Here is a 72,089-nt window from a genome sequence, read left to right on the forward strand (position 1 = left end):
TTGTACACAAGCAAATTTCGGTTCCAATCGGAAAAATAAAATGAAATGCTTCCCTGACCGGGAATCGAACCGGGGCCGCGGCGGTGAGAGCGCCGAATCCTGTCCACTAGAAAGCAATAATCCTCACATATAAAAAAAAAGGCCCAAAAGAGAATTGAACCGTCATTGAAATGCATGCAGAGAATCCGAGTGGCCAATAAGACTGAGTAAGTATCGTTGCTTCTCATCAGCAACAACAACAACGGCAAAATTACATTTATAGAGCGCCTTTCACGTCGGGAGGACGTCGCAAACCTCATTTTCTCATAAGAAAATGAGAATCTTTGGGGAACATTGAAACTGTTTTTTTTAATTCGTTTATAGGGACGAGAGAAGAAGAGAACTATGAAATTATTAAGAGTAGGAAATGCAGTTCTTGGAGAGAGAAACATTGATAAGCACTGGCACATTAGGCATCCATCGTAACTCAGGGTTCATCTTCCAGTTGTTCAACCTTTAATTGATAGAGGTTACTTCTTGGCGAGAGATATTCAGGGATAAAGGGATAGGGCGGGTAATTCGAATTAGACAAAGAGATCAGCCATATTCTTAATAAATGGCGGTGCAGGCTAAGAGACCGACAGGATTAGTACTGCTCCTGCGTCCTATGGTCTTATAACAAGATAAACCGAGGATCTGCGTCTGTTCAAGTCGACTGCAAAGACCTCATGGCACGGTTTGTAAAGATAAAATGGGTTTCCTTGTCAGCTGGCCAAGATCCTCCAAACAAAGTCAATCAATCACTTCATGGATGTTGGAGCCGATTGGTATCTACGTTTTATCAAGAATTACTTCATTAGTACACTTTACAATGACGACAAAAAATAAGCTTTGCATTGAATACAGCCACTCATTGCGTTTCCGAGACGTCTCGCAGAATATAGCGGAGTGTTCCTCATCATTATTTAGTTCAGATTTGTAATAAATTGTTATGTCGATTACATGTTATCGGCAAAACACGGAAGCCAACTCCGCACAATTGTTTCCTACACGGATTATTACTTTGATTTGGAATACATTTTTTTTGCTGGAAAAGTGATCCACCAACGGATAAATAAACAATCAAGTTCCCACTTACGTAAACAGGTGTGTCGAGAAGGAAACTTATCCAACGTTTCGTCCTGCTGGGTATCGGATCCAGTTCTCTCGTTAGCGAGGCGAGTTCTCTAAGCTACAGAACTCCACGGTAACGACAACAGCAACAACATTAGTATAGCGTCTTCCGCGTCAGGAGGACAGTCAGGGGTCCGTACTAAGCTGGCAGCTGGGTTTACAGTAAATCACTTGAAAGATTTTGCAAAGCACATATGGAGTGTGGGGGGTGAGGCAGTTTGTGGGGAGTTGTGGAGTGCGGTGAGAGAGAGGGAGAGAGCGAAAATGACAACACACAGTGCATTGGATGCTTTGCAGCTGCAATAACTGTACACAAACCCGTGGTCAGGATGTGCGAGGCAGATTTTCTAACTCACATTCACTGTCTTCAAGTTCAATTTTCTTTCTGCAGAACACAAAAAGAAGGACAACGAAAAAAAAGCGGAGCAAAGTTTATCAAAACTGAACACAATCGATAACTTCCTGAAAATGCACACACCGCCCCCAAATAACAATTAAATATAACATAAAAGCTTTAGAAATTAAAACTTGTTCCAATTTTATGGCAATAAAAATAACAAAAGCAACGATGACATCAATCTGATAAAACAATAATTATAATAATAAGAAAAGTATCAAGATAGTAATATAATCATAATATAATAACGTTAAAAGCAGCAATAAGCTCTTAGGAATGTTAACAGTAATAATAACGATCCCCTTATCTTCGCTGCTCACGCCTCGCCATGATTGATTAGTGCCGCTGCCCCGCCCATTCCTCGCGCATGCGACCTTTTCCCCGTTTAACCATCTCTCGGGAGCCCGCGCGCATTAACACCTCGGAGGTCCCATTGGTACTGGCTGCACGTGCACATGCGTAGCTCTTTCCCGTCAATAGCGTCAAGAGGACCACGACCTGTAGCTCCTCGACCCCATCATTCCCTGCCCATAACTGTTAACTTGCTGTGATCTGGGCTATTCTAAACAATGTCCAAAATTATACATTATCATGTTATTAATCATTATTAAATCATATTCCCCCGGCCTAACCACCCCCCACCAACCCACAACGCCTTTCTCCCCCACCCCGCTCTCCCTCTCTCTCTCTCTCTATGTATATATATATATATCATCGTCACTCTCGCTTGCCCCATTACTCCCTCTCATTCTTCCTCCATCGCTCCCCCAAACCCTGTTTCCTCAATACCTCAAGGCTGAGACTGATAGATTTTAAAAAAAACAGAGGCATTAGGGGATATGGGGATAGCGTAGGTAATTAGACAAAGGTCACAAGAACAGCCATGATCTTATCGAATGACGGGGAAGGCTCGAGGGGTCGAATAGCCTACTCCTGCGTGTGTGTGTGTGTGAGAGAGAGTGAGAGAGCACCTACACAGTGAAATCTACACAGTGAAACCGCAGGAATAGTTTGTTCTAATGGAATGCAGATTGTGCATGTTCCTGCTAATCCTACTTCCAGAATTATTTCTCATGATTTAGAAATGTTAGCAAAATTGGCAAAGGAAACTGCACATCAGTCAGTTTGAGAACGCGTCTGTATAAATTATAGAGTTTCTGATTCAAAAAAAATCACGCAGCATCTGGACATTAATAAATTATAAAAGTTAGCCAATATGGGATTATGAAAGGGATATCTGCCGAAACAATTTACGGGTTTGTTTTTCTGTGTGACAAACCTACATAATAAGAAAAGGCAATGGATGTTGTAAATACGGATTTCAGTAAAGCCTTTTCTTACAGATTCTCATGAAAGGCTGTTACTTAAAATTAACAAAGCGGGAATCAGAGAACGTTTCTTGCCAGGGGTATGTAATTGGATGACCGATAGAACCCAGAAGATGGTGCTACAGGGAGTGTCATCACGCTGGGCGCATGTTATCAATGGAGATCCTGAAGGATCTGTTGGGACCTCTTTAATTTAACTTGTTCATAAATGATTTCGTCCTGTGAGTCACAAGCACAATTGTTAAATTTGCAGAGGATACACTGATAATGAACGTGGTAGACTTCATGGATGAACGAGGTAGGTAATAGGAGGATTTAAACATACTTCGGATTTGGACAGGTAGTTGGCAGATGAAATCTATTGCAGAAAAAGGCAAAGTGTTCATATGGGGACAAAAGTTCAAGGAAGGGAGGACTATTTCTATAGTAACAAAATAATCTGTACGTAAAATGAAACGGACTTGTGAATCCTGGTGAAAATAAATTGAAGCTATTCAAGCAATGTTCAGTAGCAGTGACTGAGGCAAACCAGATGCTGGGCTCCACTAAAAGGGCAATATTGCGGCGCAATAGTTGAGTAATAATTCCACTTTAATAATTACAGATGCGTCTGCAGCAGGAAGTTTGATAATTACGGAAACCTTTGACCACGATCAAGATTATACAAACAAAGCAGAGATATCTGTGCAAACCACCTACATATGGAAAACCCAGAGAGAGATTGTACAACATTGTGTGCACACTCTTTTCCTTTACGGACGTATCCTGCTTCCCTAATTATGGATAATATTTTGTAAACGTTGGCAAGAGCAAATGCTTTTGGACCCCAGAGTCTGCTTTGCGGTACCGCTGGATTCCAAACAACTAATATCGCATAGCTTGCCATTCATATAGCTATCCGGCAAGCTTTCCCGCAGCCTGTTCAACTGGGACCACCCGTCCTGTTAGGGCATTAACTTGCAAGTTTAACAGGTGCTAAATGAATTGTTTCCCCGCCACCAATGACAGGTCTTGTCGGTGAGCCAGGCTGATTACGTTGTCCTCGGCGTGCCCTGTGGTTCTGTGGACCAACATGGCTCAGGAACTCGACTAGACACCATCACAGACGGCTGGCACCCGCCCCCCACCAAGAACGAGAGTTACGTAAGGATGACGCATCTTTCCAGGGATGCAAGCCACATTGAAATACAGGAATTCCCATGTGAAGGTGGCATGCTTGTAACAGTTTAGCATAACGTACCTCTGGAAACCGGGCAATGCAACAGATTTTTTAGGGATGGAATTAATTTCTAAAATATTTTGAAAATTTGAGGTTTTCAAAATATTTTCTTATTGCTTCCTTAGCAGGATCTCAGAATATTATCATTCCAGCAGACAGAAGGACAAATGAGGCCGTTAACATAAACTAACCTTTTCTCGAGGGAGATCATTACCAATGCCGGATTACCCTTTATTTTGCGAATTGGAAAATACAATGCAATTGAACACCGTTTCAGTTATTAACTTTGGTCATTAAATGTTCATCTAGAATTAACACATCATCCATGTAAAACATAATATTCATCAATTTCCATGAAGTAGTCTATTCCACATATAACTAAATATAAATGTAACTATATATTGCTATTGACGAACTGCAACCTGTTGTTCTTGTTTAAGTTATGTATAACGGTTTCACCCAAAGCAGACTTATTTTTCGACGTGTCTGTGTCGATTCTTCCTCCCACAACAGCACCAAGTGTATTTCAAAAGCAAATTTAAGAAATAAAATAAGGAAACCATAGTGGGCCCATGCTATTGTTCCTTTTAGAAGTTCATCATAACTCAACATTATTTCATTCCCATTATTTATATAGGTTCTACAGATAAACTGTTATCAATAAGTATGGTTCAGACTTTATTTGGAGGTTAGCAATGCAAGTAGTTTACAATTCGTAACATATTTTTGATGGAAATGCTCATGAAAACGAAATCAACCCTTCCTTCACTATGTCTAGGGATGTTCATGTTTAAAGTTTCTAAGAGGCAGCAGCATAAATTTTGGAGATATTTACCATAGTTGGGAGGAAACAGTAAATAAAATCTGCTTGTAATGTTGGTAGGTTTCCTTGTTAGTGTAGATAATCATCAATATTGCTGAAGTTCAAAAGCGTGTGGTGCCAAGTCCCTTCTTACCTTGTGTTTATGACATTTTGTCATTAATTTAGCAATAATATGAAATAAATAAGCTAACAATTTCTTAAACTCTTTTCTGAACTTATTTTGAGTCAACGCATAAATACATGTGTTGGTACAGCAACTCAACCTTTGAAACATGATTCCGGTTTCTTGCACGAAAAACCGCATGCTATTGACAAATGTTTCGCTGTAGTTATAATTGGAAAGTTGCCATTTCAAAGAAAATGTAATACTAGTTATCCATAGTAGTAAAAAACTTCCCGAAATGGCAAAGAGTAAAATGATGCATTTTGTGCGGTTTTCCATCTCCGGATCAATTGTTTTCTCAGAAATTCCCTGACCTCGAAGTCTCCTTCGGAGATTACTGGCCATAATAATGTGTCTAATAATCAGAGCATTGAACAGACAAATCAAAGCAAATGCAAACATCGGAGCAATAACCCGGTGAAGCCTTTCAAACGTTTTCCACGTTGCCAATGAATAATAGCTTGGTTTGAAGACGCAGTACCATGGAGTACCGTCAATTATAACGTAAGGATCAGCTGTAAAGTACCAGGGAATGCTCAGCGAGCAGCCGAAAACCGATAGAATTACAATAACCACTGTGGCTGTTCTCTCTGTGCAATATATTGGTTTCAACTTTAGGCAGCAAATGGCTACAAATCGATCGAAAGTAAAAGCAACAGTGAACCATACAGAATTGTGGATAGTTGCAGTTAGCAAAACACCTTTAATACGACACACTGGAGTATAGAATAAAAAACTGAATGGGAAATACATATTATTAATTTTGTTCAACAACACATCAACACAAACGACCAGGAGATCCGCCGCTGACATGGCTACCAAGTAGCGAGTGATGCATTTGGAGAGACCGCACTTTCCTCTTGTCAGGATCACAATCGCCAAAAAATTAACTGTGAGAAGCAATGGCAATAGAAAAGATAATTTATGTGAATAAACATTGTTTGGTTGAAAGTGTAAAACTGTGTCATATCTAATTGCGTTTTCTTCAAATTGTTCCCCAAAAAATATCGGCACACAAAGAACAGTTAGTGCATTGGTTACGAAATCCTATCAGTGCTAAGGGACATGTTCAAAGGATGTAAGGAAGCTCTGACGGAAGGTCATTGAACTGAAACATTAATTGATATTCCTCTCTCCATATGTGCTGCATGTTGTACTGTGTTCTTCCAGCAACCTGTTTTTATTTAAAATTATCAGCATGTGAAGTATTTGGCCTTTTCCACATGAAATTAGCAGTAGTTATTGAACAGAGACATTATTCATTGCCATACATAGCTTGATCATACATATAAAGCTGTGTTGTGTTCGGCAGCGTTTTCTTTTATTTGTTTCAATTACTTTAAAAATCAGATAATATTCCAGAATTCTTCCGGTCACATTCACTTATGCCAAATATCCTTTAGTAATCCAGCAACCGATATCAAAACGCCAAACCATTTGGGGACAATAAATTGGGGCGTACATTTCTTTACATCTCCTGATTAGTTGGCCTCAAAAAGAATGCAAAATCCAGTTATTTTCTGAAATATGTCATCTTGTCTTGTTTACCAGGATCTCTCTACAAAAACATCAGCAATAGCACAATGTTCCTGAGAAACGATGAGTGTAATATTCAAAGTGAAACATGTTTTAGTTGATTATCTTAGACCGCGTTTTAAAAGAAATACAAATATATTACATATAAACCAAGAAAAGTGAATAACAATTTCGTAAATTCGATTAATTATTTGTTGTCCATTATAAGCACGGTGCATCACTGAAATATGTAACTAAACCTTCGGTATGTTAAACAGTATTGCCCATTATTGCTAAGGTTGGTTCTTTACATCTCCTGATTAGTTGGCCTCAAAAAGAATGCAGAATCCAGTTATTTTCTGAAATATGTCATCTTGTCTTATTTACCAGGATCTCTCTACAAAACATCAGCAATAGCACAATTTTCTTGAGAAAAGATGAGTGTAATATTCAAAATGTAAAATGTTTTAGTTGATTATCTTAGACCGCGTTTTTTAAAAAATACAAAGATATTACATGTAAACCAAGAAAGGGGAATAACAATTCGTAAATTTGATTAATTATTTGTTATCCATTGTAAGCACGGTGCATCACTGAAATATGTAACTAAACCTTCGGTATATTAAGTAGTATTGCCCATTATTACTAATGTTGGTTGCAAATCACGGTCCTCTTCTCCGTACACAATAGGGATGTAGAAGACCAGAAAACACCAATATCAGGAAAAATACTTTAAAAATACAAGTCACAACAAATTATTTGAAGTACGAAGTTGTTATTGCAGAGCTTCCAAAATAAGACTCAACGTGGTATTTCACAATCAATCTGCTCATCTCCAAATAGCCAAACTGTTTGAAAATTTTGTGGTCTATTCAAATTTGTAGAAGGTTGTAATAGAATCAGAGAAATATGCAACACCTTAGAGGCCATTCGGCGCTTAAAGTCTGCACCAACTCTTTGATGAAGGTATGCATTCTGTTTTACTGACGTGTTTAACCTCATAATTTTTAAGGGTCTATTCTTCACATTTGTATCTAGTCTGCTCTTCAGTGGAAAAAGGGCATATGACTCTATCACCATAATCGACAGGGCATTCTTGATTCCAACATTATTATGAGTCAAATGGATCATCAAAGCTCTCTATTTCGCTCTTCTTGTGGTTAACGTATACCAAATGCAGCGAACATCCAATGGTTCCTATAGATTCCAATACCCGCTTGGAGTTCAAAACGAACCCTTCATGTTGGAAGCATCTCAGAATGCTGAAGTAAGCCGCTGCTTGAGGCTAAGTTGGAGAGAAAGCTGCGTAAATGTATGTAGTCACTATCAAAGAGCAACGCATTCAGTTAAGATCTGAAACGAGACAAGCTGCGAACACAGTGGGGGGAATAAGATTGATAATTCTCGAGTTTAAGATGGAAAACGCGTCGCTTATGAAATCGAGCGATACTGGTCATGCATAAGGCATACGATATATAGTTGGGATTCCATTCTGTCGTGCAGTTGTGCTACTTGGAAAGGCTATAATTTGTTTTAGGAAGTCCGTACCTTCGGGACTCAAATACAACGCAGCGACAATGGAATAAAATGTAGGAATGAGAAGGAAATGATTCACACAGCGAGCTGGTGGAAGTTGTTGTCTGAACCTTTATTTTTTTCCCACGCATTGAAGAGCACGACACACCTTTATGTGAAGGAAATGGTAACAGAAGGCAAAGGAGTGAATAAAGATTCGTATAGATTACAAACTCTAGGACTGTCTGCTTGATCAGAGTGGACTATTTACGCTTGGTACAAACTTAGTAAATCTATCTAAATCTTTGATCACAGCCCTTTCCACTTGTTTTGCTACATTCAGGGTTTACCTGCACTTCCCAGTCTGTTTGCTCCTCTGAACCATTTATACTCTCAAACCTCTTTCTTTCTACAAAATATAATAAAGTGATATGTCACATTATAAAATGTCTTCTGCCACCCAATAGAGTTAACGTTTCAAAATGCTAAATCAATGCAACCGAATAAACTTACGTGGAATTCCAAATGCTACAAGAATGGGGTAGTAAATCGCGATGATTGCATGCAGCGTTGGAAGTGCCATGCTGTTTTTTACACTACAACAATAGTTTCGCTGAAGGCAGAGGCTTCAATTGACACACTGATTTCCAATGAAAGCAATGTGTACTTATATCGAGCACGTATATGCAGCTTGCATCATGGATTAACTCCAATTAGTCCAATTAGTTCCAGACATTTGAACAAACAAGATAATGCGTTTACGTGAGTACTACACATTTAAAATTTTAATAACATTGGTTATTGTGAAATGGAAAATAAGTATTTAAAAATACCTGCATCTACATACAGCCACATGCAGATACCGTTCATGCAGAGAAGTGCAAAGGAGTATTTAAAGTTTAAATATATATTATATTCCCACACTTGATCATAGAAAATTGAAGACCGACATGGGGTGGTTGTCAAAAGGCGGGGAAGGTATGATAAACAAGAGTGTGGTCATGTGGTCAATGAAGAGTATCTTGAAACTGACCCCGGAAAAGATATGTGAGCGAGTGAGTGCTGGATTTGGAAGCAATAACAACAATTTGCATTAGTAAAACTTACGATCGATAGAGGCTTCAGTTTACAGTATCCACTGCAATGACACGAGCTTCGCCTTAAGCTCAGACACTGTTACCAACGAGCCATTTGTGCTCCGAATAACTGAAATTTCCAAAAGAGAACTTAGCAATACAAAGTTTAATGGAACTTTATTGATTTGCTGAACATTTAACAAAAATCATCGTGATCTTCAAACCGAATCGTCAACAAAAATGATCAAACAGTCCTCGTTAATTGCTTATTCAATGTGCCAGCGAGGCCACGGTTAATCAACTCATACCACGTATCAACATTTTCTTTGCACCATGACAAAGAGACGGTTCGTTTTCTAGCGGGTATTATGGGCAATGAACCATAAGACTGTCAGTGCAGCTCACTCGAAGGAACTCTCATGTTGCCTGAGATTCGATATCCTCCGGCCTTAACATGCAATATCTCTGTTGCAGGATTTTTTCACTTGAAACCAAAGTTGATCCAACATTTATCTTATATTTATTTCGAATTCTTACTGAGCGGCTTCTCGGAGCGTTTATTGAGGTTTGGTAAAGCACCGAACTGACAGAGGGTGAATCACAACAAAAAAAACGTTACTCCGTGACCTCCCCTGTTATCCACCCATGCAACTGACTTGACTAAACCAATGAAAAATGCTGCTCTAGGTGAGATTCGAACTCACAACCTCGGCATTTCTCGAGGAAGTACTGTCATATAAGTACCGCGCTCTAACCTATTGCGCCACTAGAGCTGCTTTAGTATATACTTTAGTTGATCATTTCACTTTGGATTTCAAAAATAACAACAATAATTACCAGTTTAGGTTAATTATAGGGAAGTGCGAGTTTCAATTTCTTAAACTCGATTTTTGCTCATTTTGAATAAATGTAACGCGGCTCAGCCCCCATCTTCCAACCTCCCCAATACCGATCCCCAGCTCAGGTCCGAAACACATAAGGTCCAGTTACGTGGGACGTCGCCTCAACGTTAAAAGGCGCTACATATATTTAATTTTGTTCTTGTTATGGTTGGGTTTGGTGGGCACTATAAATCATCAACAGAAGCATTGCTACCATTTTCATTTTCTGGAACGAAAATTAACTCCACATCCAGTGACCTGGAGTTCGACATCTCTTGTGTGCAACAAAACAATAAAATTTGCATTGATATAGCGCCCCTCACGTCGGACAACGTCCCTGAAGACAAATCAAAGTTATTACAATGGTGTCCTTTCGAGTACAGTGACTAAAGTTGTTTAAAATTATAAAGTTCTTGGAGTTATAATGTTTCAGTCTTGCAGAACAATTAATTTCTCTGTGAGATAATGCAAGTGTGACGAAATACCGAAATGACATTGACAACAGACTCTGTGCTTTTAATCTAATCAAGTTATTTTTTCCCCTCACCTGCCAAAGAACTTTGATGGCAGTGGAATTTGAGCTGAATCCTGATCATAAAACCAACAGGGATCAAGGCAAGATGGTCAATCGATTACCGTATTGCAATTGCTTCTATTTGTATTATAGGTTCCTTTGTTTGTATCTTCAGTGACTGATCATATTCACTTTCACTGAACAAATATTGCAGGCCACCAGCAAAGCAACCAATTAATTGAAAATCACAGACTACTGTGACTCTGTATTTCTGTGTATCCATTGAAAGGCTCCGATATGTTATTGCGGGTCGGGATGAGCTCGTCTTTTTTGTGAATTGCAATGTTCCAATTGATATAGCAGTTGAGTACACATTCAAAGAAACATTCTCTCCCAAAATACACTTTCAAATCGCTATAAAGTTAACGCTTGGAATCTTTCTCAGATTTCCAGCTAATGGGGAAATTGGTACTTCTAAAGCAATTGTTATTATTGATAACATTCAGATGACATTTTGATTTCCTGAACAGAAAATTACAGCTCGGTTATCTACGGCACTCTGGCTTATTTGGTGAAAACAGCTGTCTTGTAAACAGGAACTCCTGGATTCAAATCCCAGCGATGCCTCTTCTGCTGTGTTTTTGAAAGCAGTATCTCCATATTTTGGAAAAGAGACTTCGGCAATTTCTTAATCTTCAAATGGTTTTGCTGTTGTAATTGTTGACATGGGGATGCACCTTGCAGTCTACTGCAATGCTACAGGTTTTCTGAATTGGCTGAGTTAACAAAGAGAACATAAACTGAGGCTACGGCTGTCTAGTCAGATCGACATTAGTGCTGTTGGTGGAATATTGTTGTGCGAAAATTGTTTGTCCAATTCTCCCACAAAAATATTCCCGGCATATTACAATGTATTTTGTAAAGCTCTCGGACGTGCTCTATGCAATTCAACGATTAATTAGTTGTTTGCGTTGTTAGCACGCTGAACGTTTGCTCCTCTCGGTGAAGATAAATATTTACAATTGACGAAAATTATGTACTTGGCATGAATCACGAAACGGGCAAAAAGCTGCGAAAGCCGGGATTGAATAGGAAACCTTCAGATCTTCAGTCTAACGCTCTCCCCAACTGAGCTATTTCGGCTTTCATGGACTACTCCATTGTAGTATTCACGGTACCTTATGACCAGATCAATATAAACCGAGATAGGAGAAGCGGGAATCAGAGAATTGGCAAAGATGGTCAACCTACTGACATATATTTGTCGACGATCAATCTTGGAATGTGAGCACTTTGTTGTAGAGAAAGCGAATATTTTGCAGGGAAAAACCGTTTGCTGGATGAAGGTTGAGGATTTGGAATGAAGGAAGAACAATACGGAGTTTCTTCCCTCTTGTTGCAAAGCGTGGGCCTTGGTTAGGAAATGGGTGATTAGGCAGTCAGGACGGTAGCTGTTGGACAACCATGAACCTGGCTGAGAATTCACATGCAGGAAGGGAGTGAATTTGGGACGGTCCAGGAGTGAAAGGAGGCGGGGAGGCCGTTGAGGGAGTAGACTTTTTTGCGCATGCGACAGGAATGTTGAATGAGGTAACAACTCGGATAAGGGGATTCAGCCGAGTTGAACAGTGGGGCAGGGTTCAACGAGGGACATGGAGAAGAATCAAGTGGCCAATTCGGGAACAATTTTCCTCAATCCCTCCGCTTTGTCGCTTCCATTTTCAAATGGCGCCGAGAAACCTTCCTTTTTCATCTTATTAAATGTTCACCTCCCCTGCTTCCTCTTCTCTGGTTCGGGGTCAGCGTCCACCACTGTTAAGCACTCTGGGCCGCTGACACCCGCGAAGTGTGCTAAATAAATGCATATTGCTTTTGTAAAAATTAAACTATAGATTCTGGGATAGCTTGGAAAAAATCCACCGCACCAAATGATGAAAAAAAACTTTCCCACATTGTATTTTACTTTGCGACGCTCCTGGCTAAAACGGAAAATGATAATTGGGCACATTATAAGTGTGGCTTGTTTCCCTGTCAAGAAGTCTCTGTCTCTGCACTGGAAGATGCTGGTTGTCGACCTTTCATTGATGATTAATGAAGAGGGCTCATCTCAAATCCCAACAAAGCTTCAATAACTATAAAAAATCAAAGCATGTGTCTGAATATAATCTGATAATTTCAACATTAAAAGTTGAAATACTGTCGGATATCTGTTCGAGTTTTCAATCACAAAGAGAATTGGGAGGGCCTCCGGTCGCGAAGTCACTCTACACACGTACACTCTTCACAAAAATCAAAAGTGGGAATTATGTGGGGATGTAGCTCAGAAGTAGAGCTCATGCTTCGCATGTATGAGGTTCCGGGTTCAATCCCCGGCGCCTTCAAGTTTGGTGTGAGATACTTATGCTGGAATGTCGCTTTTGAATTTTTTTTCAAAGTTTTTGATTTCGTACTAATATTATATTCCTCCAAAGAATTAGTAATTCTCCTCAATCGAAGTTGGACCGTGGCGGTTAAACCGTCGAATCCTCAGCACCATCAAGGAACATTCTTGTAAACGATAATGATTGTATGTAACATAAGATTCGTTGCCGCATTTCGCCCACACAATGTACAGACAAATCGATACAACAGAAAACGAATCATAATCATATTTAAATAGCGCTTCACGTGGATGTCCCAAACAGCAGAACAATCAGGGATTTGGACACCAACTTTGTGATGGGGTCGGGGAGCGAGGAGGGAAGAATGTGTCGCCAAAGGCTCGATAGAAGAAAGGGGTTTTGAGACGGCTCTTGAAGGAGTCAAGAGAGGGGTCGAGGCAAAGGCTATGTGGAGTGGAGTTCCATAAGATGGGGCCTGAGAGGCTGAAGGTACAGCCGTCGATGGTTGAGGAGGGGGGACGAAGAGCAGGTCAGAACCTGCTGAGCAGAGCGAGCTGATAGGTTGATCTGGAGTGATCAGATCGCAGAGGTTGGGAGAGGTCAAGGCCGCGGAGAGTCTTGAAGGCACGGACGAGAAATTTGGCTCTTTCCGCTGAGGGATGGCGAACTATAATTCGCGTTGTGGTATGTTCCGTGAAGCGCTTTGAGACACATTAACTGCGTCACAAGGCGCTGTATCAAATGCAATTATTGTCACTGTTATGATTATTTTATAGAACAACATAGTCAGCTTCCCGAATGTTAAACGAAATGCAAATGGAAGTTGTTGTTAGCAGCAAATATGAGTCCAGGGATAGCTAACTGCATCTCCAATACATACATTTAAATTTACTAATTTTACGATTCCTCTATCATTTATTGTAAGGGTTAGGCTTAAAATAATAAGTTTTGTTCTGCTCCCTTTTCCGTCTCTGCAACCCAGCCTGTTGTGTGATTGAAGCTGTGGACCTCGTGGCGCAACGGTAGCGTGTCTTGCTGCAGATCAGAAGGCTGAGTGTTCAAATCACGTCGAGGTCAATGCTGTTGATTCAGAATCACATCAAAAGCATAGAAGCGGACAGTCTTATCTGCTCATTTTAAAGTTGTCCCTATAATAATAATAATAATAAACCTTGCATTTTATATAGCGCTTTTTCACGTCTTCTCGACTTGTCAAAGCGCTTCACAGGATATACAGTAAACTGAATTGGCTGCACATTTTTGTGGGCGAAACGCGGCAGCCAATTGCGCACAGCAGTGTACCACAACAGTCGTGGATTGAAAATGACTTGTTTTTCTTGTTTTGATTTTGGAGGGATTATCTCAATTAAGAGCAATATTACACCACTGCTGTGTTTTCTGCTGTGTCCTCAGTTTAAAAGCAAAACGCTGAAATTATTTTAAAAACAAGTCCACGTTGAAACTTCTAGCTTGCTGTGAACATTAGAGCTATCAACTGTTGTCAAATGTAATAAATAGCAGCCGTTATATTTACCTACCTGAATACTATGTTTTTGTGTTTTGAGATGGTGATGATTCTTTGGAGAAATTAAGAACACAAAAAGGACAACATTTAAATGATAGGGCGCCTTTTACGTTGGGAGGACATCCCAAAAATTGAACGTCAGGTGTCGGAGCCGGAGCATAGGGGAGGGATGGTGTAGGTTTGAGGGAAGGCGGAGAGATGGGAGTACGACCAAATGCACGATTGAACAAATAATAATAATAATAATAATAATCCTTGCATTTGATATAGCGCTTTTCACGTCGGGTGGACGTCTCAAAGCGCTTCACAGAACACACTGTAAAGTGAATTCACTGTATATTTGTGGGCGAGCGCGGCAGCCAATTGCGCACAGCAGTGTCCCACAAACAGTCATGGATTGATAATGACCAATTTATTATTGTTTTGTTTTGGAGGGATTATTATTGGGCTCTATGTGGAGTAAAGAAACTTGCCCAAGGTTTCGCCCTCTGCCTGGAATTGAACTCAGGTCTCACACACACACACTCACACACTCACACACACACACACACTTACACACTCACACACACCTACACACAGACACACAGACACTCACACACACACTCACACCCACACACACTTACACACTCACAGACTCACGCACAAGCACACAGACACTCACACACACACTCACACCCACACACACTCACACCCACACACAGACACACACACTTACACACTCACAGTCTCACACACACTTACACATAGACACACAGATACTCACTCACACCCACACACAGACACACACACACTTACACACTCACACACACTTACACACTCACACACACTTACACTCACACACTCACACCCACACACACACTCACACACTCACACACACACACTCTCTCACACACACACTTACACACTCACACACACACTCACACACTTGCACCACACACACACACACTCTCACACACTCACAAACACACACACTCACACACTCTCACACACACACACTTACACACTCACACACACTCACTTAAAAAAAGCCCGGCCACCGATCTTAGGGCGGGTCGGGCGGGGGATATGGAGCAGACCGCAGCACGCTTAACGGAGGGAGAGGGCAGGTTGATAGGAAATCAATAGTTCAGAGAGGTAGGAGGGGGCAAGCCATGAATGGCCTTGAAATTAAAATAACTCAGAACACGAATTGTCAGGAAGTTGTGCAAAAAGTTTACCATGATCTTTCTGTGAAGATTTATGATAGTCGAGTGGCTGAGATGTTGAAACTAAAACACAACTGTGTTTATCAATTCAGGAGACAGCTATAATTTGATCAGACGTGGTATAATATTTACACATTCGATTAGAATTGATGATTTGGCGTTGGTTATTTTCGCCCACAATGTGCATTCGGCAAAGAACTTGGAGACGTCTCGAAGATGTGAGAGAGAGCTAAATTACACGCAAAGATTATTATTTTTATTATAATTTGTTTAATGCAAACAGCGGGGTATTTCAATTGCGCATTCATTCTGCACTGAGATAACGTTAATACATTTAAATATGTGTCAAACAGAAAGGCCATGGCGATTGCCGTGACTCGGATTCGAAGCGAAGTTACTGCGGCCACAACGCAAAGAACAAACCACTATACGATCACGGCTGTACATTTGTATCTACATACACCGCGGATGCTCTCAATTACACGAAACAATGTGCAGTGAAGTTTGGAGAAATAACTTGTTGTTCGCTGCTGCTTTGGATGTGTTCACTTTCACTCTTGTACCGCAGAATGCTTTGTGTTATAACGAGGTTTACAGCCGAGAAAAAGTGGCTTTCGTAGCAGGAAATATCAATCCATAATTTGGGATTACCCTTCATCCCATAAATACAATTAAACAACCACGTTTGTGCATTCTGTGCACACACCACTTGTACAGAATATGCCAATGAGTGTCGATCTATGATTTCTGGTTTATTTGATTCTTACCTGAATTTCTAACCGAACTGGTGGGTGAGCTCCAGCCTGTTAGCATCTCGACGGCTGAGTTTGCTGGTAGTTTTAATCGAGGAGGTCCCTAGTGTAACTGATATAACCGATCATATGACTTCAGGAAGGTGCGTAACCATATAACAGCCCTGGAGGAATCTTGAGACACTAATTGGAGTCAAGTAACGTGAAAATGCCGAGGTCAAATTCTTTGTGCCGTGCAAGGAAATCCAAAATATCCTGCGAAGTGTGGTTTGTAAACGAAATTAAAATCTTCCAGCAATATGCAGGTTGAAAAGCACAGAAAATTGTGACTGAAGGAAAACAAAAGCATAAAACAATTAGTAAGTTGTTCATTATGTTATTTCTAGCGCGAGGAATGAATTGAAGAAGAAAATATTTTTCTATAGGATGTCCGTCCCTGGGTGGGCTTGAACCACCAACCTTTCGGTTAACAGCCGAACGCGCTAACCAATTGCGCCACAGAGACTCTTGAATACATCTTTTTCCACGAAAAATACAGATGGTATTCACATAATTGCTGTCACAGACAAGCTCTTGTTTGATATGAAGTCACAACACCTGAAAGTACGTTATTCTCGGTGAAATCTGAAAGCAAATAGAAGAAAATATTAACCACTGTGTAGCACGTAATTGTTTGCTGAACAGGCATCTTGTTCTCCAGCAAAAGGCATTTAAATCATGTACAAATGACTTTAAATCTTGATATGGAACACAGCATCTAATTGAGGAACAACGTTTCTTGTGGAATAATTTGAAACTTCGTTATAGGTATAACAGTTATGTGATCGTAGATAAACATCAGTTATTTTATTCACGTTGAACCGCAAAGCTTTACAAATAAACATTGCGAAATTGAATTTGTTGAACGTTTCTGGTGTATTTTGGAAAATATTCCAAAGTATTCCTGAGTTGGTTCACTACTGAATCGGAATTCGTTTTACTTTTTCTGTTAAATTCAACGACTTTCTATTTGCTTTCTTCCGCATGCATTCGGAAATGAAGGACAAATATTTTGTGAGAGGATATTTACCTCCTGCCGATAAAAGTGAAGTGAAAGAAATGAAAGTTCATTGATACTATCACATTCTCAGGGTATGGCCTCGCGGATAAAAAAACGTTCGATGCTGGTTAAATATTGGAAGATGGAGTCACCTTGGTACCTTCAGCGCACAGACGTTTGTTTTCAGAAAACACAACTGACGCTATCGATGTACACGATGGACACGATCATGAGCATTTGATAGCGGTGGGAATCGAACTCACGTCCCCAAAGAGACTGGAGCTTAACTCCCGCGCCTCAGACCGCTCGGCCACAATATGCCAGGTTCGCCCGTGTCTGTAAAACTTACGGATCATCGCAGTTCACTGCTAATGTTAATCGTTTTTCCTGCCATGGCGTAGGCTCACGTTCAAAATCAGCCAATCTGTTCAACTTTGTGGAGTAAAACAGCACAAACATTAGCAAGCTAATCAATAGTTTCAAGCAGTGTTAAAATGATATTCAAATAAAGCTCTTTGGTGTTTCTTTTACTGACTGCCCTATTGCAACGTTTTTCAAATCAATTATTAGAAATTAAACTTGTTTGTAGGATCAGCTGCCTTCGATTTGAAAATTTTCCGACAAGCCGGTCACTCGCTTCAAAGCTGCAAGAACTTGAGCTCTTCGTGTGTCCTCTTTGTGAGTTTATGAACCACTTTTCCGACGTGTATTCGGAAGATCCAACTTTGATTCAACTGTTACATCACAACCTGAATTTCAGCAGTTTTGTGAAAGATCCGAAAGTCAGGCGAAAAAGTATTTGAGTTTTATTAATTTCTCAACAGTAACGAATTCACAGAATTTTCCGTAGTGTTGCGGTTTATCACGTTCGCCTCACACACCAAAGGTCCCAGGTTCCAGCCTGGAGGGAATATTTATTTAAATTTTATGACAATAAATCTTTCTTGAGTATCAACGAGCACCCAATCTTTCAATACAATTGGTTGGTGTCGGATAACATCCAGACCATATGAAAATAATTGCTATTTTGTGAAGCTGGAAACAGATAAAGATTTCAGGCAACAAGAAAACATAAAGCCTTCTTTCAGCTGATTTACTGAATTCCGTTGCTGCTGCAGTTTTGATGTGATATAAACATGTGAAGAGTTCGTTCCCGTTTGACCTCATCTTCTCGATTCATTGCAGAATCGAATTCATTGAAGTGAAAGATGCAACAAGGCGAAGCTACAATTGTTCTCAACATATTCTCCAATTAGCATGAATATCACTTCATAGTTTGGTAATCACAGTCATATGTGGACAATTTATTTTTATCATTCAACAACAACAACTTGCATGTCACACATGACAATACAGATTGAAATGGTTAAACCTGAAACTCCAAGGATAGGGATATCGGAGGTGACTCTACGAAAAGAGGGCGATTTGGTATTACAGTAGAGATAGGAGACAGATAGAGAGTGATTGAGGTAGAGTAACCGAGGTAGTTTTCCATAGACTGGTGTCTTGTGACCGAAAGTCAACACCGCCAGTGACACTGAAAGGTCTGGTTTCACACAGAAGGTCAGTGTTAGCTCAGTGCAGGAGGGGAGGACAGACACAAAGTGAAGGTCAGTGTTAGCTCAGTGCAGGAGATGGGCAGTGAAACCCAAGGAAGGTAAGTGTTAGCTCAGTGGAGGAAGTGGGCAAAGACATGCATGGACGGTCAGTGTTAGCTCAGTGCTGGAGACGGGCAGAGACGTGGCAATCAGAAAATCAGAAAGATAGGGTGGTGTTGGGTCTTGAAAGCATGTGAAGCTGACGAGCTTGAAACAGACCGTTCAAATAAAGCAGTTAAAATGTGGAGTAAATCTGGATTTTACTCCACGATAGACAATTTTCACTGATGTGTATCTGCATTAAATGATCATGTTTTGATTCTGATAACATTTAGTTGGATGTCGCCATGCTCACATTTATCTTGGAAAGAAGAAAATAAGGAAATTTCCTATAAAAAATGCGATATTTATCTCATATTAAAATGTCGTGTGCTTGATGTAAGGGAACGGGTGAATAAACATTTTTATGTACTCCCTTCAACCCCCGACCAAAATCAAAGAAAAGTAACGCCCGAACAGGGACTTGAACCCTGGACCCTCAGATTGCATTCTAATTGGATATTTTAAAAGTCTGATGCTCTACCGACTGAGCTATCCGGGCTCCATGAATTCCTTATAACAGGACTGGTCACTGTATAACAGACCTGGTCTCTCTATAACAGGCCTAGTCTCTGTATAACAGGACTGGTCTCTGTATAACCGGCTGTAATATTCAAGATTGGTTAAATGTGGGGATAACAAATTAAGAATGTGGATAGTGAATAGCGATAGATGTTTTGGAAAAGGCTAATCTCTCTCTTATTTTCTTCATTCTCTATGAAAACTAATGATTTGTTTGTGACTGGCCACAACTTTTTGATGTTGGTAATCGGTGGCTTCTCCACTTCTGAACTGTTAGCAATGACTGCTTTAAAAAATTCTACGAAATCTTGAGTGCAAATATTAACCTTGAAATAAGCTGATAACGTAAGTACTATACCAGATGTAACGGGTCCGTATTGGCTGGATTATGTTCGTTACATCGACTGGAGCTGAGTGCGTGATCCACTCGGTGGTGGAGTGAGGAAAGATGATTGAAACCTTTGTCAAACAGCCTGACAAACCATTCCCCACGCCTTGTAATGCAATCAATCTCTTAAAGTTTTCACAGTAAACCCTCTCTCAAAAGGATCCTGGAATTTCAGGCAATGACTGGACCTCATTTCAGATCCTCTTGTAAGAGCTTTTTGAGTTACATGAAATTCTTACGTGCATCAGATGCTTTCTTTTAAGGTTCGGACAGATCGCAAGACCACAATCTCGTTTAGTAATACCCTGTAATCTAAATTAATCTGAAATAATCTGTTGAGCACCAGGTTATTTCTCAGAATAATCCATTTCCAGTAACATTTATTTTGGTGCTATGGATGTTGCAGTGATCACAGGAGTTACCATTCTCTCTGGCTGGTGCTTTTCTATGAGGGGATGGCTGTGTGTACCATTGTGGCTTGTTGTTTAGACAGTGATACAGCGCTATACAAATATTGACACTCCAATATCTGCACAACATTGGCAGCCAAAATTCACTGAAATTGATTATTCTCCTCTGGAGTGACATAGAGTTTGTTTAACAATTTTCTCATAACCACAGAAACAGAAAGCAATCATTTCGAGCAGCTTGTGACAAGATGATGGATGTGAACCGTCACATCGTCAGTCTCCAATCGCAGTCCTTCCCGCCACAACACAAAGTGCCACTGACCATCTGAAATCACAGAATATTACAGCACAAATAAGCAGCTCATTCACTCCAATCAAACCACGGTTCACTCTGTCCGTTTAATCTGAGAATAAATCCATCTTGAGCTTTCATTTAACTTGGCTACAGACGCAGCGTTGACACCATGGAAGTCCATCAGTAAGTTTAGGGTGTGAGGGGCTGCCATTCCTTCCTTTGTCTATTTGTAGGAGTTCAGCCACTTTTCCTCTCACTATGATCCTGTTGCACAGTAACAGGTGGCGGTGTCCTACACTCTCGGGCATTTGATGATCAGATCGAAGATGATGTTGGAATCCTCCCTGATGACAGTGACACGGTTTTCCATCCCGGACCAGAATGACTTGACGGATGAGGCGGAATATCCGACGAGCCTTTCCCGCTGCTTCCGGGAAACCTGCCGGTACCAGGCCATGTGGCTGCTGCTGAGATAAAACCCATTGTGTTCACAGGTCAGTCTCAGGGCCTGGCCGGTGTTCCCGCTTAGGGTCGGCGGCTGTGTCAGCACCAAAACGGTCAGAACATCTGTGAACAATAATTGATCAATGAATAACTACTGTGATATATTCTGTCTCTGTGACATTGTAGAGAGTATAAACAGGCACAAAAACAGTCATACTTTCAGAATAATAGCACTCACGGTAGGAGGCGGACAGCAGCAGAGATATTAGGGACCTCATTTATCTGGCAACTTGACAAAACTTATTATCAATAACAATCATGTGATTAGTAACTGGGGCCGGTTAGCTCAGTTAGTTAGAGTTCGGTGCTAATAAGGACAAGGTCGTGGGTTGGATCATCGTATGGCCACAAGCTTTGTTTCAGCAGAATAGTGAACTCCAGTTGCCTTTGTGAATCGAACTTCACTTTCAATATTTCAGAAATGTTGTGAGCTCCACTGATTTAGTTTTATTAATACGTAACAAAATGTAAGGCAATCGTAAAACAACAAGCACATCGAGCCGTTCCTTCTTTGTCATGACATCAACTGAGTAAAGAAACTTTTTTATATAATAGCGACCATGGAAAGATTAATCAACAAATCCAAGCTGACTCCGACTCCCAGTCTCAAACCAGCAGCCAATAAACTGCTCCAACTTGGACCTTGAAGACAGAATGTGAGGATGAGCAGTACTGACAAATATAAAAAAATTGAACATTCACCTGGACTTAAATAAAATAATTGGAAATGAAGCTATGGCGCCGTGGCTTAGATGGCAAAGCGCCTGTCTTGTAAACAGGAGATCCTGGGTTCAAATCCCAGCGGTGCCTTTGATGCCAGTCATCCTGCAACATCACAGATTTTTGGTTCTTGTTGCTTTGCGTTTAAATGTATGTTGAATTGGTACAGAAGCAATCGCCAATTCTGTCGTGAAAACATACACGGGTAGGAAAAACACTGCACTCGGAAGTTTTTTTGGGAAGTCCTACCAAAACTGATGTCCAAGGTTAACTTCAAGTGCAAAGTAACTTGATCTGTTTCTGTTGAACCGATGGGATGGTTGCCGGTTTTGTAATCCAAGCTCTGTGGGCTTTTGGTGGAATGTAGCTTGTTTTAACTGCAATTTTGGCTCTGCGAAGCATATGCGACGAGCTCTGATGTGAAGACATATCACCAATAATTTTTTTTTGGTGTCCTGAATAAGCTTTTGGAAGCAATGTTATTGTTGCTCGACTGATTTGTATTTCAGAATTAATCAGCAGGAGCTTCTGGTGAACGAAGATTTCGATTAATCTGTGTGAGAAAATAAAATACGCAGTTGAAAGAAACAACAAAAAATTTTGTTTGTAAAGCGCCTTTCACATTAGGAGAACGACATAAGGCACTGGACAGTCAAAGATCCGCACCCTAGCTTTTGGTTGGGATCAGAAGGGGTGCAGGGCGGGGAGGGCAGCAGCAAAAGTGTGTCTGAAGGCTTGGTCGAAGAGAAGGATCTTATGACAGGTCTTGAAGGCGGCGCGGGAGGTGCGAGAAGAAGGGACTGTGGGATCGAATTATAGAAGATATGGTCAGAGAAGATGAATGCCGGCCAATGGTGGGGCGTGCAAATCAGTGAACGTGAATTATGTCGCAGCCCGCTGAGCAGAGAGAGAGAGGGCAGGTTGGGTTGAGATAGCAGGTCACAGATATAGGAAGGAGGAAGGCTATGGAGGGCTCTGAAGCTTAGGAAAAGGATCTTGAACTGTATACTCTGACTGATTGGAAGCCAGGTGAGGATAGCGAAGATGGAGGTCATAGGCTGGTGGAACCATTTGTTGGAGAGAATACGGGCGGCAGAGTCGTGGATGATCTGCTCCGTTATCTGTATGAATCAAAACTAGGTGTCAATATTGCTAATAAAATATTCTCTTAATTTTCTTATTATTTTATTTTTCTGTCAGTTAATAATAATCACTGGATTTGATACAGCAACTTTCACATAAATTGCATCCCTAATGAGACAAAAAAAGAAGCTCCAAAGAAACGTGACAAATGTTTCCACATTTATTAAAAAAAACAAGATGGCCTGTAAATGGATGCAAGCTAAGACAGCACTAGTCATATTCTAGTTAACTGAATTACCAGACCTTGAGGTTCCGGCGGCTGCTGATCCCTCCAACGTGGGCGGCTGTCTCTCCGCCTCTGTTCATCTTGAACAACACATGGTGGTCATCGTATCGGTACCTCTCTATGATGGTTTCCTACGTAAACCTTCATACTGCCCATGGGTGGTATGACTGATTCCTCCTCTCCAACTTCATTCTGTTCACAACTGCTTCCAATGGGCTCTTTGCTGCTGCTTTAATACGCGATCTTTTCAGCCATGATTCCACGAGCACCGATTTTAGGCAGTATCCTCTCATTCATGTGGCATTTTGTCAAAGCCCATCTGGAAACATAAGTGCTTTACATCTATAACATTTCACTTGCTTGATTTTGAGCTTCCCAATTAATTCGCTAAGTTTGGTCAGCTTTACATTGGTTTTGAAAATTCATGATGGCTGCTGCCAGGAATATTCTCATTCTCCAGATACAATAATAATATTCAACCGAAGGGCAGGGCAGGGACTGAGGAAAATTGAATCATTCACCAAGAATCAAACATGTCTCTCAACAACAGAAATCTTGTATAATATCTCTGAACCACTGGCGCTGCAACGGATGCTTATTTCCACTATTGAATTACTTACTGCGTTGATTTTCCCAAGATAGTTTGTTTGCATCAAAATACTCTCAGAGTTGGAAACACGGACAACACTCATCTGAAATTTGGGCTCATCCGGGATTTGAAAACGGGACGTCTCGCAAATGTATTCATTTACTAAGCCAAAAGCGAGAAACAAAGCTCTTGACCAACGAGCCACTTTGTGCACCAAATGACCGGAATTTCAACAGAAAGACTTGGCAATATAAAACTCAATGGATCTTTGTTGATTTGCTGCACATTTATCAAAATTCATCACGATCTTCAAGTCATTGGAAATGATGAATTGTGCTTGTGTGGTTGAAACTGAACTCAGTAGAAGCGTCGCAATGTAAGTTCTCCCAAACGGCCAGTCTAAAAAGGATATAATTAGGCTGTGACATCTAGTTTTTGAGTCTAACTGTATCCCAACTGAGATATTTCGGAGGTTGTAAAATTACGTGTATCTGCCCGTTTTAAAAAAATTGCACAAATCTTGTTTTCTAATAAAACTCCTTTTAACTCCTGGTCGCTCATTGGGGGGACTCTGCAGCCAATTTATACTGACAAAAAATAAACTGCTGCGCGCCCCTTTCAGGTTAGGAGAGCTTCTTTTAAGGCATTCATCACAGATCTTGGGGGAGCCCCGAATGTCGTCCTTCAAGCGTGTTTTGAACAATGCTTCGGAATGTCCAAGGTCACAAGGTTAGTTTGGGTTAATATGTCATATTACGATATATTTTAGTAATCCTTGCATTTCATATAGTGCTTCACCACGTCTTTGGGACGTTCGAAAGCGCGTCACAGAATTGACAATATATTTTTGGTCGAAAAGTGGCAGCCGATTGCACTTAGCACTATCTCACCAACAATAGTGCACTCAGTGACCAAATTAAGTGGTTCATATGTTGCTGCATCGTTAAATACTAATCCAAAAACACTAATCTGGTTTTACGTTTTCAACTCCATTGAACATTTGATCCAACCCAACGAAGCCCGCTCCGAGTTGTTGTTTTCTCCCAATACAAACATCCCCAGTTTATCTGATGATTTTTTACCTTTGTTTAATCATTGCTCACCAATAATTCTGGAAACACTGTGAGTCAAACTCCTTCCTCTGCTTTCTGTCATCTTTCGGGCTTGGTAGCCAAATTATGTCCCGGTGTCCAGTACTGTTCGCAGTATTCAAGATAACTTCTGACTAAGACCTCTATAAACCGAAATAAGAGTGGGGTATCACAGAATCTGCGGTGATTGGTCAACCCAATGACATGAGTTTGTCGACGATCTGGTCTCGGAATGTAAGGATTTTGTTGGAGAAGGAGCGGACATTTTACAGCTACAAACAGTTTGTTGGCTGAAGGGGGAGCAGTTTGAGTGTCAGGTAAGCGAAGAGAAGTATCTTCCCAAAGGCTGGAAATCGTGTTTATTGGACTGGGAATGACGGCAAAGGCAGTCAGAAACTTGTCTGCCATACACCAGTCAGTATGTGCCACGGTTAACCAAACGTAGAATTCCCAGTCTGGGACAGAGTGAGCCTGTGGAATGCCCAGGGGTGAAAGGAAGCGGGGAGGCTGCTTGATGATGAGACACTTATGGGAAAAATGCATAACTGGGGACAGGAATATGTGCATTTTGGGTATGAGATAGCAACTCGCAGCAGGGGCTGCAGCAAAACTGCACATAGGGAGTTGAGCAGTGGGACAATGTCAACACAGAGACAGGAAAAGGAATCAGACGCCAAACTTGTGAGCGAAACAAATAAACATTTATCTGGTTGTTCAATGAAAAACACTGACATGTTACATCGGCGCCGTGGATTAGTTGGCAACCCATCTGTCTCGAAAACAGGAGTTTCTGGTTTCAAAGCCCAGCGGTGCCTTGCTGAATACCCGAAAATGAAAATCCTTGGAACTTCTGCTGTGTTTTACAAAAGGCAAAGCTGGTTGTCACTTCATGCCCTTGCCACACCCTACGTATCCAATTTGCTTAACATCAAACTCCACCACTCACTGCATCCGCTCGCCTAGCTCCAGCCTTCTATTCATCCTTCGTACATCCACTCCATCAGATATGGACATGACTTCAGTCACTGTTCTCCAAAATTCTCAGGTTGGGGACATTACAAGTTTGGTCTGTGTCCTTGTCAACAAGTTAGCTCTTTGTACTACAGGGCCGGTTGTTGATTTCGTTCCCAATAGTTACCTACGTTTCTGTGTACTTAGACATGTATTTACATGGTTATGTAGATTAAATTCACAGAGAATCATAAAAAAACTTTGTGTTTTCCAACTATTCTAATTGTTAAATGATTTATTAGACAGAACTCTGCCTGAATCGCTCATAATCTGTTGGGTGAATACAAATCCAGGACATCCTACATGATGCATTCACCTGACCACGGCAGGATAAAACTCTCTCTGCACCATTCGTACAAGCTCCCAGCCCAGTGTTCGAGACACAGTGAGGCCGTATCCACACTGCCGGCCTGTATAACCAGGTCAGGATTAGAAAGACAGTAAAGCTACCTCTTCAGTAAACTCATTTGCTACTTTCTTTGGACTTAGCAGCTTAATAAATGCGCAAGTCTTCCAACGGTTATAGCATCGGACGAACCGTTTTTTTGGGAATGTTTTCTGTGTGACTTGTTACGCCTATATTTTACAATAAATACACTACAATACCAATATCGATGCATTAAATGGCGTGTTCAAATTGGCTAACGAGTAAATGTTACTGTGCTTGGGTCCTGGTATCATGCAAGATCCCCATTCGTTAGAGCCGAGTTGGACGACTGGACAGTGCAGTGTTATTTGTTACACCTGCTCAATGATTTAAGTAAGTTCGCTGCGTTGCCAGACTCTCTGTACGTTTGTTGCAAATCATGCAGAAACGGCAGATCTCTGTTTGACATTTAGACTGGAGATTCTTTGTGAAAATAATAATTGTTTGTGAAATATGCAGATTACTAATACATTGTCCGACTTTTCTGTTTAGCTTGGAGATTAACAATTGAACAAAATGGTAGAGAGTTCTGGATCCCCGTCTCATATTTAAATGGCGTCAGTCAAAATCGACGCAAATACCTCGACTCACATGGCCTGGGCCACCCACTTGCCTTGTTTCATTTGATTTTTTCTTTTCTCCGCTTTATCCAGTCCAACATCAGCGGGCGAGATTTAGACCTTTCTGCAACTTAATTCTACAAATCATCTGATTCCCCTCGTCCACGATCAGTCTCAAGACACCTTTTTGGCCGTGTTGTTGGTAATCGTTTCCTTCCCAAAACGCCTCAATTCCTAACCCCATATCGATGCCCAGTTAGTAATATTATTATTAATAATTACTCTTGCATTCGAAACAGCAACTTATCCCTAATTCGAGTCGTTGCAAAACGCTTCATAGAATACAACGTAAATTCAGTTGCTGTACATTTTGTGGGCGAAATGCTTCAACCAATTGCGTGCTGCAATGAGCCACAAACAGTAGTGGATGGAGCGACCAATTTACTACTACTTCTCTTGTTTGAATGAATATTACAACCGGTAAATTGCTCCACCAAACGACTGACCACCGGGATCCTCCTTACTCCTTTGTAAACAGAGGCGTGAGAAGTAAAGGAACTTTCTAATTATTTTGTCCTGCCGGAAATCGCACCCAGGTTTTCCAGCAGCTGTCATACTCAGCCTCACAATGTCCTCACCAGCTGCTCCGGGGCCATCCTGTTCAACTTACGGTCACGAGCCTCTTCGCCCCAGCCCGAGGTCGAGCTCCACCATTATCAAGCGCTCTTCGGCGCTACCGTGCATGCGGAGCGCTGTGTAAGTACAAGTTTTTAATGTTGTTGAGTTGTTTTTGAAATCATATCTTTTCTTAAAGAAAATAATGCACTACAGTAATTTTAATCGAGCAACGGACTAGCGCGACTTATATCACAGTATTTCATCGAGAATTGTCAAAGTGAGTTTCATCGCTGCCTTTAACTGTGCTCTTTATTTCTCTGTGCCCGCAGTTCTGAGAATTTTATCTACGTGGATATATTTTCTTTTTTTTAACCGTCTCATTAATTTCAGTGCCCAACAAAGCCCATGCACATATTTGATTTCCTTTCCATTCAAGTGAGTAAAAGTAGCAAAGGGACAAAAACTCAGGACCATGACTCAATCCGCGGAAATTGAGGCAACTGTGAGTTTGACTGACCTGATATCAACGACCCCTGTTGACATCCCTTTGCGGCGAGGAAGGATCATCTAATTATGCTTATTCAAAAGTAGCTGTGCGGCATAAATCATGTTTCTGCGTCAATCGGTTATTGTGTTAATGTCGGACAGATACAGGGAAAGCCATTCCGTCATTACAAGTATAGATATATGTCTCGAGAAGTGTGTGATTTCCTCTGTCGCTATGTTCATGCAGACTATCACCCACACGGCATTTTTTGCGGCTTTGTTAAAGTATATTTTAAATATAGCTCATCAACAACAGGAGAATCTCCAATATAAATATGCCGAAGGAAGACGCACATGCAAGTCCTTCCTGATGAACTATCAGTAATGTCTCTACATCAATGGGTTACTGCTTTCTTGACGGACAGGCACACAGACAAGCATTTCGTCTTTAATAGTATAGATAAAACGTCGGAACCCGATATCAGAGGAACTGAAGTCACTGTTATTTTATGATCTATAGCTTGTTTATTTAATATACCGAATAATACATACATTTTCACTATGGTTCAATCAACAGGGTTACAATAGCGGGGTTACAATAGATAATTTTCTCAGGTACTCAATTTTCTCAATTTAAGCATAAATAACTAACTGAACTGTGCCAACTTAAATGCAGCAATAATTAAAACTGCAATTAATTTCTGATCATCGTAAGGAGGACAAACTTGAAGGGATGAAGTACGCGACATATATCAGAAACGTAATATTACATACACATATTTGTATAAATAGCGATTTAAAGGATAAATCCTTTCACAAATACAGTTTTAAATATATGGGTTAACAGTGTGTTTTTCTTGTGTGACGTGAACTCCAGTTTGTCTTCTCGCTTTTCACTATTTAAAACATTTACTAATTAATGCGAAAGGATATTTAACTGCATTCTTCAGCTGCTCTCTGAATTTGTTCTGAGTGACAGCATAGATGGCTGTGTTTGTGCAGGAACTCAGCAGCTGAAGCATAAAACCGGCTTCTTCAAACATTGCCAAAGGGTTATAGAGACCTCTCGACCTGTAAACCTTTTTAACTCTGTACTGTATATAATGTGCAACAGATGTCACCCACAACAATATAAAACTGAGTGATATCGTGAACAGTAAAATGATGGATTTCTTCCTGTTCGCCATTTGCGGATCATTGCGATGATCAGCACTGCTGGTGCAGACCCGCAGTCTGACGCGGACTCGACTCGCCACAAGAATGTGTCTGACAGTCAGAGCATTGAGCAGCAAAATCAACACGAATGGGAGCAAAGGGACCAAAATCTGTTCAAACCAATAAAATATAATCCACGCGGGCTGATAGCGAATCTCTGATTTGACAAGGCAGCCCCAGGGCAAATGATGAATTCTAGCGTAAGGTTTGAATATAAAATACAAGGGAATATTTTCTAAGCAGAGCAGCGCAATTAAAGTTCCTATAACCACGGACGCTGTTCTCTCAGTGCAGTATTTTTGTTTCAGTTTCTGGCAACAAATGGCCACAAAGCGATCAAAGGTGAAAGCCACAGTGAGCCACACAGCAGAGTCCACGGCGGCTGCAGAAATGACATTAGTGAAGCTGCAGACAGGAGTGTAGAACAAAAATGAGGTATGGAAATAAATATCACCGATTTGTTTCAGGATTACTTCAGAGACAATGACTGACAGATCCGCCGCTGCCATGGCCACCAGGTAGCGGGTGATACATTTGGACAGTCCACATTTTCCTCGGGACAGGATCCCAATCGCCAGTAAATTAACTGTAAGACAGACAAAACAGATAATTTTTTNAGAAATTGGCCTGTCAAGTAAAATACTGCCGACTGTGTTAGTAAAAACATCTGCGAAACACGAATAAAGTGAAATTAAACGGTGATTGCGCGTTCTCATGGGTAGGTGTTTATAACAGAATTAAGCCGCTAAAAAGGGTACATTAGGCTTTTTCAGTGACATTGTGAACTTCGTATATTATAGTGCAGAAAAGGAGAGACGTTCAACGAGTGCGATAGGTAAATCAGTGTGAAAGAGCCAATGGCGAGGAGGGGAATTTGAGCAGCATTACATAGATATTTGGGGAGGACACAATTGTTCCTCTATGTGGAGAGCTCGAGAGTGATGAGCAAGTGGAGTAAGGAAACTTGTCGACCGTGTAGCCTTGCTGGGCATCAACAAACATCTGTCGCTTGCGAGGGGAATGCTCTAAACGCAGAGATACAGAATCCACTAGTAAATACCAGAAATAATAAACTGACCAGGAATTCCAACTGCTGCAAGAACCGGATAATAAATGACTTGTATTATCAACTCTTTAGAACTTCGAGGCATTTTTCACAGCAGCGAAACCTTTGCAAAGATAGAGCAGCCCCTTCTGTAACATTGAGGTAATGCTGTCACATATTTGTAGCGTTTGGGAAACTCCATGGAGATTGTGAGATGATGTGATCATCGCATTACTGATAGATGGTGGAACAAATACGTTCAAACACGTCAGCAATATGTTTCAGGTATCATTGTCCTTGATTTATATTATTGCGTAACACAAAATCCACTGTGCAGCAAAACTTATTTAATAATGAGAGTTAGATTCAATCAATTAGATTGACAAATGAGTTTATTTGTGCTCTCCACATTTTATTATTGTTGTGCATGCGACGGATGTTGCACAATATATAAGGGATAGCTGCTCTCCTAGCTGACACATTCGGTCAATTTTTGGAGAGAAGGAAATTGTCAAACGATACAATAAAATTGATTACATTTGTACAGCGCTCAAATTGGAGTGCATCCCAAGCAGCTGGAAGATCCGGGATTTGGACCAGAGCTGGGTTTCGGCATCATAAATGGTGGAGTGCAGGGAACATAAGAGGGTGGCCGAAGCCTCGGTCGAAGAGGAGTGTCTTGAAACGCTTCTTGAAGGAGGTAAGAAGGGAGCACGTCGAAGGGAACGGGGGAGAGAGTTCCATAGGAACGTGGGAGCAGAAAGGCTGAAAGCTCGGCGACCAATGATAAGGCGGGTCGGACGGTGGAATGTGGAACAGGCCAGAGTTTGCTGAGCAGATGGAGCGAACAGATTGTTGTGGGGTAAGGATGTCAGAGATAAGGATAGGTAAGGTCGTGGATTTATGTAAGGCCTATATTCAAATCATTGTCGCTTGTGTTTCCAAGCTCCTGTGTTTAACAGAGATAACAAAATGTTCTCTATTTCGCTCTTCTTGTGACAACCTTACAACCTTGGCCCAAAGTCAGAGAGTATTCAATGATTCATATGGACTCTCATTGTTCATTCTTTCAAAATTCCTCATATACTTTCCTCTATGAGGTCCCTTATCAACCTTCTCTTTTCCAAATACAATAGAGCCAACGTTTTCAATATTTCTTCAACACCAAAGACACTCATCCCCCGTTTATTTTTTGCGCAGCTTCCCCGGAACTCTCGAAAATTTTATCGTGTTTCCTGAAAAGTTGTAGCCAAAACTGAATCCAGAAATCCAGCTGCGCCTGAAGGAATGATCTGTAAATGCCGGAATTGTTCCTTTGATTTCATACATTTTGCTCCTTCATGAATAAGTAAAAACAATAACAATAATAACTTGGAGATAAAAATCACCCTTCATGCTGGGAAAGTCTCAGAATGCTTGACTATATGTTGAGCAGATACTGTGTAAGTGAATGTAGGCGCCATCAAAGTCAATGCAATCTGTTTGGATGGAGTGTGCACCCCACGGAGCCAAGACGGCAATTCATTGTCCTGTTCGACAATCAACATTGCTACATATGGCACATCGGTGCCATGACACTCTCCGCTTTCCGCACCTTTGTAACATTGCCTGGCTGCACTATTATTCTCACCACAGGCCACCGAGAAGCTCATCCACACGTTCATCATATCCAGGCTTCACTTCCAAACTGCATGTTGCTGGACCGCCCCATCGCCTCCCTCCACCAGCTGCAGATCGTCAAGTACTCCACCCCAACAAGAGGCTCCAAGACCCGTCGGCCCCAAAATTCCCCAGAGAGCAGATTTCCCACTCTCACCAAATTCCTTCACCAGTCTCAGGATGTTACAGCTTCACTCTGTTCACAGCTCACTCCATTGGGGTCGCTGCTGGAGATTTTCTATGCGCTTTTCAATCCGTGCTTATCTCCCCCATGATTCCGCGTGCACTGATTTTAGTCATAGAATTCATGGGTAATAGTCAAATGAGTCAATACGTTTCTTGAATAATGCCGCTACACCGCAACAGATGCGTATCTCCCCAATTAATTTAGTTATTTACTACATTCCTATTAACAAGTTAGTTTACTTGTTTCAAAATAAAGACAGTATGAGAAACATAGACAACATTCTACTAAAATTTGGGCTCGTCCGGGATTTGAACCCGGGAACTCTCGCATATTTACTTAATTGCTAACCCCGAAGTGAGAATCATACCCCTCGACCAACGAGCCACATGTGCACCAAATATCTGAAATATCAACAGGTTAACTTGGCATTTCAAAACTGAATGGAACTTTGTTTTTTTGCTGAACATTTAGCAAAAATCATCGTGATCTTCAAATCGAAACGTCAACAAAAATTATCAAGCAATGCTCGTTAATTGCTGATTCAATGTGCCAGCGAGGCCACGGGCTGTAGTTACTCAACTCACATACCATTTATCAACAAATATTTTCTTTGCATACTGTCAATGTGACGGTTCGTTTTCTAGCGAGTTTGATGGTCAAGCAATATTGTACTATCATTGCTGCTCACTTTACAGGCCGGTCAATTTGCCTGAGATTCGACATCCTCCTGCCTTAACGTGCAGTGTCTCTTTTACAGGATTTTTTTTTACTTGAAGCCAAAGTTGATCAAATTCAACACCAAGTGCATCATTTATCTAATATGTGTCTCCATTTCTTACGGTGAGGCTTCTAGAAGCATTTATTGAGTTTTGGTAAAACACCGGCCTGACCGAGGCTGAATCCGAAACAACAACTCATTAGTCCGTGACCGGCCCTGTTGTCCACTGATGCAACTCGTTTGACTAAAGCATTGAAAAGTACTGCTCCAGGTGAGAGTCGAACTCACAACCTCGGCATTTCTCGAGGAAGTACTGTCATATAACTATCACGCGCTGACCTCTTTCGCCACTAGAGCTGCTTTAGTATACTCTTTAGTTGATCATTTCTGTTTTGTTTAAAAAAATGTCAACAATGAATTCCAATTATGTAAAGTGTTTTATTTGAGATAAATACGAGTTTCAATTTCTTGTACACGACAATTCTGTACATTTTGAAGAATGTTACACAGTCAGACCCTACCTTCCACCCTCCCCAATCCCGATCCCCAGCTCAGATCCGAAGCACATGCAGTCCAGTTGTATGTGACGGCGTCTGGAATTTTAGTGTTGTGATTGTGGTTGGTTCCGTGGGCCTAAGAAATCATCAGCAGCAGCTTTGGTACAATTTTTCTTTTCAGTAACGAAAATTAACTCCATATCCAGTGACAAAGATTTCGTTTTTTCTTGTGAGGAAGAAAAGAACAACAATTTGCATTGTCATAGCGTCTCTCACGTAGGACAGCGTCCCTGAAGAGAGATAAAACCGATTACAAAGCAACCCTTTCGAGTACAGTGACTACAGTAGTTCAAAAAGTATGATTTTTTGGAGTTATAATGTTTCCGTATTGATTGAGCAATTCACATCTGTGTGAAACAATACAAATGTGAAAAAAGGCCGAAATGACGTTGGCAGTCGATTCTGTGCTTTTAATAGAATCAAGTTTATTTTTCTCTCACTGACTTCCAAATGAAGTTGGATTGCTTTGGAAGTTGATCCTGGTCCGACTCCTGGTCACCAAAACCATCATGGATTGAGGCAGGACAGTGAATCGATTCCTTTAATGCAATTCCTTCTATCTGCATTTCAGACTCCTCTGTTTGTATCTTCTGTGACTGGTCCCACTCACTTTCACAAAACAAAGGTCAATATTGTAGGCCACCAGCAACGCAAACAATTAATTGACAATCACAAACTTTTGTGGCTCTGAATTTCTCAGTATCCAGTGAAAGGTCCGATATGTTATCGCGGGTCTAGAATAGCCTTTTTGGATTACGATGTTGCAATTGATTTAAGGATTGAATTCCCATTGCAAAAAACATTCACTCTCAAAATACACATTCAAATCACTCTAAAGAAACCATTGGAATATTTTTCAGCCTTCTTGCCGATGGGGAAAATAATACTTCTAAAGCAATTGTTATTATTGCTAACTTTCACATGATATTTTGATTCTCTGAAGAGAAAATGACAGCTCGGTTATCTTCGGCGCTGTGGCTTAGTCGGTGGAGCACCTGTCTTGTAAACAGGAGATCCTGGGTTCAATTCCCAGCGGTGCCTCTTCTGCTGAATTTTTGGATGCAGTACGTCTACAATTCCTAAAAGTGACTTCCTCAATTTCTTAATCTTCAAGGAGTTTTGCTCTTGCAATTGTTGGCGTTGGAAGGCAGCTTTCATTCCACTGCATTGCTGCAGGTTTGCTGGATTGGCTGAGTTAACAACGAGAAGTTAAACCGAGGCCACGGCTGTCTAGTCAGGTCGACATTAGTGCTGTTGGTGGAATACTGTTGTGCGAAGATTGATTGTTCCAGTCTCACACAAAACACATTTACGGCACATTTCCATATATCCTGCAAGGCGCTCGGACGTGCTTCGTGGAGGCTCTGAACAAATTCAGCCGTTAATTGGTTGTGTGAATTGTAAGCTCGCTGAACGTTTACTCATTTCAGTGAGGATGAAGATTTACAATTGATGAAAATTATGTACTAGGCGGGAATGACAAAATGAACAAAAAACTGCCGAAACCCGGGATTGAACCAGGGACCTTTAGATCTTCAGTCTAACGCTCTCCCAACTGAGCTATTTCGGCTGTCAGTTATTACTCTGTTGTAGTGTTCAAGGTATCTTCCGAGCAGATCAACATACACCGGGATAAGAAGGTGGGAATCAGAGAAAGCGGAGAATGTTCATCGCAGTTATTTGTCGATGATCATGTCTTGGAATCGAGAGGGTCTTTATTCGAGAGGGAGCGACATTTTGCTGGGACAAACAGTTTGCTTGATGAATGTGAGAGAGGTGGACTGAAAGATGAACAATGCGACGTTTCTTCCCAGTTGTTGCAACACGTGGGCCTTGGAGTGCAAATGGGTGTCAAGGCAGTCAGGGTGGCAGCGTTAGGGAAACTGATTGCATGTGCTACCATGAACCTGGCGGAGAATTCACATGCTGGGACAGAGTGAGATGTTGGGACGGTCCAGGATTGAATGGAGGCGGGGACGCAGTGAGTGACGAGACCATTATTGACAGGGACAGGAATGGGTGCATTTGGGGTTTGAGGTAACCATGCGGATCAGTGGATTCAACCGAGTTGAGCAGTGGGACAGGGTCAACCAGATACATGGAGAAGAATCCAGTCGCCCATTCTGAAAATTGTTCCTCAAACCCTCTGCTTTGCCGCTTCAATTTTTAAATCACGCCTGAAAATCTTCTGTTTTGATCTTATTGATGGGCACCTCCCCAACTCCCTCTCCACTCTTTGGTGGTCAGACTCCACCACTGCCAAGCACAGTGGAAAGCTAACTCGCGTGAAGTGTGCGAATTAGATGCGGATTGCTTTTGTATATTTCAAGCTACAGATTCTGTGTATCTGAGAAATAATCCAACACTTCAAATCATGAAACAAATCCATCATTTGGTGTTGTGGCTTGCGACGCTCCTGGCAAAAATGTAAACTGATATTGGGGATAATAAAAGTTTTGCCTCTTTCCCTGTAAAGGAGTCTCTGTCTCTGCTACAAGAGACCGATTATCGCTTTCGTTCCCAATGGTTACCCAGGCTACTGTGTGGATTCCAATGGGTTTTAGATCCCCTTTAGCTGTGTGAAACGTTTTGACAAGTCCACGTCAGCTATTTTAAGACACAACTGTTGTTACTGTCGCTTACAATTGGAAAGTCCCCTTTTATTTATGCACAAATGCATAGATTAATGAAGAAGGCATTTCTCTGTATTTAACCCTGAGATGCAACCCACCACCAGTGGGATAAAGATGACAAAAAACTTGTCCCTAACTGATGGAGAATGTCGTCACGCAAAGGAAGAACCTGGTCAACAAAATTTTAGTTATGTCTGTACATTCATTGACAGGAGATTTATGCTGATACTTTAGCATCACTTTGCAGTGTTCAATCTATTGTTGGGAGTTAGTTCCAACAATTTTGCGGGGAATAATTTGCAAAGAAAAGCTTTTCTCAATGTGGTCAAAGATTCAATTGACAAAACTATGACTCGAGAAGCCAATTTCCTACAGGTTCTCAAATGACATAAATAACTGCATCTAATAAACCAGTCCTGCAGCCACAAAGTGGGGCTAAACACCGGCGGTAAAGGTACCAGTGCAACGCACCCAGAATATTTGTGTTATAAGTGACGACCTCTAGATAATTGGTCATTCAGCAAGACATAAGTCAGAGACAACACGAATGACTGATTTACTATGTGCTACCTCCATAAGAACAAATCTCTGCAGACTTGTTGTTCACACAGACGCAAATCACTCAAAACCCGCAACGTTCAGCAGCAGAATCATAAAGCACAGATATTCTGCATTAAGAGCCCGAGTGCCTCAGTGGTTAGAGCTACCAGGCTTTTAATCTCAGCGTCATGACACAATGTTTCGATTAGTTTTATTTTCCAGTTACTCGTTTCATTTAAATTGACTATTCACGGAGAACGTTTGATTCTTTAACAAATTTGAGCAATGCCGTTCATTCTGGAAGACATAGTCACGTTTGTCTCGCACGCGCAAAGTCCCGGATTCAAAGTGTCCACTGAACACAATTACCGACAGTTTTTTCACCACATTGTTGCTGTCGATCTTGCATTGATGATTAATGAAGAGGGCTTATCTTAAATCCCAAAAAGGTTTCAATAAATAAATAAAATCAAAGCATATGTCTGCATACAATGTAATTATTTCAACAATAAAAGCTGAAATTATGTCTGTTAGCTCTTGTGGTTTGCAATCAGAAAGAGACTTGGGAGGATCTCCTGTCGCGAAGTCACTGTACACATGTACGCTCTTTACAAAATTCAAAACTGCGGATTATGTGGGGATGCAGCTCAGAGGTAGAGCGCATGCTTCGCATGTATGAGGTCCCGGGTTCAATCCCCGGCGTCTCCACGTGTGGTGTGAGAAACTTATGCTGGAATGTCGCTTTTGGAAATTTTAGAAACCACTTATAATTTCACACTGATATTGTGTTCCTCCACAGAACAATATGATCCAAAGCACAGTAGAATTTGGATCAAAACAAGTACAATTCCACTACAAATATACTCGGAGGGAAAATGTTATCCTTTGTTGAAGAATGCACTGGATGGCAAAGTTCACGTGTAACGTTAGTCCGGGAAATTTACATTAGTGAAAGTAATAGTTTCGGTGAATCGAACTTGGACCGTTGAGGTTAAAGCATAGAATTCTCAACAGCACAACTTCAATGAACATATCTGTAAAGCGTCTTGCACTTCTTGAGGTAGTCCCAAGGAGGAAGGCGTGGAGGGTAGCCAAAGCCTTGATCAACGAGAAACCTCTTGAGACGGGACTTGATCCACAAGAAAAACAACAACAACAAGACTTAATTTATAGGGGAGGAAAGGGAGGGAGCGAGGAGCGGGTGGAGAGTCGAGAGGGGAGCTGAAGGCATCGTCAAAGAGAAAGGTCTTTAGACCGGCCTTGAAGGAGGAAAGGGAGGAAACGGCGAAGGCACTGGGGGATAGAGTTCCAGAGCCGAGGGGCTGAGAGGCTGAAGGCCCGGCCAACGAAGGTAGGGCGGTTGGGGCTGAGGATGTGGAGCAGACCGGAGCCGGTGAAACGGAGGGTACGGGCAGGTAAGTAGGGGGATAGTAGTTCGGAGAAGTAGGAGGGAGCAAGGCCGTGAATGACCTTGCAGGTGAGGATAAGTATCTTGAATTCGATCCTCTGGGTTTAGTTCGGTGGGACATCGAATACTTCATTGGTGGACATTTGTACAATAACATACCGATGTCTGTCACGTTAATTTTCTGAATTTGATGCAGAAGCGTTTATTCCACCACATACACATATTTTTCAAGATGTCATAAAAGGTTTGCCTTAATTATAAGCGGCAATGTATGGCGACAAAGGCGTGCACTGTTCTTCATTCCTTTTAATAATAGAAGTCGATGCATTTGATCCAGTGCCTTATCACGTGATTGTATATCGACATGTGTACGACTGCAGTTTTGTTTCCGAGCAACATTAAAGAAAGAACGTATTCGAAACTTTACTTTTAAAGTGTGACGCCCAACGTGGGGCTCGAACCCACGACTCTGAGATTTAGAGTCTCATGGTCTACCGACTGAGCTAGCCGGGCCCTTATATTGCCTGTTGTTCAGATTGTGTTGTAGGAAACTCATTCAACAGCCTGGTTTCTCTATTTGCAAGAATTCGTAACCAATTGAGCAGGATAAAAGCTTTCCTTCTTTCCAGGAATATTTCTGTTTTAAACTTGCAAGAATCAAAAAGCGAAACCACACCTCGGCTTTATTCATACGAAGAATTTGTATCCATCAGCAAACAGAATAACTTTATCTGTCTACCAAAACTCTTGATTCCGTGGTAAACAACAATTTTGTTCTTTGTGATTGTCTGTGTAACTATCATGAATGTTTGCTCCACCTTGTGGAGCCTCCTTGCCTTGTTCGACAACCATATATTCTTTAAAGCCCACATATCGGTTCCGACCCGACCAGTATCCCCCACTTCCAAAACACTGATAACTCCACTTCAACCAATCCGCAAAGCTGTACGGGAGTGGTGTTTCCTTTTCTTCGAAATTCTGTCCTCTTTCTACACCCGTTCTTCCAAAATTTGGATTTCAAGAACAAATTACTTCTCAGAGGAGATTTACCTCTTGGCTTTCAACGGAACTGTAAAGCTAATCTAAACGTGGCTTGTAAGTGATCAAACGGTCATTTACAGCACCACATTCTCAGGTTATTGCCTCAAGGAGAGAAAACATTGTCTGCTGGTTATTGATTGGAAAATTGACTCATCTTGTTGCCTTGTGTACACCGATCTTTCTATTCAGAAAACACATCTGACTTGGACATTGTACATTTGATAGCATTGCAATAGATCATGTATATTTGATAGCCGTGTGATTCAAGCCGACGGACCGAAGAGACTGGAACCTAAGTCCTGCGCCTTCGGCAGCTGGGCCACAATGTCCCATATCTGCACGTGTCAAAAAAATAATTTGTACCACCATCTCTCACAACTAAGCTTAAATATTCATCCGGCCATGACGGAGGACCGGGTCGTTTCTCCGCCCATCGTTTGACTTTTGTGAATTAAAAAAGCACCGAATTCAGCAACTTTATCAATAATTTGAAGCATTTTAAGCCGATATTCAAAAAAGCTCACTGTAGAAAGGTTTCTGTTCAATGTCTGCTGCATAGCTTTTCAAATAAATGGTCAGAAATTTAAATTGTTTTGGGGTTCAAGTTTCCTGGGTTTGACAATTTGGCAACGCACCAATATCTTGCTTCATGGCTCCATGGGCCTGATATTTATAATGTTTGGCTCTTCGTATTTCTGCAACTTTCGAACTCATTTCCTTTTATGTGAACTTAGAGGAATACATTACTTCAGCTGCAAAATTCAAATCCAGCATTTTCAGGATTTTTGTAAAACATACGGAAGGTTGATGAAGAACTTTTGATTTCTACTCATTTCTCGACGCTGACCAACTCACTGAAGCTTCTATTAGCGTAGAGGTTATGAAGTTCGCCTCAGAGGTGATAAGTCACATGTTCGAAACATGGCAAAAACATTTATTTAACTTTTATTTCTAAAATTTATTCTAAAATATTGAAGCAGTCACACCACTCTTTCAATTAACGTGGTTTGTACACGTAGAAAATACAGTTACCATGGAACGAAATAATATTTTGTAAGTGCAGCAACCTATAAAGATTTCAGGCAACAAAATAAATATGACATTTTCCTGCTGCTGAAGTGAATAACGGTGTTCCTGCAGCTTTGAAGCAAATAATGCGACACGAACAAGTAAAGAGTTCGATCCCGTTTGATCTGAATTTCTCGAAAAACTGCAGAACAGAGTCCAATAAGCTGAGAGCAGTAATATGATGAAACAATTCATTGAGCTCAACCATTACTATTGATAAAATAAAATCTCAGGTTATAGCGTGCAGTCCTGTAGCTTAGTGGTAGAGCAATCGCTTTGCAAGGGAGAGACCTCAGTTCAATTCCAAGCAGGGCGAAACCTTCCCTCCCATCACCCTGACCATTTCCTCCCTGCTCGGATCCTGACCCAAATGTGCAGCGCCTTGGGACGTCCTCCCGACGTGAAAGGCGCTCAATAAATGGAATCTTGTTGTTGTTGTTGTTGTTGTCTTGAGATCGGCCTTCAAGGAGGAAAGGGAGGAAGCGGCGAAGGCACTGGGGGATGTAGTTCCAGAGCCTAGTGGCTGAGAGGCTGAAGTCCCGTCCACCGATGTTAGGGCGGTTAGCCCGGAGGATGTAGAGCTGACCGGAGCCAAAGGAACGGAGGGTACGGGCAGCTAAGAAGGGGATAGGAGGGAGGAGATGTAGGAGGGATCCAGGCACTGAATGGCCTTGCAGGTGAGGATCAGGATCTTGAATTCGATCATCTGGGGGATGGGGAGCCAGTGGAGGACTGCGAGGGCGAGGGTGGGATTGATGTGGGTGCGAAGCCTGGTGCGGGACAGTACACGAGCTGCAGATTTCTGAATGACCTGCAGCTTGTGGAGGGAGGTGGCGGGAAGGCCGGCGAGGAGAGAGTTCCCATAGTCCAGCTTTGAGGTGAAAAAGGCGTGGACCAGAGTTTCAGCAGCGTGAGGCATGAGGTAGTGCCATAGTCTGGCGATATTCGGGAGGTGATGGAAGGCGGAGCCAGTTGTGTCGCGGATATGTGGAAGAAAGGACAGCTCAGGGTCCAACAGAACTCCGACGTTCCTGACTGACTTTGAGAGGTGGAGAGTGCAGCCTTGGATGCTGTACGCAATTCACTGCCCTGTTTCACACACAATTATAGTTAATTCACTTTACAGTATATGCTGTGATGCGCTTTGAGACACCTACAAAACGTTTAAAGCGCTATGTCAAATTCTAGGTTTATTATTATTTTATTATAGGAGTAATCTGCAAATCCACTAATAAGCTTATTTCTACTTACGGATGGTAAAACGTGTGTGGAGCAAGGAATTGTGCCTAACATTTCGCCCTTCCGGTAATCAAACGCAGGTTACTCGCTTGCCCCACAACCTGCGATTTAGTTTGCAACAGGGCAAATATTCCTGTATCTACATTACCTGCATTATTCCCTCTCTCGCACACACACACACTCGCATACAAACGATCTTTGTCTCACAATCTCTATCAGACTCTCTATCTGTCACAAATTCTCTCACATAGCCTGACACACAATCTCTCTCACACACGCTCTCTCACATATATTCACTCCCACAGCCCTCACACACACACTATCTCTCATACTCAATCTCTCAGGCACTCAACACTCACATAATCCCACACATGCACTCGCTTACACATACTCTGACTCAAACAATGACTCACACGATCTCTCACACGCACTATCTCACAGATACACTGACACACACTCTCTTGCAAACCCTCATGAACATATTCACTCTATCACACAAACACACACACTTTCTCTAACACACTCTCTCTCAAACTCTCCCGGTGAAAAATTCGCATACACTTTATTTCAAATATTCCCTGATACAGTTTGGTGGACACAAACTCTTCTCCTGTAGCTCAGTGATAGAGCATTTGACTCGCAAGCGACAGCAGCTGGGTTTCACTCCCGGCATATCTAAATTTTGAGCAGGTTTCCTTGGACCAAACGCCTCTGAATACCTAGCGGTAATTAGGAACTCAGATGCTCGTCGACTGGCTCAACGCTTTTCCTGAAGTAATGATCCTTTAAATAAAAACAATGATTAGTAAAGTCACTCAATCCAAGTTTATTTGTGGGACTCTGCTGTGTAAAATTCACTGCCGCGTTTCATACACGAAATATAGTCAATTCACCTGATAGTATAGTCTGTGAAGAGCCAGAGCTCTGTGCGTCCCAGTGAGTTTCTGTGGCTATGAATTCCAATGACCTGAGGTACAGAGAGAGAGTGCGCGTGTGATACACAGAGAGAAAAGGCCAAGTGTCTGTGAGAGAAAGTTAGGACCACAGTCTATATCAGTTTGTGTATGTGTGAGAGTGCATGTCCCAATAAGTGTCTGATGATCAGAAACGGTGTGTGTGTGTATCAGTGTGTGTGTGTTTGTGTGAGAGAGAGAGTTAGAGAGACAAAAAGAGAGAGAAACTGTATATTTATGTGTTAGAGTGCGTGCCCAATAAATGTCGGAGGACCAGAGACAGTGTGTCAGAGAGAAAGAGAGAGAAAAATAGTGAGAGAGTGAGACATCCGGAGATTGTGTGTGTGTGAGACAGAAAGAGACTGCGTGTATATGTGTGTGTGTGTGAGAGAGAGAGAGAGAGAGAAAGAGAGACAGAGGCCGCATGCTAATGTGCGAGTGTGTGGGAAGGAGAGATAGATAGAGAGGGAGTGAGACCGTGTGTTTATGCGAGAGTGTCATGGCCCAGTAAGTAGCGGAGGACTAGAGACAGGGTGTGTAAATTAAGAACAGAGAAAATGTGTGAGAGAGTTAGACATACAGAGATTGTGTGTGTCAGAAACAGAGAGAGACTGTATGTGTGTATGAGTGACACGTGGACAGTGTGTATGAGAGAGACAGAGCGAGACTGTGTGTTAGTGAGAGAGAGTGTGTGTTACTGTGTGTGTGAGTTTCCCCTGAATCCATGCTTCTCTAACAGCAGCAAAAACATTGCAGATTAATATCAGAGAGTCAGGACATGGGGCTCTAAGCTGTTTCTCTCTCTCTTTCTCTCTCTCTCTCGCTCTGCTGTCGGCGCCATTGTTTGTTGTCTCTCTCTCTCTCTTTCTCTCCCTCACGTATCCACCTTGCGCACCATCGACCGTTTTAGTACCTCCTCTCGGTTTATTGTTTTCTTATCCAGTTGCTCTACCCTCTCCTCCGAGGGTACTGTGATACAGACACCAGTCCTGTTTACAGAAACCAGTTCAGTTATACAGACGGCATTATTACTCATAGAAGAGTCCTGTTGTACATAAACGAAACCTACTAAATACAGACCAGGCCTGTTATACAGAGAGGAGTGCTGTTATTCACAATCCTTGCCTACTTTATACAGAAAAGGACTGTTTTACAGAGTTGAGCCTGTTATGCAGTGACCAATCCTGCTATATATAGTACAGGCCGGTTACACAGGTTCCAGGTTCTTATACGGAGAGCAGGGCTCCTGTACAGATACCAGGATGTTCATACAGAGACCAAGCTGTGATACAGAAACCAGGCATGTTATATATAGTCGAGGCCTGTTATGCAGAAACCAGGCTGTTATGCACAAGCAGGTCTGCTGTACATAGACAAGGCATGTTTTACAGAGGTGAGGCTGTTATACATACAGCAGGCTGGTTATACAGGTTCCAAGCTGGGATAATGTGACCAATGCTCCTGTACAGTGACAAGGCCTCTAATACAGAGAACAAGCCGTTGATACACAGTCCAGGCATTTATATTTACACGCGTCCTGTTATACCAATACCAGCCTGTTATACAGAGTCCAGGGCTGTTATACAGAGAATAGGCTTTTATACAGCTACCAGATAATTTATACGGTGACAAGGCCATTAGTTATAAAGAGACGGGACCAGCTGTTCACAGACAAAGCCTTTTTTGCAGCGAACATTGATGATGTGCAGAGACCACGCCTGCTAAACAGAGACTTGACAAGCTATACAGAGACTAGGCCTGTTATTCAGAGTCCAGGCCTGTTATACAGATACGAGGTCTCTTATACATAGACAAGGCCATTGTAGCGAGACGTTACCTGTTACACAAAGACCAGGCTTCTTAGACTGAGACCAGGCTGCATTGCAGAAGCCAAGCTTTTAAACAGAAACGAGGTCTGTCATAAATTGACCAGGCAGATATACGGAGACCAGGCCTGATAGACAGGGACCAGAGCTTTCGTACACAGACCAGCCCTGTTACCAAGAGCCCATACCAATTATACAGAGACAAGGCTATTTTACAGTGACTAGGCCTGTTTTACAGAAACCATGCTGTTATACAGGAAGCAGTCCAACTATACATAGTCCAGGCCTGTTTTACAGAGAGTAGGTTGTTGTACAGGAAACTAGCCTGTATACATAAACAAGCCTTGTAAAACAGAGACTGGGCTGCTTTAGAGAGATCAGTGCTATTATACATAGTCTATGCAGTTATACATAGACTAGGCCTGTTTTTCAAAGACCAGGTGATTGCACAGAATCCAAGCTGTTAGAAAGAAACACGGCTTGTTATACACAGACCAGGCCTGTTATACAGAGACGGCGCCTGTTTTACAGAGAGCATTGCTGTTCTTCAGTTTTGCAGAGCCCGAGCACATTTTTCAAATGCCAGGACTGCTATAAATTTACCAGGCCGGTTACATGAGACCAGGCCATGTACACAGAGGCCAATCTAATCCTTTTATACATAGACCATTCCTTTTATACAAAGTCCAGACTGATATACATAGGCCAGCCTGTTACACAGAGACCAGGCCAGTTATCCATAGACATGGCCAATTATAAATAGGTCAGTCCTGTTTGCATAGAGCAGAATGCTATACAGAGACGAGGTTGTTACGCAGAGTCGAATCTGTTTCACAGAGACCAAACCATTACACAGAAGCCAGGCTTGTGGTGCAGTGACCAGGCTTATTATACAAAAAAAGACCTGTTATACACAGACCAGGCCTGTTAGACAGAGCGCACGCTGCTATATAGTGTGCGCGCTGTTACACACAGACCAGACCTGTTAGACAGAGTCCAGGCTGATATACAGATAACAGACTTGCTATGCAAAAACAGGAGCTTTTGTACATAGACCAGACTTGTTATGAAGAGCGCAACTCAGCTTTACAGTGACCAGGCTGTTTTACAGAGAACAGGCCTGTTATATACAGATCAGGCTTTTTAAACAGAGGCTAGGCTGTTATTCAGAAATATAAACAGACGAGGCCTATTGTACACAAAACAAATGGATGCACAGAATTCAAGCTATTATACTGAGAACAGACTTGTTATACAGAGACCAGGATTATTACGTACAGACCAGGCCATTGATACAGAGACCAGACTGCTACACAGATTCCAATCTTTAATACAGTGACCAAAGACACCAGGCCTGTGTGACAGAGACAAGGCTAATTTACAGAGAACAGGCCGGTTACTCCAAGACAAGAGCTTTTATACACAGAACAGACTTGTTTTCAAGAGGCAATGTCAGATTTACAGAGACTAGTCTGTTTTAAAGAGACCAGGCCTGTTATACAGAGACCATGCTGTTATACAGAAAGCATACCTGCATACATATAGTCAAAGGGCCTGCTGTACGGATGCTAGGTTGCTATACATAGATGAGACAGAGTCCAAGCTATTATAAAGAGACCAGAGATTTTGTATAGATATCAGGCCAGTTGTACGGAGAACAGTCCTGTTGTTCAGAACCAGAGCTTTTGCACAGAGACAAGACCCGTTACAAGGAACGCATACGAGTTTCGCAGAAGCCAGACCTGTTTTACAGAGATCACAGCTATTAAATAGAGACCAGTGCTATTATACATGCATTAGGTCAGTTACATAATGAACAGGTTTATTATATGAGACATGGCTGTTGTACTGATACATGGCTTTTATACAAATATCAGGTCATTTTTCCGGAATCCAGACCTATTACATAGAAGCCAAGCTGTTAAGCGGAGACCAGCCATTCATACGGAGAACAGAACTGTTCTACATAGACCAGGACTGTCATACAGATACACGTTCAGTTATACAGAGATCAGGCCTGTTACACAAAGACCAGGCGAGTTATACAGGAACAGACGTGTAATATAGAGACCAGAGCTTTTCTACAGAGCAAAAATTACATGGAAAGCAGCCGATTTATACAGAGACAAGGCTTATTATTCCGTGAAGGTACCTCCACGATCTTGTGCCCGCTACTTATCCGACGTCATAGCCACATATCAGACTGTCTGCTCGCTCCGCTCGGCGGATACAGACCTGCTTTATTTCCACAGCAAATCCCGCCAGACCTTTGTCGGTGGTCGATCATAAAGCATATCGGTCCCGACAATCTGGAAATGTGTCCGCTTTCAATTACTTCAAACCAATTTACCCAGCCATAACCTTCTCTCAAAGAACGCCGACAGCTTGATATCACGCCACCACCCTCTTCCAATATCCGCCTCATAGTGCGAGATTTCAGCCATTCTACCGAACCCAATCCGGAAATGCATCAATCTGATCGATCTTAAATGAATCTACTTGAAAGCTCTGTTGTTCATGCTCCATCCCCCACAGACACCCCTCATTCCTCCACCGCCCCCCATACCACAACCCCCACACACACGACCCCCATAACCAATGCACACAGCACCCAGCACAATGCCTTCCTTGTTCGGATGTCCACAAAGCACAGTTATAATATGCTCAAGACAGTTTATGAAACCGGTAGATTTCATTTAATCACGACTGAGTAAAATGCTGCATATCACCATGGCTTTCAAATAATCTACATGTTTAGCGCTGATGTAATTGTAAACATGGCAGAAACTGGCTGTGCATTTGGCTATGTGATGCCATCCGAACGTGAACTCGTTGACTTGAAACTTACCGAAGAAGACTGCCTTCCATCTGGAGTTTATATTTTGTCTCTGAGGTTATTTATTGAATGTACATTTGTTTTTTGACCATTTCTGAAAATGCTGATATATCTCTCTGGATACTTACACACAGAGTAAGTGTATCTCATTGGTAGATTACAAGGCTGCAGATCTGGAGATGCGTATTGTAATCCAGGTTCCAACAATGACACGTTCTGCCACTTTGCTGGTTTTGAACAACTTGTTGGAATTGGGAAACAATTCTCAATGGGAAATTTAAATAGTGAAGAGCAAAGGCCCTAGGATGAATTTCTGAAGAGCACCGCTTGTGTATGTATGGAAACAGCAGAAGAAACCATTTGAAATGCCTAAAAAGTAATGCAAGAATAGGTAAGAGTGAAACTGGGATAGGACAGAATCTTGTAGGTGGAGAAAAGAGTTGCTACTTTTTTGGTCAACCGAGGTATTCCCGGCTGGAGAATGGCTTCCTTATCTGACTGTTATGCTCTCAAAAGCCGTCAAGGCAGCAGTGCTGAGGAACTCTCAAGTTAAATCTTTACTACTCAAAGAAACACCAATTTCTGGACAGATACAGTACAATATGACGCTTTATTTACCCAAATTTTCAAAAATGTATTTGATGCGTCAATGATTTCAGGATTCAAAATCAATCTGAATAGCTCCATTTGTTACAAATAAAGTCCAAGTTTTCCCCTCGAATACAAATCTACAGAAACAAATGTGCTATCTACATCAGCTTTGGACAGCATTCCTGACTGTTTGTCACAAGAATAATGATGGAAAAGAATAAAGTGTGTGTGTGAATCAAATGGCACACTCTACATTGAATCAGAACATTGTGGGCTAACGCCCAACTGTGGAACTGATTTATGTTGTGGAATCCTTAATTTCCACCTGGACAGCAACCGAGATCTCTGTTGAATATTTCATCCAAAGGACGGCACATCCGACAGAGCAACACAACCCCAGCACTGCATTGGAATGTCATTTAAGTCAACGTAATTCTACATCCCAATACGGGCTTGAACATGAAACCTTTTGGCCCAGTATCGAGACACCTGTGACGGGCCAGCAACCACTATCCACAAGAAATTTCCATTATCCATTGAGATTCACAGGCTTCATTTAACAAAGCCTTTAATCATTGAGTTTTAAATAATAGTAATTTGGTCATGTAGATCACGACTATCTGCGGGACACTGCTGTGTGGAATTGGCAGCTTACTTTGCCCACAAAATATACAGTCACTTAATTTTACAGCGTATACTGTGCAGCGATATGACATGACTCCATGGCGTGATGAGGCGCTATATCAAATGCAAAGATTATTTATTATTGTTATCAATTCATTGCCTGACTTCACAATTAGAGCGGCGATGACGCTTCTTCATGTTGCAATAACTGCTGTGTTTACATCAGATAAGGAAACCAGTCTCAATCCTGCAATACCTGTTCAAACCATTGGAGGAGGAAAGACGCCGTGCAAGCAAGTCAGCCTGTTATAGCATGAGAGGGGCACAACGTGGGTTGCTCTATTGCAGCAAATGAAAATGTTAACTTCTTGTCAGAGCCTATTTATCCACTGTCCAATCCTGATTATCAACCCCCTCATCCTATAAAGTACTCTATCAAAACAATGTAATTTACAATCAACTAGCTACTGAAGAATGTCAAAGTAGGATCTAAGTGACCTCGCGAGAACGAGCTATATGAGTATCTGTAGACAAATAACCTGCTGAGGTTCTGGGAAAGACAGATGAATTAGACTAAACAAGTTTAACTTTCAATGACACTGAGAACGAATGGGCATTTTCTTAGCTTTACACTTCTCAAGCTCGGTGGTGCCTCTTTGGAAGTGAAGAGTTACGTTTGCAAATGATGTCTGATAGCGTCTCAGCTGCAGCTTGTTTCCCGCTTTTAATTATGTGTGTGTGTGTATGTTTGTGTGTGATTGTGGTTTCGAGGGATATCGTGCGACCCACAGGAAAAGCTATAGAGTCAGATCAGACAGACGGATAAAGCTAACCTGAATGTGGAACTTGTGTTGGTGAAACATATACCGGCCTAGTTGCTACATTAGATCATGTTATCAACACATTAGTTCGAGCGCCTAAATCCCCTATTATTTCTACGAAGATTAGGAAGAATGAAGCCAGTACATTTGGCAACAAAGAATACGATAAATGACAGGACGTAGATAATTTCCGAGAAGCACTGATTGATGGGAGATCCAGGCTGAAGTCTTCCCTCCTCTAATAATTCAGAGTAATCTACTGCACACAACTCCTCGGATGCTCATGTTGGCATCAATCCAATAAAGCACAAAACAAAATGCAAGGCTTACATTTATTATTATTAATATTATTATTATTATGATTCACAATATGTGCCCCAACATCTTAAAGTCCCCAGTTTTCCTTCAGTAAATGATTGAGCTGAGTTAAATGAAAGTTGTTAATTTGTTTAAAATGCCAGCTAAGATTTCACAGTACATTTTCTGTACATCCTGTGGCTCACAAGAAACTTATGTCAGCTGCACGGAGGCCATGAAGGGAAACAAACAACACAGTTCAAGTCAGATTCAGCATGGGATTCACAATCAACAAGGGCTAACAGTTTGAAATGGGAATGAAAAGCAATCGAAGATCAGTACTATATAACGTATGAAGACAGATATCAGGGCATGGTTGTAGAATTGTAAAGGGCTATTTCGGGACAGTTCCCCGAGAGTATTCCTTTACGTTGAGTTGCCAGAAAGTGGAGTAGATGACAGGACACTGGGACCATTTAAAAAATCAGCGTCAAGTGATTAGTGGTGGGAGCTGGGTTCGTGTTTGTTTTCTGGAGAGACGGGCCAAACTGATTTCTTCATCCAGAACAATCTCGCGATCATTCATGCCGAATTTACAACAGGCCAGCCTAGATCAGGAACACGGTTTACCGACTACCTCGAGAACACCTATTCCCAGCATTGTTTTGCCTAGTGTGTCTGTCACCATGTCAACACCCAGGAGCATGATAACTCCTCCCCTCTCACCACAAACCCACGGCCACACCCCACACCACAGGGCCTCCACAGGAGGAGAGACATTGAAAATCTGATAAGTGCAGGTTTGTGCCGACACCAGCTGGGTGAAAAGTACCAGGAACTCCATGTCAGCTTCTGGTGGAGCAGCAGAACTCGTTTGCTTTAGTCATAACACTGACGTTAATGGGTTTGCGTATTTTTAACGTGAAATATTGCCACTTGCCATGTTTATATGGGACATACTGCCATTTGAAAAAAGACATGTTTAATGCCAGTCCCTGTGTGTCATGTTCCCAATGATTATGTCTATTATTTAGTTTATTTCGTGAACGTAACACAAAAATGTAGTCAATCTTTCCCTGCAAAAAATAGGCCTATTTAATGTATTTTCTAAGAATATCTGTCGCATTCCGTGTCGTGTTATCAACTTCAATTTCTCCTTCCAAGGTTTTCCATAACTGTATTTGCATCTACATTTTCCTGCAGTTGTTAACGTTGATGTCATCTGTCGCATTGCCTTTCGCTGCACACACACACTCTTGAAAACGGTTATGGCAGGAAAGAAGCATCAGCTCAGATGTTATCTGACAGCAGTTTCAAATGTAACTCTTTAAAATCCAAAGAGGCACCGCAGAGCCTTAGCAATTTATAACTCAAAGAAAGTCATTTATAATTGGTGTGTTTACATGATGGTTAAATTTTTTGACATCAGATAGATCTGTTGGGCAGACCTGTCGTGTATGAGCACAACTGAGATGTCAGCACATTGGCCTCTGAGGATAAAATCCTGCAGTGACGTGTTCCACAGCGTTTGAGAGACCTGTAATTACAGCACAGAGACGATCAGCAATGATCTGTTTGTTTTAACGTATTTCATTATTTTCTGTTACATGTACTGGCGCCATTGTTCACAATTTTAGTGTTAATAATAGTGGATTTACACAGCTTGATCTAACGTGTTAAATTGGCCTTTATTTACTTCAACATCACATCCAGTTCCCGCTGCAAAGCACCAGGAAGTCTGTGGTGCAGCTCGTGTCGACTAAAATAATTTTTATCTCTCTGCATGATCTGCCTCTGCAGATTCCGTTACCAGTCTTTCTCGTCAACACACACCACGCTCTCTCTCACCTCCCACATCTCTTTCTATCACTCCAGCACCCCCCCCCCACCCCCACCCCCCCACACACAGAAATACACTAACACATATCTGCAAACACAGTGGATTTAAAGAAGGAAACAAGACGGTTGCTCAGATGTTATCGGATATCAGTTGCAAATGTAACTCTTTACTCCTCAAGCAGGTATCATAGTGTCTTAGAAATTTACAGCACAGATGACAGACACTTGTTGGACGTGTCTTTGAAAGTAAAACCTGTATAGTCTAATTCACCAGCCTTTCCCTGTACCACTAGAGGTTAGTTCTGATTCACAAAGGAGAGATAAGATTAATGTGAGTTTATTTCAGAGAGGGGGAAATTAAATAATATTTAAAACATTAAACTATATTCATCTTGTATCAGTCAACCGCACAGCAGCACAAAAATGGAGCTCAGAGCCTCAGGAGGCCAAGGGTACCCAGGGCAGGACACAGAATTTGGAGATCAGGGATTGGGTATTTGATGGACAACCATGGCAGACCCTGCAGCCCGAGCCTCTACAGCCCAGAGCCTCTCCATCCCTGACCTTCTCAGTCCTAATCCTCTCCAGCCCTGAGGTTCTCCCTTTCACCGTCTCCAGCCGTGAGCCTATCCAGCCCTAAGCTGTATCTTTTGGTTTCATGTGAAAGCTTCCCATCGATGGAGTTTGCCTGTAGTTGCACGGCTGATGTGCAGAATGTGATTATATTCTGTGCAGCTTCTGTGTTCATGGCCTAGATGGGTTTTACTCTGAGCGCCGTTGTGTGTGTTTGTTTATGACTGTATTTTTATACCTGATGTGTAACTGGCTTTACACAATGCAGCAAATGTTTGTGTAATTGTGTGTGTGTTTGTGCGTGTATGAATATGGGTGTGTGTTTCAGTGTGTGTATGGTTGCATTTGTGTGTGTGTGCGGGAGCTTGGTGTCATTGTACATGGTGTGTTGCTAATTTTAGTTCAGTGTAAATATCCGCTGCAATCTTTCAATCCTCTGTAGGTTTTGCTGTAACCTCGCTGACTGGCAACTCCCGAACTGTGGAGCCTGATGTAATTGATTCGCTCCTATCTCCCGCTTTGGAGCAAGAGTTTCACATTAAATAGGAAATCGATGAATTGTCTCGGAGGTCTTCTGATATACTGGGATGGCTTCAACATACGTTTTACACAGACCGACTTGTCGGCCGCATTTTATATCTGTTCATGTCGTGTAACAGACTGTCAATCAGACAGTAAAATAGTGAGGCAATATTCTGTTGGATCTGATCTCGTGATCTTGACTGGTTTATAACAGAGAAAGGGTGGCAGAGTCGCTGTCTGTGTCAGACATACACACTGCGAATACTTTCAGGATGACTGAAACCTTGACCTGTTCCTTCACTAGGGAGAGGTCTGTGTGAGGGTGCGTTGAAGTTGAGCAGCGCTGGGTCCCACGCTCTCTGCCGCTGGTGATCAGACACAGAGGCTCAGAAGGTTCAACAATAACCTCACAGACTCTCACTGTGTCGCTGCTCAGGCAGCCGCGCCTCCCACCAGGAGATGTTTCTCATTGTCCTTTTTATGTATAATATATGTCATTATATGTTAACTGATGGTCCAAAGCTTTTATTCAAATTAAAAGTCTTACTCATTGTGCTGAAGTTTGAGTTTGTCTCGATGTTTAAATAGGAGCCAGAATCATCCCATTCTCTCCTGCTCTGGTGATGGCCTTCAATATGCTCATTCACAAGGCAGCATTTATCACTCTCCTCTCAATATTCGAAAGAGGAAAGAGATATTATAAATAGTCATTGATCCTTCATTGAAAAATCAACTAGAAAAATCAAACATTATGCTACCATAATTCATTTCATATAAAAATGTATTTCTGATCTTGTCTCACACAAGGCTTTCAGCAAGTTTCTCTAACACCATCAAATACCTGCATTACAATATAGAAACATCAGAATTTCCTCAGCTAAAAAAGACCAAGATCTATCAAGTTCGCCTTCCATCATCCTGACCGACGCTTGAAATGTCTTGTGCCAAACCATGTACTGTATCCCGAGATATAGTTTTTTAGCAGAAAGAGTGTTTTTGGGTCCCTGAACACACGGGCTGCTCATAGACGCACATTCCCCCCCTCACATACCTGTACCTGTAATCCTGCTGGACACACACAATGGAAATGTGTTTGATGGCCAATCTCAACGAAAGAGACTCATTTCCGCCATTTTCTTTCAGGAAGCACCATCAAAGAGAAAAGGCGGGTAATTTTATCCGTATATGGTAATATCGCCGCTCATTGGTGACTCTTATCAGGAGAATGATTTATTTTATACATATCAACAATCTATTTGTTTTGTGGACAGAGACGTTGGTTGGTGGTGAGCTGTTGTCCGGTGCTGGAGGGTCAAAGCTGCAGTGGTTGACAGCACTCGCTTAATGTCCCTCACATCACTATCACACTGTCCAGTTGTGATGCTGCGGTCACTGGTCATGTACTTTCTCCTCCATACGCTGAGATGTAAGTTAATGGTTTCTAATGTATCTTCATCGTAATCATAATGTTTGTTTCATTATTAATAATTAAGCATATTGATTAATATCTGTTAGTCGGGACCTCAGTAAAGACTGATCCTATGATAGAAGCAAATATTTTTACTAAATTAAACTTTCTTACATATTTCGTTTCATGGAATTGGTACTTTTTTTCTTCTTGTGGAAATAAAATAATTAATTATTCGCTATATGATTTATGAATCAGTAACTTCGTGCGTTACCAAGGTAATCGGATTTTTAAACACAAATATATCTTAAATGATCAGGGGAAACGTGGAGAGGCGTCTTTTTGGACAAAGTATGAAAATATTTAAATGATAATTTTCGATTGCTGTGCAAATATTTAAACCATTTGCGAGACTGTGAAAACGTTTTTTTAAATATTGTGTTCAACGCATTGGGAACGTTATTGCCCATGAGACCTGGAGCAATGTGAACAGTTGCTTTGTGTTGTAATTCTAAGCAGAATATGGATCATGTGAATATTATATTATCTTTGATGGTTTTAGATAATATATTAACTAATATTCTGGCTTGGTTGCTGGTGTATTTTACTTTACAGTTAAAATATGAGCAGTTTATTAGCAATAACTAATATGTATTGGGTTGAATTCCCTGCCATTGGTAGAGGCCGCAGTAGCTCCTGCTGTAAAGCTAAATATTTGAAATGATTATAAACCAGTTAGTTTCTATTAATCTTTTTATCATTGAAAGTTCCTTGCATATTACTGTTCTGTGGAGAAATGTTTCAACACAAATACTGCCTATGCACAAACGGTTCTGTTGCTTTTCATCAGAAGGGAAAGAGGCAGAGATTTGGGGGAAAGAGGCAGCGAGTCGGGGGTAGTGGTGAATGGATTCGAGCGCGGAGACTGAATGGCTGAATCTACTCCTCTCTTGAGTTCACTACTTGTTTTCTTTATTGACCCAAAATAAATCGATCGACTTTATCACCTCAAGGCTGGACTATGGGAACTCTCTCCACAAGCTGCAGGACATTCTAAAGTCTGCAGCTCGTGTACTGTCCCGCTCCAGGCTTCGTGATCACATCACTGCCACCCTCGCTCGCCTCCACTGGCTCCCCATCCCACAGAGGATTGAATTCAAGATCCTCATCCTCACCTACAAGGCCATTCACGGCCTCGCTTCATCCTAACTCTCTGATCTATTATCACCCGACTTGCCTGCCCATATTCTCTGTTCCTCTGGCTCCGATCGCCTCCGCATTCCCCGCCCCAACCGCCCTCCAATCGGTGACCGGGCCTTCAACCTCTCAGCCCCTAGGCTCTGGAGCTCTATCCCCCAGTGCCTTCGCCGCTTCCTCCCTTTTCTCCTTCGAGGCCGGTCTCAAGACCTTTCTTTTTGCCCGTGCATTCAGCTCTCCTCTCAAATCTCTAACCCCTCCTCGCTCCCTCCCTACCCCCCCTGACGCTGACCGTTTCCTCCCTCCTCGCTCCCTCACTTCCGTCCCCTCACACTGACAATTCCCCCCCTCCTCGCTCCCTCCCTTCCCCACCCCCTCACCCTGACCGTTTCCCCCCTGCTCGGGTCCTGAACCAACTTTCCAGCGCTTTGGGACTTCCTCTCGCCATGAAAGGCGCTCTATAAATGGAATCTTGTTGTTGTCCAAGAACTACAATTGACAGTGAAGACCTGACACTGAGGGACCAGGTACTGTTATAGTGAAGCTGTTTCTGGGGCAGTTACTCCTGCTCAGCACCAGCGCTGCACTGAGCAATGAAAAGACACTTGTTTATTGAGTCACACAGACTGACAAATGCATGGATTTAACATGTCCTTCAATTTCAAATATTATCAAAGTAATATTGATTTTTAGTAATAAAATGAAAGCTGAAGTTTTTCAACACATCCCGAATATGCGATTTGTAAAATTAAATTGGTTTACATGAAGAAATGAATAACCATTGGATTAAACACATCAGTAAACGTGCCATTCCTAGTGCATGTTATTGAATTGTGTATCTGCTCATTGCGTTTGACAGCGATACGTAAGAAGATTTTTTTCTGCGTTGAATTAGAACCGGAGATAAGAAAACACTGATTGTTTCAAAGATATTTACAAAATCTTAGGCATTTTTCAAAATAATTTATTTTAATTTTACTTCTACTATTTAAGCTAAAGATTGTACAATCTTTCTATGAAAAGGGAACCTAATACACATGGGGTTTATCTTCAGCTCCCAGTCCCCGTGTTGTAAACACCGGATGAAGCTTCCCGTCCTGCGCCGCTGCTATTGACGCTAATCGATCTGGAGGATTGCATCGTCATAGACTGAGAGCATTAACTTAGCGAGAGCCGAGAGCAGGTCCCTGACAAGAACATACATTAATTCTGTAACATAGGGACCATCATCCACAGAATCATAGCCAAAGCCCAGCTGCCCTGTGTGTGTGTCTCTGTGTCTCTGTCCTCTCTGTAACTACAGCTAAAATAAAATACCGCGGGTTTACAGGACAGTGTCGGCAAATAGCTTCACGGCTCTGACTCTCAGCGGCTTTGTACACAAACATGATGAGGAGTAAAAAGATAAATAAATGTACATAATACGTGTCCGCATGCAGGAGAAGCATATTCAATACTGTACCTTCCTTCTTGTTGCAAAATACACTACACAATATTTTTTCCCGTCCAGCATTGGTTATAATGATAACAATAATAACACTGTTGTTTGTCTGGGGAGTTAAATAATAATAGTCCTTCCATTTGATACTGCGGCAGGTCATGTATTCAAGAAAACTCAACCTGCTTCGCATGATGCACTGTCAAGTAAATTGAGTCTAAAGCGAAGTGCCGCAGATTATTGTGCACAGCCGTGTCCGACAAAGTCGTGGATTGAGTGATCACATTATTATTATTACTAGTATTTGTGGCCAATGCCCTGTCAGCCTGAATCCTCAGCTCTTCCCTACACAACCTGCAGCCCAGCCAGATCCTGCAGCTCTTGTCCTCTCCAACACCAGCCATGGCAGCCTGTCAGCACTGCCTCACATGGCTATTTGGAGAGGACAGGACCCACAAGGTTCCGGATGGTCTGTAGTTTGTTTTGGGAAGATCTGTATCGAGCAGACTTCTCCAGTGGAAAATATCTCGAATTGGAGTTGGTGGTGGATTCGGAGCCAAAAGAAGATTGAATCTATTTTCCTTGAATTTAATTCCCTGCGTGGCCTCATTTTACTGAACATCAGCGACAAACTCCACGGCCTGACTGCTCCCTCGGCAGCTCAATTCTCCACCATCTGCTCACGAGGGTTCAGCTGTTCAGGCCCCGCTGTCAGCCATACCCTCCCGCAGCCTTTCACCCTCCACGTTTGCTCGTTTAAAGCCGCCTCAAATATTCCTTTTCGACCTGACTCTGGTCATCTTTCTCTCCTCCTTCCTCAGTTCCCACACCGCAGCTCCCCCTCCCTTCCCGCTGTGTAAGGCTGTTTGAGACGTTATCTCAATGTGAAAGCCGATGTAGCAGTGTCAAATTATTGGTCATTCTGTAGATTAATTAAAATATAGGTCATAACAGACAAACACATGTGATTATAATGGCACTCTATTTAGGTGACCTATTATCTATCCAATATTAGCATTAAATTGATTTGTTGGATGTAAAATGTTATATAATTTAGAAGGCCCTAAACCACCCGACTACAGCTATATAATTTTTTAAAATTCATTTTAATATCTGTGAATGCAGTGCACGAATCAATTTTCCATGTCAATCGAGGGGACATCCCATTAATTTAGAAATGGGCAGTCTTCACAATAACTTTCTTTGTTTGGAAATATTTAGTTTGAATTGAGGTCGTATTCTTATGTTCATAATTTGGTGACTGAAGAAATCTGATGTCGGATGTTAAAAACATACTTTACCATTAAGCTTGTGAGTCAAAGCAACAGAAAATATGAACATCTGCTGTTACATCTCACATTAAGCAGGTGCACGCAAGTTACAATCCTTCAAATCTTTGTCAATGCGACTCTTATTGCACGAAAATGATCAACTATGAAATCGGCAATGACTTCTGAAGGACTTAGATATTCATGAACATTTTATATTTTAAAAGTAGATTTTAAGTAACTGAGATTGTAAGCAGTATTGCTCTCAGTTATAGATTAGGTGCATCAATAATGAAGAATTCAGCACATTGATACTGTTGAAAGTACAAAAATCCCAACGACTGTTATTATGTGTCCGCTTCCTAGCAGGCTCTGCGCTGCTCCACATCCCCCGCCCGGCCTGCACCAACATCGGCTTTCAGCTCATTTGCCCACAATACCTGGAGCTTCCACAGTCTCTTCATCTCGCTCCCTCCTTTGCCTCCTTCAAAACACGTTTCAACTCGCTCCTCTTCAGGCGCGCTTTTGCCCAGGCAGCTCCCTCTCCCCTCCCTGCCCTCCATCATCCTCATCCCAACCTCCAGCTCGGGGCCCAATCCCTGTCGTCCTCCCCATGTGAAAGAAACTTTACGTATGTAACGTTTTTGTTGTTATATAATTAACAGTGTTGCATGCAGTCATGTGTCTGATTATTTCATGTTTAATTTTCAACTTTTAGTGTGTCGCCTTTGGGAAGCTCTAATGCACCTACGCGTTTACAAGAAGCGATTCCACAAATTTATCCATAGCAAGAAAAACAATGATAACAATATGACTAATAAATTAATTAAAATAATCTAAAATGAGTAACACCTTAGTAATTAAAAAATTCTAGCTGCAGATGTCTTATTTTCCGCTATAGGTTGCGTTTCCTGCTGTCTATCGCTTGGTCGCTCTCTCGCCTCCGAGTCAGTAGGTTGTAGATTTGACCCTCACGCCCAACCCTCAAAATGTACCTATTCACACAACCTCACAACCGCACACACGCAAGTCAGAGACTCTGATCTCCCAGTCCTGAGTGATTCACAAGCTCAGCGATGAGGGGACGCGGCAGTGGTTGGGGGTTTCTTGGAAAGGGAATCAGGGGGAATGAGAGATCGCCGCATTAGACACCAAATCATCTTAAAAAATAATAATTTTGTTTGACTGTGGGTTTGACTCCCGAAACGTCCCCCACCAACCCTCAAAAGGCACACACTCACTCAACTGCACAACCACACACACGCACGTCGGAGACTCTGACCTCACCGTCCACGCTAACGCACAAGCTCAGCGATTGGGTTGGGGGGAGGGGGGGGGAGACGGGCGAGGGTTATTTCCGCGAGTAGGAGAGTTGTTGAGAGGGTGTAGCCAAATCTTCTCACAAAAATAAAAATGTGTTCAATTAATCCAAAATTGTTTGTGGGATACTGCTGTGCACAATTGTTGCTGCGTTTCACCCGCAGAAATTCACAGTCATTGCACGTTACATTATATTCTGTAAAGCGGTTTCAGACGTCTCAGTGACGAGATACTTCATGGTGAATGTTAAAAACATCCTTTATCCTTAAGTTTGCAAAGTCAGTTCAACGGGATATAGAAAGATCTGTTTTTTCATCTAACATTAAGCAAGTCCTCGCTAGTTGCAATCTTTCATATCTTTGACAACGCGATTAATAAATTATAAAATTGATTTAAAATTACTAATATATTTACAGCTAATAAGTTTCCAGCTGAAGAATTTTTAATTTTCGTCCTCGGTTGCATTTTCCGGTTGTTGCTCTCTCTCTCTATCTCACTCTCTCTCGCCTCCGAGTCAGGAGGTTGTGGTTTCGACCCCATCCCTCTCCCTAACACATACACCGACACAACCACCCATACAAGCACCTCGAAGACGTCAAATCTCCTTACAAAATAATAATTTGGTCACTTAATTTTTGTCCTGTTGTGGGATACTGCGGTGCACATTTGCTGCAGCGTTTAACCCTCAAATGGCACATTCTCTAAACTGCACAGCATGTTCTGTGAAGCGCTTTGCGGAGTCTCAATGTTGTGATCAGGCGCAATATCTATTGCAAGGATTACTATAGTTGTAGTATAAATACTACTAATATATAAATACGTTGAATATGCATATTATATATATATAATATATTTTATCACCATTTCTCCGAGACGTACTAGACATTGTAATTGTATCACGACTATTTAGTCACACTGTGTATATTGTGTCAGGCTCGGTCAGGAGTGAAGGCTTTGACCTTATTTCGCTAAATATGTATCATCTTAATTGAACGTTCTTTCTGACATGATCGCAACGTTGAGCAGTGGAAATAGAACCGACTGGGCTTTCCGCGTGGCTCACTCTCTCTCTCTGTCAAAAATAATGTTATGGAGAATGAGATTGAATAGATCATAATACTTCATCATGAGAACTAAATTTCAAAAGTATGTAACTGGCAAAAACTTTCTCGTTCCAGGTCCTCGAGTGGATAGTCAAGTTAAGAAACTCGGTGAGTATTTTTTGGATAAGTTATTCGTTCCTCAGCAAAAACTTCATAGAATACAATTAAATCAAATCTTTAACAGCACCACCAAACCGAAGCCCAGAGCCACCTTTCCGGCATTAAAGGTGCCAAAGGGCTGTCCATGCAGCTTGCTAAAGCTTTTATACTTGCAAAGATCCATTGGCTTCCATTAGCAGAACGGACATCTTTAACGATCCCTGATACTCAAGTGTCACACACATGATGCCCTAATAATCATCCTGCATATATCCCACTCCTCGACCAGCCCCATCTGTCCACTGTCTTCGGCCTCAACGACAACAAGATGCATTTACATAGAGTCCCGAAAGCACGGTAGCGCCTGGAATAGTTGGACACCGATCGAGAGAAGCTCTTCCTGTATAAGCTAACGTGGATTCAAGGAGGAGGAATTGAGGAAGAGTGTTGCAATGTTTCTGGACAAGCTCTGCACAATTCATTGTTCAGAGACGCTATTCCGGGAGAAAGGCGCTACATATATACAAGAAGACAGGAAGATATTGTTTTTCTCTGTGACGTGCTATCCCGTAACTTCAATACATCTGACGTTGTGTCTGTCCTGGTCTTTTTTCTCTCCTTACAATACTGAATTCAGAGGAGTAATTCCTTTGATTGTCTGAATTTTAACCTCATATTTCAGGAACGCTCAAGGCGATTCATGTCTTCCATGTCAACATGAAAACTTTAATGTAGAGTAACTGATTCTTTCACTGAGAAAAGTGTATAAATGGAAGCTGAAGGGATCTACTCCGCGATCCCTCTTGCTGCACCTTACGTAAGAACCAATTGAAACAAATCTAAGTAACACAATTTTTATATCCTAGTCCTGTACTTCAAACCGTCTCATAATTTACACGCTTCCCCATACTGCTCTCTCATCCAACCATCCAACCCGCGATTCCATTGCACGTTTAACTTTCGTCTCGTGTCAATTATCCCAACATATTATTATTGTCCCACATTCCGCTAAGCCTATAAATGTCACCTAACATATGAGGACATGTGGAATGTGCACCTCCATTAAATCTATCATGTTCTGAAAACCATCGTTAAAGTCCCATCATTGATTAGATATAATGCCTTGACACAATCTGCACAACTCTTCCAGCGCTTCACAGAATTTACTGTAAGGAGCAATGACTGTGTAGGCAAATGCAAGAGCTACAACAAAAACAACTAGGATTGATATAGCGCCTTCAATGCCGGACGGCGACTCAGAGCGCTTCCGATTAAGTACAAGTTTTATTATTATAATTATGATTATCCTGCGCAAATGGAAATCAAATTCAAAGGCATGTTGTTGGTGATGCTTGTTGCAGATCAGTTGAGGCTGGCGAATGGAGTCAGCCCGTGTGCCGGGAGAGTGGAGATTTACCACGATGGACAATGGGGTACAGTGTATGGCTATGGCTCTGGTGGCCGTGGCTGGGATATGAAGGCGGTGGCTGTGGTGTGTAAGGAGTTGGGCTGTGGAGCCGCGCTGTCAGCTTCAGCAGACGCTCACTTTGGCGAAGGCTCAGGTCCCATTGTCACCTATTATGTCCAGTGCAGAGGGACCGAGTCTACTCTGAGGGCTTGCGAGTCACAGACCTGGGGTCACTATTCTATGTGGTATTCACACTCGTATGACGCCGGCGTCATCTGCTCAGGTAAATGTTTCAATCTCCGATCATATTTTTCAGGCCTCATATTTCAGCAAACCACAGTTTGAGAAATCCTGATAGAGATTGCATTCCACAGATTGTCAGTTTATTATTATTTAATCCCTAGTCTGCGTGTCATGGTGCCACTCACTCCCCACCCCCCAACCCCCAACCCCCCTATCCCCACGCTCCCGCACGCCAGCCAACACCCTACGCCGCCCCTCAAACTGGAACTAATATGTTCAGAAATTAAGTAAACAGGACGTGTCCCTCGAGGGAGAGAATGTGCATTCCATTCCAACAACCTTCATCTGAGATTTCCATATGTGGGTGTGATGTGTGAAAATGTCCGTTTGCTTTGGACTGTCTTTAGCTTGGTGATGGGTTTCTGATTGTGTCAGACAGCAGGCTAACCAAAAATAAATGAGGAAAATATTAAACAAGTTAATGAAAGAATGTTTATGAAAGCCTATGCGGTAAGAGGAGGAAAATGCAACAAAAGTAATTGCTGCACTGTGTTCTGTCGGGTGCTATTGCTTTGTGTGATTCTCGTTTGAAGCAATCTGAAAACTTCAAACACATTTAGTGCCAGACAACTGAATATTTTCTTGATTTAAAACATGTTTCGTTTTAAAATCATGATAAATTAGGTGTTCATCGAATTGCCACTACAGTACGTTTATGGATTTTAAATCTATCAGAGCTACAGATAGGCACTTTGTGTTCAAAACAACTCGCTCTAACTAAATTATTTGGATTAATTTATTCAAGTTGTTGGGATGTAGATTTGTCTACAAGAAAGTTTGTAGACATAACGGCATCATTGTGTGTTTCAACTGGTGCCATATATCTCTAAATTGTTCTGGTTGTTTTTTGTTGTCTCATCTTAAGCCATATGTGGCCGGACGGAGGGGAGGAAAGAATTGCTGAGGTTCAACGCTTACGTATCACTATAGAAATGTATATGAAAGACGAGGCTTAAAACTGGTGTGGGGGCAGGAGTGCCAGACTACGGCACTACCTCAACCCTCAAGCTGCTGAAACTCTGGTCCACGCCTTTAAAACCTCAAGGCTGGACTATGGGAACACTCTCCTCGCCGGCGTTCGCGGGACCTCTCTCCACAAGCTGCAGGTCATTAATAATAATAATAATCCTTGCATTTGATATAGCGCTTTTCACGTCGAGAGGACGTCCCAAAGCGCTTCACAGAACACACTGCAAAGTGAATTGACTGTATATTTGTGGGCGAACGCGGCAGCCAATTGCGCACAGCAATGTCCCACAAACAGTCGTAGATTGAAAATGACCAATTTATTATTGTTTTTTGTTTTTGGAGGGATTATTATTAGGCGTGTGGAGTAAGGAAACTTGCCCAAGGTTTCGCCCTGCCTGGAATTGAACTCAGGTCTCTCACGTGCAAAGCGAGTGCTCTAACCACTGAGCTACAGGACTCCACAAAAGAACTCTGCAGCTCGTTTACTGTTCCGCACCAGGCTTCGTGACCACATCACTCCCACCCTCGCCCTTACCCTCACTCTCGCCCTCACCCTCGCCCTCGCTCGCGTCCACTGGCTTCCCATCCCTCAGAGGATCGAATTCAAGAATCTCATCCTCACCTACAATTGACGACCTTGCTTTCTCCTGACACTCCGGCCTACTATCACCCTACTTACCTGCCCGTACCCTCCGTTCCTCTGGCTCCCGTCTACTCCACCCCCCCCCCCCCCCCCCGCCGCAACCGCCCTATCATTGGTGGCCGGGCCTTCAGCCTCTCAGCCCCGAGGCTCTGGAACTCTATCCCCCAGTGCCTTCGCCTTGCCTCCTCCCTTTCCTCCTTCAAGGCTGGTCTCAAGAACTTTCTCTTTGACCGTGCCTTCAGCTCCCCTCTCGACTTTCTACCCCCTCCTCGCTCCCTCCCTTCCCTTCCCTCACCCTGACGACTTCCCCCATGCTCGGTTCCTGACCCAACCGTACAGCGCCTTGCGACGTCCTCCCGACGTGAAAGGCGCTCTATAAATGGAATCTTGTTGTTGTGGTTCATTAAGCGTGCTTTGGGATGACTAGAAGACGTGAAATGCGTTGTATAATATGCAAGGATTATTAATTTTTCGTTATTATTTATCACCTAAATTTAAGTCCTATCTTTCTATTTGACCAGTAGCGCAACAATGAGTAGTTGAAGGGGCACAGCCTCGGCTTACCCTTTATTTTTCGAAAATACGATTGCGGAAGTTTGAATAGTTCAGAAGACTTGATCATCCGTTCCAATTTTGTAAAATATTTAACTGGCGATATCTTTCGCGTTTCAGGCCAACAAGCAGATATTCAAGCTAAAAAACAATGTGAATATTATATTATTTTGTTTAAATTATTCGCTCCTCAGCGCAACATTCATAAATTATAATTAAATAAAACTTTGCCACCAACTTCAAGCAGCATCTGTCCAGCTAAGGACCATTTTCCCGACATAATAGGAGCTAATTATCCAGTATAAGCAATGTGCTGCCTCTTTTATACTTGGCAGGCACGATTGGCTTCCGTTTACAAAATGGATCACTTTTCACGAACCTGTCACTCACGCACCACTCACATCGCAATCTGGCACTCCCCTATCTATGATGTTTACACCACACTCATGTCTCATCCCCAGCTGTGTACCAGCTCAACCTATCCAACAACAACTTGCATTTATAAAACGCCCCTCGTGCAGGGTTGCGTCCCAGTGCTCTTGTGACAGCAGTGCACCAACTGCGGAAAAGAGGGAGGTCGAACACGTAGGTCATCCGATGTGATCCAAAAGAGGAGACAAGGAGGATGCATTGCGGAAGAGAGTTCGAGAGTTCCAGGGCAACCTCTACCATATTAATTCCTCATAGACTCTACCTGGGTCACAGGCGCTACATAAATTCAAGATGCTGTTGCTGTTGATGTTGACCCAACCCACAAATTCAATTCACCTCATGTTGAGTCTGTCCTCGAGTTATTTTTCTCCCACACAATACTGAACTGCGAGGAATATTTCATCTGCTTGTCTTTAACCCCACATTGGAGGGAACTTGAAGGCGATTCCTGTCCTCCTTCTGAGCATGACAATTTTAAAATATATTCATTGACAGTCTTGTCGAAAAAGAAGTCGCGAATCACCACTACCCCACATTATTTTATCCCACATTAATACAAACCTCAGTAACACGACTTTGGTATGTTCGAATCATCTCATTGTTTTACAACTTTCTCCAACCTGGCTTCCGTTCCGTCAGCCACACCTTAATTCCAGTCCACGTTTACTAATTATGGAAGCCTAGCACCACTGTCCCACACACCGCTAAAGGTACAAATGGTAAATAAACCTAATATTTGCATAAACTTCATACCTATATTTTTCGGAAAAGCATTGCGAAAGTCCCATCATTGATTACCTTTGCATCAGGTATGATATTTTGTCATAGCCTTTACATTTCTTCCAGTGTTTCACAGAAGCTACTGTAAAGAACGGTCATTGTGTATGTTGTAGGCAAATGCGGCAGCTAAGTTCAGTACGATGAATATTATTATAATTATGATCATCCTGCGTGATTGAAACAGATCGTTTGAGGCTGGTAAATGACGACAACCCGTGTGCTGGGAGAGTGGAAGTTTTCTACGATGGACAATGGGGCACAGTTGTTGGCTCCGGTTCTGGTGGCTCTGGTTGGGATATGGCGGACGCGGCTGTGGTGTGCAAGGAGTTGGGCTGTGGAGCGGCACTTTCAGCATCAGGAGTCGCTCACTTTGGGAGGGGCTCAGGTCCCGTTGTGACGTATAATGTTCAGTGCAAAGGGAGTGAGTCTGCCCTGAAGGAATGTCCTTCAGGTTCCTGGGGTCACTATTCCTGGTTGTCACACTCCTATGATACCGGCGTCATCTGCACAGGTAAATAATTCATTCCATGAAGTTTTTTAATATCTCCCCTTATTTTCGGTAAGCCACAGTTTGAGAAACAGTGTTAATGATTGTATTCCGCACTATGTCAGTTCATTATTTTCAAATCCCTTAGCTTTAGGGTGTCACGCTGCCCCCTAATACTCAACCTCCGGCGCAGATCAATGTTCATTTTCTTTATTCTCTCTTTTTCTACTAAGGAGTGGCTTCAATCCTTGAATCAGACTTGTTTTCAGACCGGAACTCAAATATAATGAATTGCGCAGTATGTCCTTAGAGTAACGATTAATATTTCATCTAAGACAATCCCTCAATGGCTCCGCTTTGCAGGCGACACCGACCCTGGAGAAAGAGGCAGTTGACCGTAGGTACTCTCGAATAGTAAGATTTTCCGATGTGACCCAAAAGAGGAATCACGGTTGACCATCAAAACGTAGATTCCAGTTCACGTTTACCTATCTTCTTGTATGAACTATACAATTGGAAGAGCTTTGTCCCTCATCGCGCTGAACCTGTAGGTGCCAGCGGACATATGAGGACATGTGCACATTTCAAAGTATTTTATTCTGTAAAACATTATGAATTCCCATTCATGATTTCCTCTGTATTTGATACAACGCATTGATACAGACTGCAAACCTCTTCATCCGCTTAATCTAAGTAATAGTGATTGTGTAGGCAAACGCGGCAGCCAGGTTAAATTATGAGGAATATTCTTATAATTATGATCATCCTACGTGCTTGGGAAGCAAATACAAACGCTTGTTGCCTGTGATCATTTAGCAGATCTTTTGCGGCTGGTGAATGGAGGGAGCCCGTGTGCCGGGAGAGTGGAGGTTTACCATGGCGGACAATGGGGCACAGTGGATGACTCTGGCTATTATGGTTGGGATATGCTGGACGCGGCTGTGGTGTGTAAGGAGTTGGGTTGTGGAGACGCGTTGTCAGCACCAGGAGGCGCTCACTTTGGGAGGGGTTCGGGTCCCGTTGTGACGTGGGATGTTCGGCGCAGAGGGAGTGAGTCTACTCTGAGGGATTGTGAGTCATGGCCGTGGTATCACTATTCCTGGTCACACTCCTCTGATGTCGGCGTCATCTGCGCAGGTAAATCATTCTCTGATCATTTTTTTCAGTCCTCCTATCTTCGGTAAAACACAACTTGACAAATTCTAATAAAGATTGTATCACATATCCTATGTGAGTGTATTATTATTATTTAATCCATACGTTAGGGATCCCGGTGAAAGGCTTATATTCAAAGGTGCAGTGTGTCCTTATGGTAATGATTAGTATGTCATCCAATAAAATCACTCAATCGCTACGCCTGGCCAGCTCCTTTCTGATTTTGAGTCACTTGGCTAAGGTGTCATTTACTCCCACCCCCCGACTCCGGGTCAGCCACTGTTAACCGATCCTGGATGTGTTACATAATTACAAGTTGTTGTTTTAGTTGAAACACATTTTCCCTTTACCGAGTTATCTGTCTCAGACAATGCACATTCATTAAACTTTACAGTAGATCTTGTGAAGAGCTTTGAGACTCCTACTGTCATAAATGTTGCAATAATAAAAATAAGGATTATTGAAATCTGAAATTAAATTTGTAATTGATCAACAAACTAGTGTTCTAACAGGAGTATCGTCCCCTCGTTATCCCCACACCACTCTTGGTAACATTTCTTGAAGTTTGGGCACAAATGCTATTTTCTCCACCAAGAAAATACAGAAAGATTGAATTCTTCATCGAATCCAGAGAAGACATTTTGGACGTCATCCCGACGAGAAAAGCCATTTATCAGGAATGCTTGAATTTGAAATTTCCATCACTCCAAAACTCTGCTGCCACAACCGACTGCCTAGACAATCAGTATTGATGAGCAATAATTATGTCAAATTAGTGTGACAAAACCGAAGCCATCCTTGTTGGATCCCACGAGCATTTCTTCAGATCTACATATCCAACTATTTAACCACAACATTTGGACTGGAGTCTTCTGTCCCCAAACGTATATTTCGCTTGACTCCTCCAGCTTTTCCCAAGGAAGTCAAAAGCTTACTGCACGTCCTCATACACATGCTTAATGTCTTCAGTTGATTCTAAACAGACTTTTGAAATTGAAAGCTCCGCAAACCACAGATTATTTCCTTTCACAGGGTATGTTTTTCTCCCACCAGATTCCCACAAACAGATGTAGTATGAATTATTTTCATTAGATACATAATCTGATGAGATTATGGGATCTGTGGCCTTTTGGACACCATATCAACGTCTCCAGTATGCATCACTCCATGCATATCTGATGATAAACTGGGAAAGACCAAAGCAACCCGTTCGCAATTATATGGCATTAAAAAGCGATCTGGGACACTACGTTGTCTGCAGGGCGCGAGATTAATACCAGTTCTTGTATTTTATTGCATATAACGTTGAAAGCATCCTTGATGATGATACATTTTCTATAATTGGCAGGAACTGAAAGTCCCAGACTGGTGAATGGAAGCAGCCGCTGTATGGGGAGAGTAGAGCTGTATACCAAGGAGACTTGGGGGTCAGTTTGTGGAGATACCCTGAGCATGGAGTTGGCAAGATATATTTGTAAATATTTGGGATGTGGATCTTCTGTATCAGTATCCGGTGACTCTCGCTTTGGAGAAGGATCAGGGCCTGTTATTGGTCGGCCTGCCTGCGGACACGAGCGAGACGGTGGCATAATCTGTTCAGGTACAGGTTTCACTAAAGTGCCAACATATATGACATCGACCTAGGGACATTATTAAACAGAATATGCTCTACGTGGTTGACATTTAAATTACTTTTTATATTAAACAATGGGGAAAATCGGGATGGGCAACAGGACCAACAATTATCACCATGTGAGAAGTACGACACGTGGTTCAACATAATTGATCATGTTCTACTGTCAGACACTGACAATAATAATCATTTATACAAAGCATTTCACGGGGCACTGAAAAAATTCTCCTGCACTGTCGATCTCTTCAGCCACACGGAAGGAGGGAACGACACCAATGATAACATTCTATACCAAAGATATGTTGCTTCTGCGCATTCTGTGTCAAACTGACAAATTACTGTAAAATAGAGAAAGATTATAAACCTCGCTTATAGACTATGATTTATCTCATAACTTGGCTGCTCATCCTCTCAGATTGTTGCACAGCAGATGCTGTTAAACAGTCTGTGATGCCCTAATAACGTGCATGAATAGTTGAATATTGTATTGTTTATTCGCCAGATTAAACACTTGGAGGTAAATTCATATTTGAAACACTACCGTAGTCACCCGACATGAAGCTACATGTAGATTTCTGAGACTACATACCTGATCATTGTTTCAGCTTTCATTTGCTTGCTGTCTGCAACAAATGTTTCTGTAAATCACTAATTTCTAAGGCCTTTCTTTGTGTTACTCATTTTATTCTGGTAATAATAATCTATTTCTCGTTAATTCTTCCACTACAGAATATCATTCCTTAAAGTTAATCGGTGGAAACAACAACTGTTCTGGCAGAGTTAAACTTCAGCGCGATTATGAATCAGGTTCCATCTGTGATTATTATTGGGATTTACAAGATGCTGATGTGCTATGCAGGCAACTGGATTGCGGGTTTGCTTTGTCAACTGGTCCCGAAGCACAGTTTGGGATACAAAGAAATCGTATCTGGAAAACTCACTTCAATTGTATTGGTAACGAGTCCCTACTGTGGGACTGTCCTGTTTCATTCTGGGAGAAGTTCAGCTGCACACATGACCATGACGTTACTGTTGCATGTTCGGGTGAGTGCAATAATAATAAACATTTGTTTGACAAAGCGACTTATTAAGTAGTTCAGATGTCTCAAAACGCTTCAAGAGGTAGCCTGTAAAGTATAGTAACTGTCTGCTTTATAGACGAAAAGCCAATAACTATAAAACAGTTGAGACATTATCTTTCACACATTTTTAAAATAAATAACATCGATCTAATATAAGAATAGCATGCATGACAAGATATTACTCAAGTACCACTGGTGACAACAATTTCAGTCGCTAAAACTGAGCACAAAACAAATCAACGACTTCCTTAGATTTTCAAGATGAGCAACTTTACCCCGAGTCTTTACAAACGAGAGCGCAGCCTCATATTCTCCTGAGTCACGGCGGAACGCCTCACTCCTACATTGTAGGCTGGTCCTGATGTTACCACAAAGCTCTTCTGCTACAATTGCAATAATTGTTTACATTCTTCTCCTGTTGGTAGCGTGTCTTACCTTCCTAACGCATTAGATTGATATTTGTTGAGTTATTGGGCTGGAGGCTGCTGTCATTGTCTGTTTTTGTTGCGTAAATCGGGCAACATTGCAGACTGCGAAAGTTTGTTGTTATTTCTACTTTATTATAGTTTTCAAGTCACGATGTCAGGTGTGTTGTCAAACACAAACGGCCATGTTTTAATAATCAGTAGCTGTGGTTATCTTGACTTCAGTTCTCACAAATTTTGAATAAAAAATTGTCGATTGAAATGGTTGCAGGTAAACGGTGGCATTTACGGTTAGAGAGCGGTGGGAGCCGTTGTGATGGGCGAGTGGAGATTTATCATGACGGCACCTGGGGCAGATTGCTGGATGATTCCTGGAATGTATCGGATGCCGATGTCATCTGCCGACAGTTGAACTGTGGCTCTGTTATTTCAATCTACAACTTTTCCCAGTACGGGGAAGGCACTGGACCTGTGTGGATCAATAATGTTCAGTGTGTCGGAACTGAGACGCACATCTGGAACTGCCCACTTTCCACAGTGGCTTCACCCTCTAGGAGCAGCAGTGATGTGGGAGTTCTTTGTTCAGGTGAGTGCATTTTACTGATAAATAGAATCAATAATTGTCAATTTTAATATCACATTGTTAAATAAATTACAATATGCCTCGCTGTCCGTAAGCGTCTCTTACTCCATTGAAGTACAAACGTCCGATATCATTGAATTATTGATACCATTGAATTATAGTTTTACGAATGTGCTGTGATAGGCGAATGGCAATCATACATGATGATGTTTCACACTCTCTCATTATATTGACTAACAATTAATATTCGGATGCTGAATAACATTATAAAGCAAACGTAGTGTTTTTCCCTAAAGGACACCTGAAGTTTTATTTTACAATTGCAACAGATCACAAACAGCTTAGGCTGGTGGATGGTGGCAGTTCCTGCTCTGGAACAGTGGAAATTTACCGCAATGGAAACTGGAGTAGAGTGCAGGATCAGTTCTGGGATTTATATGATGCGAATGTGGTTTGCAGACAGCTGGCCTGTGGTGCTGCCATAACAGCCTATAGCTCCCCGTCGTACAGAGAAGATAAACGGTCCCGATGGTTGAAAGATGTTCAGTGTCAAGGAAGTGAATCACATATTTTGAAGTGCAAGCCATCAAGGCTAAATCAATCAATTAGGAACATGAGTGATGTTGGAGTGCAGTGTTCCAGTGAGTGAACTTTTGCCATTAATATACATTTCAATACTAGAATTGAGTTGCCAGTTTTTCCTCGATTGGTGCGTGGTTTGTCGGATTGGGGTGTGCGTTTGTGGGCGGGAGGGGGGGGGGGCGGGTTGTTTCATGATGCCTTCAATCAATCAATCAATTAATCAATCAATCAGTCGAGCAACCAAAAACCAAAGAATCAATCAGTTAATCAAGCAATCAGTCAATCAATCAATCGATCAATCTCTCAAACGATCAGACAACCAATCGGCCAAGCAAAGAAGCAAACAAAGAATCGATAAATCATTCAATAAATTGATTCACAGCTTGGTCACTCAATTCATGACTGTTTATGGGAAATTGCAATGCTCGACTGGCTGCCGCATTTCCTTCACAGAACGTACAGTTAATTCACTTCACTTTATAATATGTGAAGCGCTTTCAGATGACTCGAGCACATGAGAGGGTGTTAGATCACATACAAAGATTATTGTTATGGCTTAGCTGCTTTTTGCTTTTGACCATCATCTATTTTGAGGTTGATTGTGAGCAATGTGTAACGTTGGGGTCGAGTTAAGTTTAACCAAAATAGATTTGGCAGCCGGCAGAGGACCTAATACCATGTTCTATCTTTGTTTCTGTTCAACAGAAGATGTTCAAATCAGACTGATGGAAGGTGGGAGTTCGTGTGCTGGGAGAGTGGAGATTTACTACAATAGATCCTGGGGGACGGTATGTGATGACTCCTGGGGATCACTTGAGGCGGATGTTGCGTGTAAACAGCTCGGATGTGGATCTGTTG

The 72,089-nt window shown here is 41.9% G+C and overlaps 1 protein-coding gene and 6 non-coding genes across 7 annotated transcripts; 3 read left to right on the forward strand and 4 right to left on the reverse strand.

The window, feature by feature from the left end:
- Positions 1–9,867: 9,867 nt before the first annotated feature.
- trnai-uau lies at positions 9,868–9,961 on the reverse strand. The gene is made up of 2 exons: positions 9,924–9,961; positions 9,868–9,903 (listed from the first exon to the last, which is right to left on the reverse strand). It is a non-coding gene; the product is annotated as a tRNA-Ile (tRNA).
- Positions 9,962–16,877: 6,916 nt separating this feature from the next.
- On the reverse strand, positions 16,878–16,951 carry trnan-guu. The gene has a single exon. It is a non-coding gene; the product is annotated as a tRNA-Asn (tRNA).
- A 2,640-nt stretch (positions 16,952–19,591) lies between these two features.
- trnak-uuu lies at positions 19,592–19,684 on the reverse strand. Its single transcript has 2 exons — positions 19,648–19,684; positions 19,592–19,627 (listed from the first exon to the last, which is right to left on the reverse strand). It is a non-coding gene; the product is annotated as a tRNA-Lys (tRNA).
- A 2,354-nt stretch (positions 19,685–22,038) lies between these two features.
- trnat-ugu lies at positions 22,039–22,111 on the forward strand. Its single transcript has one exon. It is a non-coding gene; the product is annotated as a tRNA-Thr (tRNA).
- A 12,410-nt stretch (positions 22,112–34,521) lies between these two features.
- Positions 34,522–34,594, forward strand: trnat-ugu. Its single transcript has one exon. It is a non-coding gene; the product is annotated as a tRNA-Thr (tRNA).
- Positions 34,595–35,050: 456 nt separating this feature from the next.
- trnaf-gaa lies at positions 35,051–35,123 on the reverse strand. Its single transcript has one exon. It is a non-coding gene; the product is annotated as a tRNA-Phe (tRNA).
- Positions 35,124–61,512: 26,389 nt separating this feature from the next.
- LOC121851477 (scavenger receptor cysteine-rich domain-containing group B protein-like) lies at positions 61,513–71,298 on the forward strand. The gene is made up of 4 exons (XM_042345357.1): positions 61,513–61,888; positions 65,469–65,795; positions 70,338–70,652; positions 70,979–71,298. The coding sequence occupies exons 1-4, from the start codon at positions 61,513–61,515 to the stop codon at positions 71,296–71,298; spliced, it is 1,338 nt and encodes a 445-aa protein (XP_042201291.1).
- Positions 71,299–72,089: the final 791 nt, after the last annotated feature.

The sequence above is a fragment of the Callorhinchus milii genome, unplaced genomic scaffold (assembly GCF_018977255.1).
Source record: "Callorhinchus milii isolate IMCB2004 unplaced genomic scaffold, IMCB_Cmil_1.0 Scaffold42, whole genome shotgun sequence".
Classification (NCBI taxonomy): domain Eukaryota; kingdom Metazoa; phylum Chordata; class Chondrichthyes; order Chimaeriformes; family Callorhinchidae; genus Callorhinchus; species Callorhinchus milii.

Coding starts and splice junctions, on each gene's coding strand:
- LOC121851477 (XM_042345357.1), top strand. CDS start 61,513: ATGGAAATCAAATTCAAAGGCATGTTGTTGGTGATGCTTGTTGCAGAT. Junction 65,796..70,337: donor TACCGGCGTCATCTGCACAG/GTAAATAATTCA, acceptor AAATGGTTGCAG/GTAAACGGTGGCATTTACGG. Junction 70,653..70,978: donor TGTGGGAGTTCTTTGTTCAG/GTGAGTGCATTT, acceptor CAATTGCAACAG/ATCACAAACAGCTTAGGCTG.